Genomic DNA, 72,089 nt, shown 5'->3' on the forward strand with positions numbered 1-72,089 from the left:
GTTTGAAAAATAAGGGACTAAAGGTCTATGGGGAGCAGCCAGGCAAGTACAGTTGAGATCAAGATCAGATCAGCCATGGTCTTATTGAATGGCTGAACAGGCTCGAGAGGCCAGGTGGCCTACTCCTGCTCCTATTTCTTATATCCTTATGTGAGTTTTTTTCTGCAGGTGAGTCAGTGTACAGGTGATTCAGTCTACATATGGCTCAGTCTCCAGGTGTGTCAGTGTACACGTGAGTCAGTCTATAGGTCAGTCTACAGGGAAATCAGTCTAAAGGTGACTCACTCTGCAGGTGTGTCTACAGGTGGGTCAGTTTACAGGTGAGTCAGTGCACAGGTGTCTCGATAGGTGAGTCAGTTTACAGGTGCGAGAGTCTGCAGGTCTGTCTACAGGTGTGTCAGTCAACGGGTGTGTCAGTCTACAGCTGAATCAGGCTACAACTGAGTCATTCTACAGCTGAGTCAGTCTACAGGTGAGTCAGTATCCAGGTGAGTCAGTATTAAGATGAGTCAGTGTACAGGTGTGTCATTCTACAGGTGAGTTAGTCTACAGGAGAACCAGTTTAAAGTTTTGTCAGACTACACATGTGTCTGCATGTAAGTCAGTCTGCAGGTGAGTCTACAGGTGAGTCAGTATACAGGTGAGTCAGTGCACAGGTGTCTCGATAGGTGAGTCAGTTTACAGGTGCGAGAGTCTGCAGGTGTGTCTACAGGTGTGTCAGTCAACGGGTGTGTCAGTCTACAGCTGAATCAGTCTACAGGTGAGTCAGTATCCAGGTGAGTCAGTATTAAGGTGAGTCAGTGTACAGCTGAGTCATTCTACAGCTGAGTCAGTCTACAGGAGAACCAGTTTAAAGTTGTGTCAGTCTACACATGTGTCTACATGTCAGTCAGTCTGCAGATGAGTCTACAGGTGAGTCAGTCTACAGGTGAGTCAGTCTTCATTTTACCATCAATTTATCAACAAATTACCTACATACCCTGGATTATGGGAATGTCCCAGCAGATTGGAAAGCCGCAAATGTAACAGCTCGATTTAAAAAAGGAGGCAGATAAAAGGAGAAACGATAGACTAGTTAGCCCAACATCTGGTGTTGGGTAAATGTTGGAATCAATTACGAAAGAAGCTGCAGCAGGACATTTGAAAAAACATAATTCAGTCAGGCAGATTCAGCATGGATTTATGAAAAGGAAGTCATGTTTGACAAATTTGTTGGAATTCTTCGAGGATTTAACGAACAGCGTGGACAAGGAGGAACCAGTGGATGTGGTTTACTTTAGCTACCATATGGCATTTAACAAGGTGCCACATAAAAGGTCACTACAAAAGATAAAGTTCACGGGGTTGGTGGTAATATATTAGCATGGATAGAGGATTTGCTAACTAACAGGAAACAGAGTGTTGGAATAAATGGTTAATTCTCGGGTTGGCAATTAGTAACTGACGGGGTGTCGCAGAGATCATTGCTGGAACCCCAACTATTTACAATCTATACTAATCTCTTGAAAGAAGGAGCCAAGTGTAACGTAGCCAAGTTTGCGGATGACAGAACGATGGGAGGAAAAGCAATATCTGAGGAGGAGGACAAAGAAATCTGCAAAATCACATCGACAGGCTAGGTGAATTGGCAAAAATTTGTCAGAAAGTGTAAGATGTTATGCACTTTTGCAGAAAATGTCAAAGAGCAAGTTATTATTAAAATGGAGAACATTTGCTAAGTGCTGCAATATAGTGGGACCTCGGGGTACTTCTGCATGAAACACAAAAGGTTAGTATGCAGGTACAGCAAGTGATCAGGAAGGGCAATGGAACCTTGGCATTATTGCAAAGGGGATGGAGTATAAAAGCAGGGAAGTCTTGCTACATTTATACGGGGTATTGTTGAGGCCAAATCTGGAGTACTGTGCACAGTTTTGCCTTCCATATTTGAGAAAGGATATACCTGTTTTTGAGGCAGTGCAGAGAAAGTTCACTCGGTTGATTCCAGTGATGAGGTGGTTGACTTGTGAAGAAAGTGTGAGTAGGTTGGGCATCTACTCATGGGAATTTAGAAGAATGAGAGGTGATCTTATGAGATTTTGAGCGGGCTTGACAAGGTGGATGCAGAGAGGATGTTTCCACTGATGGGGAAGACGAGAACTAGAGGGCATAATATTAGAATAATGAGACGCCAATTTAAAAATGAGATGAAATGGAATTTCTTCTCACATAGGGTTGTGGATCTGTGGAATTCGCTGCCTCAGAGAGCTGTGGAAGCTGGGACATTGCATACATTTAAGACAAAGATAGACAATTTCTTACCCGAGAAGGTAATAGTAGTATATTGTTAGGCAGTCCCTCCTATTGAGGATGACCCGCTCCAACACCAAAAAGGGATGAGTTCACTGATGTTTCAATGAGGGACAATGAGGGTGGAAGGTGCCTGTGTGTGGATTCTTTAAACGTATGCTGGCCGTTGCACACCAGCCACCGCACGGGCTGTGGGCTCAGGGAATAAGAGGTTATGGGGATCATGCAAGGAAGTGGACCTGAGTCCATAATCGGATCAGCCATGATCGTATTAAATGGCGGAGCAGGCTCGAGGGGCCGTATGGCCTACTACTGATCTTATTTCTCATTAGTGGGCCATAAATAAAAGATAGTCACCAATAAATCCAATATGGGAATTCAGAATAAACTTCTTTACCCAGAGAGCGGTGAGGATGTGGAACTCGCTGCCACAGGGTGTAGTTGAGATGAATAGTACCGATGCATTTAAGGGGAAGCTGAAGCAACACAACAGTGAGAAAAGGTTCGCAGATCATGGTGATGGGTACAACAGCACCCCCTCCTGGCCACATTCCGGTAGCAGAGGGTGAGGGATTTCAGGGGGAGTTGAAACTGGTTGCGACCAAAAGCAAAACATTAACAGGTACAAATAACAACTAAAGCTTGAACGAATGAGCGAATGACAGCAGGAAGGAAATTTAGAAGGAAACGAGAAAGAAAGAAAAGCATGTCAGGTTTTTATGCACTGACACTGTGCGGCCTTTATCCGCAGTGCCAGCAGAGCGCGCTCCAGCATAAAGAAACCCACCAAGTGCCTGCATCCTGGTTTGTTGGGAACAGGAGGAGGCCCATTCAACCTCTCGAGCCTGTTACACAGGAACAGGAGGAGGCCCATTCAACCTCTCGAGCCTGTTACACAGGAACAGGAGGAGGCCCATTCAACCTCTCGAGCCTGTTACACAGGAACAGGAGGAGGCCCATTCAGCCCCTCGAGCCTGTTACACAGGAACAGGAGGAGGCCATTCAGCCCCTCGAGCCTGTTACACAGGAAAAGGAGGCCCATTCAGCCCCTCGAGGCTGTTACACAGGGACAGGAGGATGCCCATTCAGCCCCTGGAGACAGTTACACAGGGACAAGAGGAGGACCATTCAGCCCCTGGAGACAGTTACACAGGGACAGGAGGAGGCCATTCAGCCCCTCGAGCCTGTTACACAGGAAAAGGAGGAGGCCCATTCAGCCCCTGGAGACAGTTACACAGGGACAGGAGGAGGCCCATTCAGCCCCTGGAGACAGTTACACAGGGACAGGAGGAGGCCCATTCAGCACCACGAGACTTTTACATCGGAACAGAGGGTCCATTGATCCGCTCAAGCCTGTTACACAGTAAAAGATGAGGCCCATTATGCCCCTCGAGCCTGTTGCACAGCAACAGATGGAGGCCAGTCAGCCCCTCGAGCCTCTTACACAGAAACAAGAGGAGACCATTCAGCCTCGCGAGCCTGTACAGTGCAACAAGAGGAGGCCCATTCAGCACCTCGATCCTGTTACACAGTAAAAGAAGGAGGCCTATTCAGTTCACAGCCAGCAGATGTTTACCCCAACATTTGGGGCGAGTTCACCTCAATGACCAAGTAACAGAATAATTAAACACTCACACACTCCCGGGGACTTCCTGTAAATATTGACACACTCCCAGGGACCCCCTGTAAATATTGACACACTCCAGGGACATCCTGTAAATACTGAAACACTCCACGGGGCCACCCTGCATAACAGGGTGAGGGGCTGAAAGGGCCTCCTCCTGTTCCTGTGTAACAGGCTCGAGGGGCTGAATGGGCCTCCTCCTGTTCCTGTGTAACAGGCTCGAGGGGCTGAAGGGCCTCCTCATGTTCCTGTGTAATAGGCTCGAGGGGCTGAATGGGCCTCCTGTTCCTGTGTAACAGGCTCGAGGGGCTGAATGGGCCTCCTCATGTTCCTGTGTAATAGGCTCGAGGGGCTGAATGGGCCCCCTCCTGTTCCTGTGTAACAGGCTCGAGGGGCTGAATGGGCCTCCTCCTGTTCCTGTGTAACAGGCTCGAGGGGCTGAATGGGCCTCCTCCTGTTCCTGTGTAACAGACTCGAGGGGCTGAATGGGCCTCCTGTTCCTGTGTAACAGGCTCGAGGGGCTGAATGGTCTCCTCCTGTTCCTGTGTAACAGGCTCGAGGGGCTGAATGGGCCTCCTGTTCCTGTGTAATAGGCTCGAGGGGCTGAATGGGCCTCCTCCTGTTCCTGTGTAATAGGCTCGAGGGGCTGAACACTCCGGGGGACCCGCTGTAAATACTGACACAATCCCGGGGACCCTCTGTAAATACTAACACTCTCCCCGGGGACCCCCTGTAAATACCGACACACTCCCATGGGACCCCCACTAAATCCTGAAAAACTCGCTGGGGATCCCCTGAGAATACTGACACACTCCCTGCAAACCCTCTGTATATACTGACACACTCCCCGGGGACCCCCTGTAAATATCAACACACTCCCCAGGGACCCACTTTAAATACTGACAAACTCCCCAGGGACCCGTGTCAATGCTTACACACTCCCGGGGAACCCCTGTAAATAATGACACACTCCAGGCTAGAAACTCCCTCTTTAAAAGGGCTCCCTGAGGTATTGATTCCTTCTTTAGTCAGGTGTAGACCCAGACTGGGGTAGTGAGGGACTGGAGTCAGGTGTAGGCCCAGACTGGGGTAGTGAGGGACTGGAGTCAGGTGTAGGCCCAGACTGGGGTAGTGAGGGACTGGAGTCAGGTGCAGTCCCAGACTGGGGTAGTGAGGGACTGCAGTCAGGTGTAGACCCAGACTGGGGTAGTGAGGGACTGGAGTCAGGTGTAGACCCAGACTGGGGTAGTGAGGTACTGGAGTCAGGTGTAGACCCAGACTGGGGTAGTGAGGGACTGGAGTCAGGTGTAGGCCCAGACTGGGGTAGTGAGGGACTGGAGTCAGGTGTAGGCCCAGACTGGGGTAGTGAGGGACTGGAGTCAGGTGTAGACCCAGACTGGGGTAGTGAGGGACTGGAGTCAGGTGTAGGCCCAGACTGGGGTAGTGAGGGACTGGAGTCAGGTGTAGGCCCAGACTGGGGTAGTGAGGTACTGGAGTCAGGTGTAGACCCAGACTGGGGTAGTGAGGGACTGGAGTCAGGTGTAGACCCAGACTGGGGTAGTGAGGTACTGGAGTCAGGTGTAGACCCAGACTGGGGTAGTGAGGGACTGGAGTCAGGTGTAGACCCAGACTGGGGTAGTGAGGTACTGGAGTCAGGTGTAGGCCCAGACTGGGGTAGTGAGGGACTGGAGTCAGGTGTAGGCCCAGACTGGGGGCAGTGTGGTACCGGAGTCAGGTGTAGATCCAGACTGGGGGTAGTGTGGTACCGGAGTCAGGTGTAGGCCCAGACTGGGGTAGAGAGGGACTGGAGTCAGGTGTAGGCCCAGACTGGGGTAGTGAGGGACTGGAGTCAGCTGTAGACCCAGACTGGGGTAGTGAGGGACTGGAGTCAGGTGTAGACCCAGACTGGGGTAGTGAGGGACTGGAGTCAGGTGTAGGCCCAGACTGGGGTAGTGAGGGACTGGAGTCAGGTGTAGACCCAGACTGGGGTAGTGAGGGACAGGAGTCAGGTGTAGGCCCAGACTGGGGTAGTGAGGGACTGGAGTCAGGTGTAGGCCCAGACTGGGTAAGTGAGGGACAGGAGTCAGGTGTAGGCCCAGACTGGGGTAGTGAGGGACGGGAGTCAGGTGTAGACCCAGACTGGGGTAGTGAGGGACTGGAATCAGGTGTAGACCCAGACTGGGGTATTGAGGGACAGGAGTCAGGTGTAGGCCCAGACTGGGGTAGTGAGGGACTGGAGTCAGGTGTAGGCCCAGACTGGGGTAGTGAGGGACTGGAGTCAGGTGTAGACCCAGACTGGGGTAGTGAGGGACTGGAGTCAGGTGTAGACCCAGACTGGGGTAGTGAGGGACATGAGTCAGGTGTAGGCCCAGACTGTGGTAGTGAGGGACTGGATTCAGGTGTAGACCCAGACTGGGGTAGTGAGGTACTGGAGTCAGGTGTAGGCCCAGACTGGGGTAGTGAGGGACTGGAGTCAGGTGTAGGCCCAGACTGGGGGCAGTGTGGTACCGGAGTCAGGTGTAGATCCAGACTGGGGGTAGTGTGGTACCGGAGTCAGGTGTAGGCCCAGACTGGGGTAGTGAGGGACTGGAGTCAGGTGTAGGCCCAGACTGGGGTAGTGAGGGACTGGAGTCAGCTGTAGACCCAGACTGGGGTAGTGAGGGACTGGAGTCAGGTATAGACCCAGACTGGGGTAGTGAGGGACAGGAGTCAGGTGTAGACCCAGACTGGGGTATGAGGGACTGGAGTCAGGTGTAGGCCCAGACTGGGGTAGTGAGGGACTGGAGTCAGGTGTAGACCCAGACTGGGGTAGTGAGGGACAGGAGTCAGGTGTAGGCCCAGACTGGGGTAGTGAGGGACTGGAGTCAGGTGTAGGCCCAGACTGGGGTAGTGAGGGACTGGAGTCAGGTGTAGACCCAGACTGGGGTATTGAGGGACAGGAGTCAGGTGTAGGCCCAGACTGGGGTAGTGAGGGACTGGAGTCAGGTGTAGGCCCAGACTGGGGTAGTGAGGGACTGGAGTCAGGTGTAGACCCAGACTGGGGTAGTGAGGGACTGGAGTCAGGTGTAGACCCAGACTGGGGTAGTGAGGGACATGAGTCAGGTGTAGGCCCAGACTGGGGTAGTGAGGGACTGGATTCAGGTGCAGGCCCAGACTGGGGTAGTGAGGGACTGGAGTCAGGTGTAGACCCAGACTCGGGTAGTGAGGGACTGGAGTCAGGTGTAGGCCCAGACTGGGGTAGTGAGGGACTGGAGTCAGGTGTAGGCCCAGAATGGGGTAGTGAGGGACTCAAGTCAGGTGTAGACCCAGACTGGGGTAGTGAGGGACTGGAGTCAGCTGTAGGCCCAGACTGTGGCTTGTGAGGGACTGGAGTCAGGTGTAGGCCCAGACTGGGGTAGTGAGGGACTGGAGTCAGGTGTAGGCCCAGATTGGGGTAGTGAGGGACAGGAGTCAGGTGTAGGCCCAGACTGGGGTAGTGAGGGACTGGAGTCAGGTGTAGACCCAGACTGGGGGTAGTGATGTACCAGAGTCAGGTGTAGGCCCAGACTGGGGTAGTGAGGGACTGGAGTCAGGTGTAGGCCCAGATTGGGGTAGTGAGGGACTGGAGTCAGGTGTAGACCCATTTGGGGGTAGTGAGGGACTGGAGTCAGGTGTAGGCCCAGACTGGGGTAGTGAGGGACTGGAGTCAGGTGTAGGACAGACTGGGGTAGTGAGGGACTGGAGTCAGGTGTAGGCCCAGATTGGGGTAGTGAGGGACTGGAGTCAGGTGTAGACCCAGACTGGGGTAGTGAGGGACTGGAGTCAGGTGTAGATCCAGATTGGGGGTAGTGAGGGATTGGAGTCAGGTGTAGGCCCAGACTGGGGTAGTGAGGGACTGGAGTCAGGTGTAGACCCAGACTGGGGTAGTGAGGGACTGGAGTCAGGTGTAGACCCAGACTGGGGTAGTGAGGGACTGGAGTCAGGTGTAGATCCAGATTGGGGTAGTGAGGGACTGGAGTCAGGTGTAGGCCCAGACTGGGGTAGTGAGGGACTGGAGTCAGGTGTAGGCCCAGACTGGGGTAGTGAGGGACTGGAGTCAGGTGTAGGCCCAGACTGTGGCTTGTGAGGGACTGGAGTCAGGTGTAGGCCCAGACTGGGGTAGTGAGGGACTGGAGTCAGATGTAGACCCAGACTGGGGTAGTGAGGGACTGGAGTCAGGAGTAGACCCAGATTGGGGTAGTGAGGGACTGGAGTCAGGTGTAGATCCAGACTGGGGTAGTGAGGGACTGGAGTCAGGTGTAGACCCAGACTGGGGGTAGTGAGACACTGGAGTCAGGTGTAGGCCCAGATTGGGGTAGTGAGGGACTGGAGTCAGGTTTAGGCCCAGATTGGGGTAGTGAGGGACTGGAGTCAGGTGTAGACCCAGACTGGGGTAGTGAGGGACTGGAGTCAGGTGTAGGCCCAGACTGGGGTAGTGAGGGACTGGAGTCAGGTGTAGGCCCAGTCTGGGGTTAGTGAGGGACTGGAGTCAGGTGTAGACCCAGACTGGGGTAGTGAGGGACTGGAGTAAGGTGTAGGCCCAGACTGGGGGTAGTGAGGGACTGGAGTCAGGTGTAGACCCAGACTGGGGTAGTGAGGGACTGGAGTCACATGTAGGCTCAGACTGTGGCTTGTGAGGGACTGGAGTCAGGTGTAGGCCCAGACTGGGGTAGTGAGGGACTGGAGTCAGGTGTAGGCCCAGATTGGGGTAGTGAGGGACTGGAGTCAGGTGTAGACCCAGATTGCGGGTAGTGAGGGACTGGAGTCAGTTGTAGGCCCAGACTGGGGTAGTGAGGGACAGGAGTCAGGTGTAGGCACAGACTGGGGTAGTGAGGGACTGGAGTCAGGTGTAGGCCCAGACTGGGGTAGTGAGGGACTGGAGTCAGGTGTAGACCCAGACTGGGGTAGTGAGGGACTGGAGTCAGGTGTAGGCCCAGACTGTGGCTTGTGAGGGACTGGAGTCAGGTGTAGGCCCAGACTGGGGTAGTGAGGGACTGGAGTCAGGTGTAGGCCCAGATTGGGGTAGTGAGGGACTGGAGTTAGGTGTAGGCCCAGACTGCGGTATTGAGGGACTGGAGTCAGGTGTAGGCCCAGACTGGGGTAGTGAGGGACAGGAGTCAGGTGTAGGCCCAGACTGGGGTAGTGAGGGACTGGAGTCAGGTGTAGGCCCAGATTGGGGTAGTGAGGGACTGGAGTCAGGTGTAGACCCAGACTGGGGTAGTGCGGGACTGGAGTCAGGTGTAGATCCAGATTGGGGGTAGTGAGGGACTGGAGTCAGGTGTAGGCCCAGACTGGGGTAGTGAGGGACTGGAGTCAGGTGTAGTCCCAGACTGGGGTAGTGAGGGACTGGAGTCAGGTGTAGGCCCAGCCTGGGGTAGTGAGGGACTGGAGTCAGGTGTAGGCCCAGACTGGGGTAGTGAGGGACTGGAGTCAGGTGTAGGCCCAGATTGGGGTAGTGAGGGACTGGAGTCAGGTGTAGACCCAGACTGGGGTAGTGAGGGACTGGAGTCAGGTGTAGATCCAGATTGGGGGTAGTGAGGGACTGGAGTCAGGTGTAGGCCCAGACTGGGGTAGTGAGGGACTGGAGTCAGGTGTAGACCCAGACTGGGGTAGTGAGGGACTGGAGTGAGGTGTAGACCCAGACTGGGGTAGTGAGGGACTGGAGTCAGGTGTAGATCCAGATTGGGGTAGTGAGGGACTGGAGTCAGGTGTAGGCCCAGACTGGGGTAGTGAGGGACTGGAGTCAGGTGTAGACCCAGACTGGGGGTAGTGAGGGACTGGAGTCAGGTGTAGACCCAGACTGGGGTAGTGAGGTACTGGAGTCAGGTGTATTCCCAGACTGGAGTAGTGAGGGACTGGAGTCAGGTGCAGTCCCAGACTGGGGTACTGAGGGACTGGAGTCAGGTGTAGACCAGACTGGGGTAGTGAGGGACTGGAGTCAGGTGTAGACCCAGACTGGGGTAGTGAGGGACTGGAGTCAGGTGTAGGCCCAGACTGGGGTAGTGAGGGACTGGAGTCAGGTGTAGACCCAGACTGGGGTAGTGAGGGACTGGAGTCAGGTGTAGGCCCAGACTGTGGCTTGTGTGGGACTGAGTCAGGTGTAGGCCCAGACTGGGGTAGTGAGGGACTGGAGTCAGGTGTAGGCCCAGACTGTGGCTTGTGAGGGACTGGAGTCAGGTGTAGGCCCAGACTGGGGTAGTGAGGGACTGGAGTCAGGTGTAGGCCCAGACTGTGGCTTGTGAGGGACTGGAGTCAGGTGTAGGCCCAGACTGGGGTAGTGAGGTACCGGAGTCAGGTGTAGGCCCAGATTGGGGTAGTGAGGGACTGGAGTCTGGTGTAGACCCAGACTGGGGTAGTGAGGGACTGGAGTCAGGTGTAGACCCAGACTGGGGTAGTGAGGGACTGGAGTCAGGTGTAGGCCCAGACTGGGGGTAGTGGGGTACTGGAGTCAGTTGTAGACCCAGACTGGGGTAGTGAGGTACTGGAGTCAGGTGTAGACCCAGACTGGGGGTAGTGAGGGACTGGAGTCAGGTGTAGACCCAGATTGGGGTAGTGAGGGACTGGAGTCAGGTGTAGATCCAGACTGGGGTAGTGAGGGACTGGAGTCAGGTGTAGACCAGACTGGGGGTAGTGAGTCACTGGAGTCAGGTGTAGGCCCAGATTGGGGTAGTGAGGGACTGGAGTCAGGTTTAGGCCCAGATTGGGGTAGTGAGGGACTGGAGTCAGGTGTAGACCCAGACTGGGGGTAGTGAGGGACTGGAGTCAGATGTAGACCCAGACTGGGGTAGTGAGGGACTGGAGTCAGGTGTAGGCCCAGACTGGGGTAGTGAGGGACTGGAGTCAGGTGTAGGCCCAGACTGGGAGTAGTGAGGGACTGGAGTCAGGTGTAGACCCAGACTGGGGTAGTGAGGGACTGGAGTCAGATGTAGTCCCAGACTGTGGCTTGTGAGGGACTGGAGTCAGGTGTAGGCCCAGACTGGGGTAGTGAGGGACTGGAGTCAGGTGTAGACCCAGACTGGGGTAGTGAGGGACTGGAGTCAGGTGTAGACCCAGATTGCGGGTAGTGAGGGACTGGAGTCAGGTGTAGGCCCAGACTGGGGTAGTGAGGTACTGGAGTCAGGTGTAGACCCAGACTGGGGTAGTGAGGGACTGGAGTCAGGTGTAGACCCTGACTGGGGTAGTGAGGGACTGGAGTCAGGTGTAGGCTCAGACTGGGGTAGTGAGGGACTGGAGTCAGGTGTAGGCCCAGACTGGGGTAGTGAGGGACTCAAGTCAGGTGTAGACCCAGACTGGGGTAGTGAGGGACTGGAGTCATGTGTAGGCCCAGACTGGGGTAGTGAGGGACTGGAGTCAGGTGTAGGCACAGACTGGGGTAGTGAGGGACTGGAGTCAGGTGTAGGCCCAGACTGGGGTAGTGAGGGACTCAAGTCAGGTGTTGACCCAGACTGGGGTAGTGAGGGACTGGAGTCAGCTGTAGGCCCAGACTGTGGCTTGTGAGGGACTGGAGTCAGGTGTAGGCCCAGATTGGAGTAGTGAGGGACTGGAGTCAGGTGTAGACCCAGATTGGGGGTAGTGAGGGACTGGAGTCAGGTGTAGGCCCAGACTGGGGTAGTGAGGGACTGGAGTCAGGTGTAGGCCCAGACTGGGGTAGTGAGGGACTGGAGTCAGGTGTAGGCCCAGACTGTGGCTTGTGAGGGACTGGAGTCAGGTGTAGGCCCAGACTGGGGTAGTGAGGGACTGGAGTCAGGTGTAGGCCCGGACTGTGGCTTGTGAGGGACTGGAGTCAGGTGTAGGCCCAGACTGGGGTAGTGAGGGACTGGAGTGAGGTGTAGACCCAGACTGGGGGTAGTGAGGGACTGGAGTCAGGTGTATGCCCAGATTGGGGTAGTGAGGGACTGGAGTCAGGTGTAGGCCCAGACAGGGGTAGTGAGGGACTGGAGTCAGATGTAGACCCAGACTGGGGTAGTGAGGGACTGGAGTCAGGTGTAGACCCAGATTGGGGTAGTGAGGGACTGGAGTCAGGTGTAGATCCAGACTGGGGTAGTGAGGGACTGGAGTCAGGTGTAGACCCAGACTGGGGGTAGTGAGGGACTGGAGTCAGGTGTAGACCCAGACTGGGGTAGTGAGGGACTGGAGTCAGATGTAGGCCCAGACTGTGGCTTGTGAGGGACTGGAGTCAGGTGTAGGCCCAGACTGGGGTAGTGAGGGACTGGAGTCAGCTGTAGGCCCAGACTGTGGCTTGTGAGGGACTGGAGTCAGGTGTAGGCCCAGACTGCGGTAGTGAGGGACTGGAGTCAGGTGTAGACCCAGACTGGGGGTAGTGAGGGACTGGAGTCAGCTGTAGGCCCAGACTGGGGGTAGTGAGGGACTGGAGTCAGGTGTAGACCCAGACTGGGGTAGTGAGGGACTGGAGTCAGGTGTAGGCCCGGACTGTGGCTTGTGAGGGACTGGAGTCAGGTGTAGGCCCAGACTGGGGTAGTGAGGGATTGGAGTCAGGTGTAGACCCAGACTGGGGGTAGTGAGGGACTGGAGTCAGGTGTATGCCCAGATTGGGGTAGTGAGGGACTGGAGTCAGGTGTAGGCCCAGACAGGGGTAGTGAGGGACTGGAGTCAGATGTAGACCCAGACTGGGGTAGTGAGGGACTGGAGTCAGGTGTAGACCCAGATTGGGGTAGTGAGGGACTGGAGTCAGGTGTAGATCCAGACTGGGGTAGTGAGGGACTGGAGTCAGGTGTAGACCCAGACTGGGGGTAGTGAGGGACTGGAGTCAGGTGTAGACCCAGACTGGGGTAGTGAGGGACTGGAGTCAGATGTAGGCCCAGACTGTGGCTTGTGAGGGACTGGAGTCAGGTGTAGGCCCAGACTGGGGTAGTGAGGGACTGGAGTCAGCTGTAGGCCCAGACTGTGGCTTGTGAGGGACTGGAGTCAGGTGTAGGCCCAGACTGCGGTAGTGAGGGACTGGAGTCAGGTGTAGACCCAGACTGGGGGTAGTGAGGGACTGGAGTCAGCTGTAGGCCCAGACTGGGGGTAGTGAGGGACTGGAGTCAGGTGTAGACCCAGACTGGGGTAGTGAGGGACTGGAGTCAGATGTAGGCCCAGACAATGGCTTGTGAGGGACTGGAGTCAGGTGTAGGCCCAGACTGGGGTAGTGAGGGACTGGAGTCAGCTGTAGGCCCAGACTGTGGCTTGTGAGGGACTGGAGTCAGGTGTAGGCCCAGACTGGGGTAGAGAGGGACTGGAGTCAGGTGTAGGCCCAGATTGGGGTAGTGAGGGACTGGAGTCAGGTGTAGGCCCAGACTGCGGTAGTGAGGGACTGGAGTCAGGTGTAGACCCAGACTGGGGGTAGTGAGGTACCGGAGTCAGGTGTAGGCCCAGACTGGTGTAGTGAGGGACTGGAGTCAGGTGTAGGCCCAGACTGGGGTAGTGAGGGACTGGAGTCAGGTGTAGACCCAGACTGGGGTAGTGAGGGACTGGAGTCAGGTGTAGACCCAGACTGGGGGTAGTGAGGGACTGGAGTCAGGTGTAGACCCAGACTGGGAGTAGTGAGGGACTGGAGTCAGGTGTAGATCCAGATTGGGGTAGTGAGGGACTGGAGTCAGGTGTAGGCCCAGACTGGGGTAGTGAGGGACTGGAGTCAGGTGTAGACCCAGACTGGGGTAGTGAGGGACTGGAGTCAGATGTAGGCCCAGACTGTGGCTTGTGAGGGACTGGAGTCAGGTGTAGGCCCAGACTGGGGTAGTGAGGGACTGGAGTCAGCTGTAGGCCCAGACTGTGGCTTGTGAGGGACTGGAGTCAGGTGTAGGCCCAGACTGGGGTAGTGAGGGACTGGAGTCAGGTTTAGGCCCAGATTGGGGTAGTGAGGGACTGGAGTCAGGTGTAGGCCCAGACTGCGGTAGTGAGGGACTGGAGTCAGGTGTAGACCCAGACTGGGGGTAGTGAGGTACCGGAGTCAGGTGTAGGCCCAGACTGGGGTAGTGAGGGACTGGAGTCAGGTGTAGGCCCAGACTGGGGTAGTGAGGGACTGGAGTCAGGTGTAGACCCAGACTGGGGTAGTGAGGGACTGGAGTCAGGTGTAGATCCAGATTGGGGTAGTGAGGGACTGGAGTCAGGTGTAGGCCCAGACTGGGGTAGTGAGGGACTGGAGTCAGGTGTAGACCCAGACTGGGGGTAGTGAGGGACTGGAGTCAGGTGTAGACCCAGACTGGGGTAGTGAGGTACTGGAGTCAGGTGTAGTCCCAGACTGGAGTAGTGAGGGACTGGAGTCAGGTGCAGTCCCAGACTGTGGCTTGTGAGGGACTGGAGTCAGGTGTCGGCCCAGACTGGGGTAGTGAGGGACTGGAGTCAGGTGTAGGCCCAGACTGTGGCTTGTGAGGGACTGGAGTCAGGTGTAGGCCCAGACTGGGGTTGTGAGGGACTGGAGTCAGGTGTAGGCCCAGACTGTGGCTTGTGAGGGACTGGAGTCAGGTGTAGGCCCAGACTGGGGTAGTGAGGTACCGGAGTCAGGTGTAGGCCCAGATTGGGGTAGTGAGGGACTGGAGTCAGGTGTAGACCCAGACTGGGGTAGTGAGGGACTGGAGTCAGGTGTAGACCCAGACTGGGGTAGTGAGGGACTGGAGTCAGGTGTAGACCCAGACTGGTGTAGTGAGGGACTGGAGTCAGGTGTAGACCCAGACTGTGGGGTAGTGAGGTACTGGAGTCAGGTGTAGGCCCAGACTGGGGTAGTGAGGGACTGGAGTCAGGTGTAGACCCAGACTGGGGTAGTGAGGGACTGGAGTCAGGTGTAGACCCAGACTGGGGTAGTGAGGGACTGGAGTCAGGTGTAGACCCAGACTGGGGTAGTGAGGGACTGGAGTCAGGTGTAGACCGAGACTGGGGTAGTGAGGGACTGGAGTCAGGTGTAGACCCAGACTGGGGTAGTGAGGGACTGGAGTCAGGTGTAGACCCAGACTGGGGTAGTGAGGGACTGGAGTCAGGTGTAGACCCAGACTGTGGGGTAGTGAGGTACTGGAGTCAGGTGTAGGCCCAGACTGGGGTAGTGAGGGACTGGAGTCAGGTGTAGACCCAGACTGGGGTAGTGAGGTACTGGAGTCAGGTGTAGATCCAGATTGGGGGTAGTGAGGGACTGGAGTCAGGTGTAGGCCCAGACTGGGGTAGTGAGGGACTGGAGTCAGGTGTAGACCCAGACTGGGGTAGTGAGGGACTGGAGTCAGGTGTAGACCCAGACTGGGGTAGTGAGGGACTGGAGTCAGGTGTAGATCCAGATTGGGGTAGTGAGGGACTGGAGTCAGGTGTAGGCCCAGACTGGGGTAGTGAGGGACTGGAGTCAGGTGTAGACCCAGACTGGGGGTAGTGAGGGACTGGAGTCAGGTGTAGACCCAGACTGGGGTAGTGAGGTACTGGAGTCAGGTGTAGTCCCAGACTGGAGTAGTGAGGGACTGGAGTCAGGTGCAGTCCCAGACTGGGGTAGTGAGGGACTGGATTCAGGTGTAGACCCAGACTGGGGTAGTGAGGGACTGGGGTCAGGTGTAGACCCAGACTGGGGTAGTGAGGGACTGGAGTCAGGTGTAGGCCCAGACTGGGGTAGTGAGGGACTGGAGTCAGGTGTAGACCCAGACTGGGGTAGTGAGGGACTGGAGTCAGGTGTAGGCCCAGACTGTGGCTTGTGAGGGACTGGAGTCAGGTGTAGGCCGAGACTGGGGTAGTGAGGGACTGGAGTCAGGTTTAGGCCCAGACTGTGGCTTGTGAGGGACTGGAGTCAGGTGTAGGCCCAGACTGGGGTAGTGAGGGAGTGGAGTCAGGTGTAGGCCCAGACTGTGGCTTGTGAGGGACTGGAGTCAGGTGTCGGCCCAGACTGGTGTAGTGAGGGACTGGAGTCAGGTGTAGGCCCAGACTGTGGCTTGTGAGGGACTGGAGTCAGGTGTAGGCCCAGACTGGGGTAGTGAGGGACTGGAGTCAGGTGTAGGCCCAGACTGTGGCTTGTGAGGGACTGGAGTCAGGTGTAGGCCCAGACTGGGGTAGTGAGGTACCGGAGTCAGGTGTAGGCCCAGATTGGGGTAGTGAGGGACTGGAGTCAGGTGTAGACCCAGACTGGGGTAGTGAGGGACTGGAGTCAGGTGTAGACCCAGACTGGGGTAGTGAGGGACTGGAGTCAGGTGTAGACCCAGACTGGTGTAGTGAGGGACTGGAGTCAGGTGTAGACCCAGACTGTGGGGTAGTGAGGTACTGGCGTCAGGTGTAGGCCCAGACTTGGGTAGTGAGGGACTGGAGTCAGGTGTAGACCCAGACTGGGGTAGTGAGGGACTGGAGTCAGGTGTAGACCCAGACTGGGGTAGTGAGGGACTGGAGTCAGGTGTAGACCCAGACTGGGGTAGTGAGGGACTGGAGTCAGGTGTAGACCCAGACTGGGGTAGTGAGGGACTGGAGTCAGGTGTAGACCCAGACTGGGGTAGTGAGGGACTGGAGTCAGGTGTAGACCCAGACTGGTGTAGTGAGGGACTGGAGTCAGGTGTAGGCCTCCAGTTAGAGGTGTGCTAAATGCTTTGAGATAATTCACTCCTTTGAACAGTAAATGTTACAACACTGAACTTCAGAAGTCACAGATTTATTAAGCAATCACAAATTATACACACACTACAATCAATGTATCTGGCAAACCGTAGGGAGTTTGAGCATGAGAATTCAAATGTGTACCGGTCCCGAGTTCCATGATCGCCCAGTTTAGGCTCGGGTCTGTCTCAGGTCTGTCACAAACATATCGACATTGGCCCACGTTCCGGCAATACCTCGATTAATTACACATTGTCTCCTGGTCCATCAATGCCTCGATTAATTACACATTGTCTCCCAGTCCATCAATGCCTCGATTATTTACACATTGTCTCCCAGTCCATCAACGCCTCGATTAATTACACATTGTCTCCCGGTCCATCAATGCCTCGATTATTTACACATTGTCTCCCAGTCCATCAACTCCTCGATTAATTACACATTGTCTCCTGGTCCATCAATGCCTCGATTATTTACACATTGTCTCCCGGTCCATCAACCCCTCGATTAATTACACATTGTCTCCCAGTCCATCAATGCCTCGATTATTTACACATTGTCTCCCGGTCCATCAATGCCTCGATTAATTACACATTGTTTCCTGGTCCATCAATGCCTCGATTATTTACACATTGTCTCCCGGTCCATCAACCCCTCGATTAATTACACATTGTCTCCCAGTCCATCAACTCCTCGACTAATTACACATTGTCTCCTGGTCCATCAATGCCTCGATTATTTACACATTGTCGCCCGGTCCATCAACCCCTCGATTAATTACACATTGTCTCCCGGTCCATCAATGCCTCGATTATTTACACATTGTCTCCCAGTCCATCAACTCCTCGATTAATTACACATTGTCTCCTGGTCCATCAATGCCTCGATTATTTACACATTGTCTCCCGGTCCATCAACCCCTCGATTAATTACACATTGTCTCCCAGTCCATCAATGCCTCGATTATTTACACATTGTCTCCCGGTCCATCAATGCCTCGATTAATTACACATTGTTTCCTGGTCCATCAATGCCTCGATTATTTACACATTGTCTCCCGGTCCATCAACCCCTCGATTAATTACACATTGTCTCCCAGTCCATCAACTCCTCGACTAATTACACATTGTCTCCCAGTCCATCAATGCCTCGATTAATTACACATTGTCTCCCAGTCCATCAATGCCTCGATTAATTACACATTGTCTCCCAGTCCATCAACTCCTCGATTAATTACACATTGTCTCCTGGTCCATCAATGCCTCGATTATTTACACATTGTCTCCCGGTCCATCAACTCCTCGATTAATTACACATTGTCTCCCAGTCCACCAACCCCTCGATTAATTACACATTGTCTCCCGGTCCATCAACCCCTCGATTAATTACACATTGTCTCCCAGTCCATCAACGCTTCGATTAATTACACATTGTCTCCCAGTCCATCAATGCCTCGATTAATTACACATTGTCTCCCGGTCCATCAACGCCTCGATTAATTACACATTGTCTCCCAGTCCATCAATGCCTCGATTAATTACACATTGTCTCCCGGTCCATCAATGCCTCGAATAATTACACATTGTCTCCCAGTCCATCAATGCCTCGATTATTTACACATTGTCTCCCGGTCCGTCAAGGCCTCGATTAATTACACATTGTCTCCCAGTCCATCAATGCCTCGATTAATTACACATTGTCTCCCGGTCCGTCAAGGCCTCGATTAATTACACATTGTCTCCCAGTCCATCAATGCCTCGATTAATTACACATTGTCTCCCGGTCCATCAATGCCTCGATTATTTACACATTGTCTCCCGGTCCGTCAAGGCCTCGATTAATTACACATTGTCTCCCAGTCCATCAATGCCTCGATTAATTACACATTGTCTCCCGGTCCATCAATGCCTCGATTATTTACACATTGTCTCCCGGTCCATCAACGCCTCGATTAATTACACATTGTCTCCCGGTCCATCAACGCCTCGATTAATTACACATTGTCTCCCGGTCCATCAATGCCTCGATTAATTACACATTGTCTCCCAGTCCATCAACGCCTCGATTAATTACACATTGTCTCCCAGTCCATCAACACCTCGATTAATTACACATTGTCTCCCGGTCCATCAATGCCTCGATTATTTACACATTGTCTCCCGGTCCGTCAAGGCCTCGATTAATTACACATCGTCTCCCGGTCCATCAATGCCTCGATTAATTACACATTGTCTCCCGGTCCATCAACCCCTCGATTAATTACACATTGTCTCCCAGTCCATCAAACTCTCGATTAATTACACTTTGTCTCCCAGACCATCAACGCCTCGATTAATTACACATTGTCTCCCAGTCCATCAACGCCTCGATTAATTACACATTGTCTCCCGGTCATCAACGCCTTGATTAATTACACATTGTCTCCCGGTCCATCAATGCCTCGATTAATTACACATTGTCTCCCGGTCCATCAATGCCTCGATTAATTACACATTGTCTCCCAGTCCATCAACGCCTCGATTAATTACACATTGTCTCCCGGTCCATCAATGCCTCGATTAATTACACATTGTCTCCCGGTCCATCAATGCCTCGATTAATTACACATTGTCTCCCAGTGCATCAACGCCACGATTAAGAAACAAGAAAACATCCCATCCTTGTTTGTGATTCCCTCCTATGCCCCCGACCGCTCCCGGTCTCTGTAACTTCTTACAGCTCCTCCGAGAATGCTGTGCTCGTCCAATCCTGATCTCTTGCCCACCCCACTCCCTCCCACCGACTTTAAACACACCACCCACCTACTTTTCGCTGCCGTTTCCGCAGACCTCCACCACCCCGCCCGCCTAGACCCCGAACTGTGCAATCCCCTCCCTCAACCTTTCCCCTCTCCTCCTGCAAGGCGCCCTTTGAACCCTGCCTCTCTGACTAAGCTCCTGGTTGCCTTTCCCAATGTCTCCTTGTGTGGCTCGGTGTCGCGTGTGGTCCCATTTACTCTCCTGTGAGGCACCTTGCGAGTTTATACTGCATTAAAGGCGCTGTATGAATGCAAATTGTTGTTGTCAGGCTTCAAGCCCCTCCGTCCTTATCAATGGGACATTCCTCTCCCCTTGTATCTGCTCAGTTATACGTCGCTGTTTGCGGGAGCTTGCTATGTGCAAATATGACTGCCGTGTGTGCTACTTTTAACTGTGACCACACTCCTGAAAGTACTTCGTGGGCTGTAAAGCGCTTTGGGGCGTCCTGAGGCGCTACATAAATGCAAGCCTTTCCCTCTTTCTTTCTATCGATCAACATCACCGATTAACATCTCCCATCAAACAGGGAGTTCGCGCCCCAGGACTGCTACTTATGTCTCAGTGTGTGTGAGATAGATCTCCCCATTGAACAATCTGACCTCCCCACTCAACCAACACAGGCTACAAGCTAAACATTGCAGCAATATAACGTAACCCCATCACCAGTGTTGTATTAACACATGTCAGGGCAATCTGATTCACCCTTTCATTAGAAATCCCAAATTAAACCCCGGTTACACACGACTGAAACCCTTTTCAATCCCTTACAAACTCCAGTAAACAAATTGTAAATCCCGTAAAAAAAATGTAAAAGCTATTAAACCCCATATTAATCTTATTTCAAAAACCATTTAATGCCCTTATTAAATTGCTTTTCAATCCTTTTTAATCAAAACCGTCCCACCGATCTTGGACTTTGTCCATTTGAAACAACCCAGTGAGATATACATCCCATCACACACCAACCCACAGAAAATCAACCCCCCCATCAACGGACATCACTCCACCCCTGACATCCCCTCTCAACCCGTCCCACCCCATCATCCCAACCCCACCTCACCCCATCCAACACCCTCACACGCACCTCCATCCCAACTCACCTCACCTCCATCCTAACCAACCTCACCTCCACCCCAAACCCTTAACCCACATCACAAACCACCTCAGCCATCCCCCTCCACGCACACCACCTCTCCCACCGCCACCCCAACCCTTGGACCCTGTCCATGGGCCCAGAGACGGGTTGAAATTAACCCGCTCACAAATCTGGACCTTGTGCATCATTCCGTTTCTTCCTGCTACGTTTCGCCTCCTTTGCACCGTTAATCTTCAGCGGGAGTTTCTTGCAGGACAGGTGGTCTCTCAGCATGTCTTGTACCTGGGAACGGACAGGAATCACCCGGTGAGGGGTCGGATACCATACAGAGGGTTCTCAGTTACACCGCACCTCACCGGGGGGCTCTCAGGGAACATCACCGAACTCCACACACCAGGGGAATCCTCCTCTCCTAAACACCAAGGAAATCAGACGACTGTCAAGATATGACCACCGTCTTGTCAATGCCAACTGGAGATTGTCAGTCAATGCCAACTGGGGAAGGTCAGTCAATGCCAACTGGGGAAGGTCAGTCAATGCCAACTGGGGATGGTCAGTCAATGCCAACTGGGGAAGGTCAGTCAATGCCAACTGAGGAAGGTCAGTCAATGCCAACTGGGGAAGGTCAGTCAATGCCAACTGGGGAAGGTCAGTCAATGCCAACTGGGGAAGGTCAGTCAATGCCAACTGGGGAAGGTCAGTCAATGCCAACTGGGGAAGGTCAGTCACTGTCAACTGGGGAAGGTCAGTCAATGCCAACTGGGGAAGGTCAGTCAATGCCAACTGGGGATGGTCAGTCAATGCCAACTGGGGATGGTCAGTCAATGCCAACTGGGGAAGGTCAGTCAATGCCAACTGGGGAAGGTCAGTCAATGTCAACTGGGGAAGGTCAGTCAATGCCAACTGGGGATGGTCAGTCAATGCCAACTGGGGAAGGTCAGTCAATGCCAACTAATGATGGTTTACTGGGGATGGTCAATCAATGCCACCCTTGCCCAGTGACGCCCAACACCCGGAGAATGAATGGAGAATAAACCCCTCACCTGGCGGTGGAAAGCTGGATAAACACATGAGGGAGAAAGGAATAGAAGGATGTGCTGATGGGGTGAGATGAAGAGGGGTGGGAGGGGGCTGGTGTGGAACATATACTCCGGCACGCAGCAGTGGGGCCGAATGGCTACTTTCTGTGCCCGACATTCTGTCTGGTTTATATTGGGAGACACTTGCCTGGATAACTGGGACTGAGCAGGCAGATTATAAAGCAGGATATTTGGAGGGTCCAATCACTGAATGTTCGAGTGTGGAGTCAGTGACTGAAGGTTTCTTGCCGTGGACCCTGAGAGGGTCTGATTGTATGGGTCCCAACGAGAAGCCTGAAGCTGTTTCCAGTGGGATTCCGCAGGGTTCAGTGCTGGGTCCCTTGCCTTTTGCGGGATATATCAATTACTATGGATTTGGAAGTTGGGGGCATGATCAAGAAGTTTGAAGATGACACTAACATCGGCTGTGTCATTGATGATTCAGAAGAAAGCTGCGGACTGCAGGAACATATCAATGTACTGCCTAGGTGGGCAGACCAGTGGCAACTGGAATTTACATAGCTACATAGAAATATAGAAAATAGGTGCAGGAGTAGGCCATTCGACCTTTCGAGCCTGCACCACCATTCAATAAGATCATGGCTGATCACTCACCTCAATACTCCTTTCCCGCTTTCTCTCCATACCCCTTGATCCATTTCGCCATTGGGGCCATATCCAACTCCTTCTTGAATATATCCAATGAACTTGCATCAACAACTCTCTGCCGTAGGGAATTCCACAGGTTCACCACTCTCTGAGTGAAGAAGTTTCTCCTCATCTCGGTCCTAAATGGCTTACCCCTTATCCTTAGATTATGTCCACTGGTTCTGGACTTCCCCAACATCGGGAACATTCTTCCTGCATCTAATCTGTCCAGTCCCGTCTGAATTTTATTTGTGTTTGATCCCCTCTCATCCTTCTAAACTCCAGTGAATACAGGCCCAATCGATCCAGTCTCTCCTCATATGTCAGTCCTACCATCCCGGGAATCAGTCTGGTGAACCTTCGCTGCACTCCCTCAATAGCAAGAACGTCCTTCCTCAGATTAGGGGAGTAAAACTGAACACAATATTCCAGGTGAGGCCTCACTAAGGCCTTGTACAACTGCAGTAAGACATTCCTGCTCCTATGTTCAAATCCCCTAGCTATGAAGGCCAGCATGCCATTTGCCTTCTTCACCGCCTGCTGTACCTGCATGCCAAATTTCAATGACTGATGTACCATGACACCCAGATCTCATTGCAACTCCCCTTTTCCTAATCGACCGCCATTCAGATATTATTCTACCTTCGTGTTTTGCCACCAAAGTGGATAACTTCATAATTATCCACATTATACTCTATCTGCAACGCGTTTGCCCACTCACCTAACCTATCCAAGGCAACCTGCAGCCTTTTAACCTCCTCCTCACAGCTCACACCGCCACCCAGCTTAATGTCATCTGCAGATTTGGAGATATTACGCTCAATTCCCTCATCCAAATCATTAATGATTATTGTAAGTAGCTGGGGTCCCAGAACTGATCCCTGCGGCACCACACTAGTCACTGCCTGCCATTCTGAAAAGGACCCGTTTATTCCGAATCTCTGCTTCCTGTCTACTTTAATCTGGATAAGTGTGAAGTAATGCATTTGGCGAGGTCTAACAAGGCAATGTAATACATATTAAATGATAGCACACTGAAAAGTATAGAGGAACAAAGGGACCTTGGAGTGCAGCTCCACAGATCCATGAATGTAGCAGGCCAGGTAGATAAGGTGTTTAAGAAGGCATACGGAGTATTTGCCTTTATTAGTCGAGGCGTGGAACACAACAGCAAGGACGTTATGCTTGATCTGTATAAAACACTGGTTAGGCCACAGCTGGATTACTATGTGCAGTTCTGGTCACATTACAGGAAATATGTGATTGCACTGGAAAGGGTGCAGAGGAGATTTACAAGAGTGTTTGCCTGGACTGAATTTTAGCGATGAGGAAGGTTTGGAGACGCTGGGTCTGTTTTCTTTGGAACAGATGAGACTGAGGGGAGACCTGATTGAGGTGCATAAAATTATGAGGGGCCTGCACAGAGTGGATAGGAAGGACCTGTTTCCCTTGGCAGGGGGGTCAACAACCAGGGGGCATAGATTTAAAGTAATTGAGGGGAGGGTTAGAGGGGATTTGAGGGGAAATGTCTTCACCCAGAGGGTAGTGCGGGTCACTGCCTGAAAGGGTGGTAGAGGCAGAAAACCTCATCATATTTAAAAAGTACCTGGATGTGGACCTGAAGTGCCGTAACCTAAAGGGCTACGGACCAAGAGCCGGAAAGTGGGAATAGGTTGGGTAGCTCTTGGTCGGCCGGTGCGGACACGGTGGGTCGAAATAGCCTCCTTCCGTGCTGTAAATCTCTATGAATATATAAGCCGACTGGTACCTGGTTTCAAATGTCCCTTCTCCGAGGCTTTGCACTCAGCTCCTGCTGCCGTCCCTCCCTTGTTTCCATGGCTTGTCCACTTCCCCGGATCTGCAATGAAAGATCAGGCACATGGGAACTGGAGGATGGAGAGACAGCCCTGGGCCAGGAGTGGGTCTCCCTGCTCAGTCCCTGTCTCTCACAGCCCTGGGCCAGGCATTGACTCGATGACCACAGAGATGAGAGACAATTCAGCACTGAAGGATTAATGGAGAGACAGGGAAAGGTATATATATCTCGAGAGAGAGCAAGGGGGAGACCGACGGAGCGAGAGTGAGATAGATGCAGAGAGAGTTAAAAAGACTGAGACATACAAAGAGAAAGACACCGGGAGACAGAGAAAGAGAGAGGTGGACACAGAGTGAAAGAGGACAAGATGGTGACACTGAGAAATTGTGAGAGAGATAGACAGTGAGAGAAAGAGAGAAATAGAGAGAAAATAAATGGTTGAGAGAGGAGACAGAAGGAGACAAACTGAGACAGAAAGATAAAAAGAGACAGAGTGAGAGACAGTTTACACTTGGTGCATTGTGCTCAGTCCTGGTCTCCATAGACCTTGGTTAGACCACACTTAGAAACATCAAAATATAGAAAATAGTTGTAGGAGTAGGACAGTCGGCCCTTCGAGCCTGCACCACCATTCAATACGATCATGGCTGATCATGCAACTTCCGCACCCACTCCTGCTTTCTCTCCATACCCCTTGATCTCTTTAACCGGAAGGGCCATATCGAACTCCCTCTTGAATATATCCAACAAATTGGCCTCAACAACTCTCTGTGGTAGAGAATTCCACAGGTTCACAATTCTCTGAGTGAAGAAGTTTCTCCTCATCTCGGTCCTAAATGGCTGATCCATTATCCTTAGAATGTGACCCCCTGGTTCTGGACTTCCCCAACATCGGGAACATTATTCGTGCATCTAACCTGTCCAATTCCGTCAGAATCTTATATGCTTCTATGAGATCCCCTCATTCTTCTAAATTTCAGAGAATATCAGCCTAGTCGATCCAGTCTTTCCTCATGTGCCAGTCCTGCCATCCCGGGAATCAGTCGGGTGAACCTTCGCTGCTCTCCCTCCATAGCGAGAATGTCCTTCCTCAGATTAGGAGATCAAAACTGCACAAAATGCACAAAGTGTGGCCTCACCAAGGCCCTGTACAACTGCACTAAGACCTCCCTGCTCCTATACTCAAATCCTCTCGCTATGAAGGCCAACTTGCCTTTTGACTTCTTCCCCGCCTGCTGTACCTTCATGCCTACTTACAATGACTGATGTACCATGACCCCCAGATCTCGTTACACCTCCCTTTTTATTAATCTGTCATAATTCACATAATAATCTGCCTTCCTGTTTTTTCCACCGAAGTGGATAACCTCACATTTATCCACGTTATACTGCATCTGTCATGCATTTGCCCACTCAACTAACCTGTCCAAGTCAGCCTGCAGTCTCATAGCATCCTCCTCACAGCTCACACTGCCACCCAGCTTACTGTCATCTGCAAACTTGGAGATATTACATTCAATTCCGTCGTCTAAATCATTAATATATATTGTAAATAGCTGGGGTGCCAGCATTGAACCTTGTGGTACCACACTGGCAATGCCTGCCATTCTGAAAAGGACCCATTTATTCCCACTCTTTGCTTCCTGTCTGCCAAACAGTACTCTATCCACGTCAATATATTACCCCCAATCCCATGTGCCTTAATTTTGCACACTAATCTCTCGTGTGGGACCTGGTCAAAATCCTTTTCAAATTCAAAATACACCACATCCACTGATCCTCCCTTATCCACTCTACTAGTTACATCCTCAAAAATTTCTGGAAGATTTGTTAAGCATGATTTCCCTTTCATAAATCCATGCTGACTTGGACCGATCCTGTCACTGTGTTCAAAATGCGCTCCTCCTACATCTTTAGTAATTGATTCCAGCATTTTCCCCACTACCGATGTCAGGCTCACTGGTCTTTCATTCCCTGTTTTGTCTCTCACTCCTTTTTTAAAAAGTGGGGTTACATTAGCTACTCTCCAGTCCATAGGAACTGATCCAGATTCCATGGAACTTTGTAAAATGGCCACCAATGTATCTACTATTTCTAGGGTCACTTCCTTAAGTAGATGCAGACTATCAGGCCCTGGGGATTTATCAGCCTTCAATCCTATAAATTTCCCTCACACCATTTCCAGACTGATAAGGATTTCCCTCAGTTCCCTCAGTTCCTCCTTCTCGCTAGACACTCGGTCCCCTGGTATTCTCGGGAGGTTATTGTTGTCTTCCTTAGTGAAGACAGAACCAAAGTACTTATTCAATTGGATTATGAATTCACCTCATATTGACTGCAAGGGACCTACGTTAGTCTTCACTAATCTTTTTCTCTTCACATATCTATATAAGCCTTTGCAGTCAGTTTTTATGTTCCCTGAAAGCTTACTTTCATTCTTTATTTTCCCCCTTCTAATTAAACACTTAGTCCTCCACTGCTAAATTCTATATTTCTCCCAGTCCAAATGTTTGCTGCTTTTTCTGGCCAATGTATATGCCTCTTCCTTGAATTTCACACTATCCCTTACTTCCCTTGTTGCCACACTTGAGCCACCTTCCCCGTTTTATTTTTGATCCAGTCAGGGATGTACAATTGTTGTAGTTCATCCATGAGATCTTGAAATGCCAGCCATTGTCTATCTACCGTCAACCCTTTAAGTATCATTCGCCAGTCTATCCTCGCCAATTCATGTCTCATACCATCGAAGTTACCTTTCTTTAAGTTCAGGACCCTTGCAGCATTGTGCACAGTTCTGGTCTCCATTGATCTTGGTTAGACCACACTTGGAGTAATGCACATAATTCTAGTCTCCATATACCTTGGTTAGACCACAGTTGGAGCACTGTGCACAGTCCTGGCCTCCATATACCTTGGGTAGACCGCACTTGGAGCTCTGTGCATAGTTCTGGTCTCCATATGTATTGATTAGTCCGCACGTGGAGCAACGTGCATGGTTGTGCTCTCCATATACCTTGGTTAGACCATGCTTGGAGCATTGTGCACAGTTCTGGTCTCCATATACTTGGTTAGACCATGCTTGGAGCATTGTGCACAGTTCTGGTCTCCATATACTTGGTTAGACCACGCTTGGAGCACTGTGCACATTTCTGGTCTTATATACTTTGGTTAGACCACGCTTTCAGCTGTGTATAGAGTTATGGCTCCCATAACATCAAGAGGATATAGAGGCACTGGAGAAGCTGCAAACATAAAGGTTTACAAGTATGATATCAGAACTGGCAGGGTGCGATTATCAGGAAATGTTGATAAGGCTGGGGATTATTTTTGCTAAGAAAGATCTCGAGCTGGACCGGGTGATTCTCAGGGACTGAGCAGGTCAGGGGTCACATTGGTTGGGGTGTCTGTTTGAAGGAAGCACTCCAGACTGTTACCTGATGCTGTAGACCCCGCTGGGACAGAGGTCGGCTTCTCAGTGGTTTCTTGAGATGTTTGTCCCTCGTGTTCCTGAGTTGGTGTTCTCTCCGAATCTGTAATAAAGGACCAGAGACATGGGAGGGTAAAAGAGTGGGGAATACCCAAACAGGTCATCAGGTTGATACTGGAGTCCAGAGAATGTCAGACAGCAGACTTTAAATAAGTCAACCAATCCCAGTCAACTCAGCCACTACAATCTACTGCGTTCAGTGACTGCAGGCCACTCCCCTCAGTCACTGCATCACATTCCCCTCAGTCACTACATCGCACTCCCCGCAGTCACTGCATCCCACTCCCCTCAGTCACTGCATCCCACTCCCCTCAGTCACTGCAGCCCACTCCCCTCAGTCACTGCAGGCCACTCTCCTCAGTCACTGCATCCCACTCCCCTCAGTCACTGCATCCCACTCCCCTCAGTCACTGCATCCCACTCCCCTCAGTCACTGCATCCCACTCCCCTCAGTCACTGCATCCCACTCCCCTCAGTCACTGCATCGCACTCCCCTCAGTCACTGCAGCCCACTCCCCTCAGTCACTGCATCCCACTTCCCTCAGTCACTGCATCCCACTCCCCTCAGTCACTGCAGCCCACTCCCCTCAGTCACTGCATCCCACTCCCCTCAGTCACTGCATCCCACTCCCCTCAGTCACTGCATCCCACTCCCCTCAGTCACTGCATCCCACTCCCCTCAGTCACTGCATCCCACTCCCCTCAGTCACTGCATCCCACTCCCCTCAGTCACTGCATCCCACTCCCCTTAGTCACTGCATCCCACTCCCCTCAGTCACTGCATCCCACTCCCCTCAGTCACTGCATCCCACTCCCCTCAGTCACTGCATCCCACTCCCCTCAGTCACTGCATCCCTCTCCTCTCAGTCACTGCATCCCACTCCCCTCAGTCACTGCATCCCACTCCCCTTAGTCACTGCATCCCACTCCCCTCAGTCACTGCATCCCACTCCCCTCAGTCACTGCATCCCACTCCCCTCAGTCACTGTATCCCACTCCCCTCAGTCACTGCAGCCCACTCCCCTCAGTCACTGCAGCCCACTCCCCTCAGTCACTGCAGCCCACTCCCCTCAGTCACTGCAGCCCACTCCCCTCAGTCACTACATCCCACTCCCCTCAGTCACTACATCCCACTCCCCTCAGTCACTGCATCCCACTCCCCTCAGTCACTGCATCCCACTCCCCTCAGTCACTGCATCCCACTCCCCTCAGTCACTGTATTCCACTCTCCTCAGTCACTGCATCCCACTCCCCTCAATCACTACATCCCACTCCCCTCAGTCACTACATCCCACTCCCCTCAGTCACTGCATCCCACTCCCCTCAGTCACTGCATCCCACTCCCCTCAGTCACTGCATCCCACTCCCCTCAGTCACTGCATCCCACTCCCCTCAGTCACTGCAGCCCACTCCCCTCAGTCACTGCATCCCACTCCCCTCAGTCACTGCATCCCACTCCCCTCAGTCACTGCATCCCACTCCCCTCAGTCACTGCATCCCACTCCCCTCAGTCACTACATCCCACTCCCCTCAGTCACTGCATCCCACTCCCCTCAGTCACTGCATCCCACTCCCCTCAGTCACTGCAGCCCACTCCCCTCAGTCACTGCATCCCACTCCCCTCAGTCACTGCATCCCACTCCCCTCAGTCACTGCATCCCACTCCCCTCAGTCACTACATCCCACTCCCCTCAGTCACTGCATCCCACTCCCCTCAGTCACTGCATCCCACTCCCCTCAGTCACTGCAGCCCACTCCCCTCAGTCACTGCATCCCACTCCCCTCGGTCACTACATCCCACTCCCCTCAGTCACTGCATCCCACTCCCCTCAGTCACTGCATCCCACTCCCCTCAGTCACTGCATCCCACTCCCCTCAGTCACTGCATCCCACTCCCCTCAGTCACTGCATCCCACTCCCCTCAGTCACTGCATCCCACTCTCCTCAGTCACTGCATCCCACTCCCCTCAATCACTTCATCCCACTCCCCTCAGTCACTACATCCCACTCCCCTCAGTCACTGCATCCCACTCCCATCAGTCACTGCATCCCACTCCCCTCAGTCACTGCATCCCACTCCCCTCAGTCACTGCATTCCACTCCCCTCAGTCACTGCATCCCACTCCCCTCAGTCACTGCATCCCACTCCCCTCAGTCACTGCATCCCACTCCCTTCAGTCACTGCATCCCACTCCCCTCAGTCACTGCATCCCACTCCCCTCAGTCACTACATCCCACTCCCCTCAGTCACTGCATCCCACTCCCCTCAGTCACTGCATCCCACTCCCCTCAGTCACTGCATCCCACTCCCCTCAGTCACTGCATCCCACTCCCCTCAGTCACTGCATCCCACTCTCCTCAGTCACTGCATCCCACTCCCCTCAGTCACTGCATCCCACTCCCCTCGGTCACTACATCCCACTCCCCTCAGTCACTGCATCCCACTCCCCTCAGTCACTGCATCCCACTCCCCTCGGTCACTACATCCCACTCCCCTCAGTCACTGCATCCCTCTCCTCTCAGTCACTGCATCCCACTCCCCTCAGTCACTGCATTCCACTCTCCTCAGTCACTGCTTCCCACTCCCCTCAGTCACTGCATCCCACTCCCCTCAGTCACTGCATCCCACTCCCCTCAGTCACTGCATCCCACTCCCCTCAGTCACTGCATCCCACTCTCCTCAGTCACTGCATCCCACTCCCCTCAGTCACTGCATCCCACTCCCCTCAGTCACTGCATCCCACTCCCCTCAGTCACTGCATCCCACTCCCCTCAGTCACTGCATCCCACTCCCCTCAGTCACTGCATCCCTCTCCTCTCAGTCACTGCATCCCACTCCCCTCAGTCACTGCATCCCACTCCCCTCAGTCACTGCAGCCACTCCCCTCAGTCACTGCATCCCACTCCCCTCAGTCACTGCATCCCACTCCCCTCAGTCACTGCATCCCACTCCCCTCAGTCACTGCATCCCACTCCCCTCAGTCACTGCATCCCTCTCCTCTCAGTCACTGCATCCCACTCCTCTCAGTCACTGCATTCCACTCTCCTCAGTCACTGCTTCCCACTCCCCTCAGTCACTGCATCCCACTCCCCTCAGTCACTGTTCCCACTCCCCTCAGTCACTGCATCCCACTCCCCTCAGTCACTGCATCCCACTCCCCTCAGTCACTGCATCCCACTCCCCTCAGTCACTGCATCCCACTCCCCTCAGTCACTGCATCCCACTCCCCTCAGTCACTGCATCCCACTCCCCTCAGTCACTGCATCCCACTTCCCTCAGTCACTGCATCCCACTCCCCTCAGTCACTGCATCCCACTCCCCTCAGTCACTGCATCCCACTCCCTCAGTCACTACAGCCCACTCCCCTCAGTTACTACAGCCCACTCGCCTCAGTCACTACATCCCACTCCCCTCAGTCACTGCATCCCACTCCCCTCAGTCACTGCATCCCACTCCCCTCAGTCACTGCATCCCACTCCCCTCAGTCACTGCATTCCACTCCCCTCAGTCACTGCATCCCACTCCCCTCAGTCACTGCATCCCACTCCCCTCAGTCACTGCATCCCACTCCCTTCAGTCACTGCATCCCACTCCCCTCAGTCACTGCATCCCACTCCCCTCAGTCACTACATCCCACTCCCCTCAGTCACTGCATCCCACTCCCCTCAGTCACTGCATCCCACTCCCCTCAGTCACTGCATCCCACTCCCCTCAGTCACTGCATCCCACTCTCCTCAGTCACTGCATCCCACTCCCCTCAGTCACTGCATCCCACTCCCCTCGGTCACTACATCCCACTCCCCTCAGTCACTGCATCCCACTCCCCTCAGTCACTGCATCCCACTCCCCTCGGTCACTACATCCCACTCCCCTCAGTCACTGCATCCCTCTCCTCTCAGTCACTGCATCCCACTCCCCTCAGTCACTGCATTCCACTCTCCTCAGTCACTGCTTCCCACTCCCCTCAGTCACTGCATCCCACTCCCCTCAGTCACTGCATCCCACTCCCCTCAGTCACTGCATCCCACTCCCCTCAGTCACTGCATCCCACTCTCCTCAGTCACTGCATCCCACTCCCCTCAGTCACTGCATCCCACTCCCCTCAGTCACTGCATCCCACTCCCCTCAGTCACTGCATCCCACTCCCCTCAGTCACTGCATCCCACTCCCCTCAGTCACTGCATCCCACTCCCCTCAGTCACTGCATCCCACTCCCCTCAGTCACTGCATCCCACTTCCCTCAGTCACTGCATCCCACTCCCCTCAGTCACTGCATCCCACTCCCCTCAGTCACTGCATCCCACTCCCTCAGTCACTACAGCCCACTCCCCTCAGTTACTACAGCCCACTCGCCTCAGTCACTACATCCCACTCCCCTCAGTCACTGCATCCCACTCCCCTCAGTCACTGCATCCCACTCCCCTCAGTCACTGCATCCCACTCCCCTCAGTCACTGCATTCCACTCCCCTCAGTCACTGCATCCCACTCCCCTCAGTCACTGCATCCCACTCCCCTCAGTCACTGCATCCCACTCCCTTCAGTCACTGCATCCCACTCCCCTCAGTCACTGCATCCCACTCCCCTCAGTCACTACATCCCACTCCCCTCAGTCACTGCATCCCACTCCCCTCAGTCACTGCATCCCACTCCCCTCAGTCACTGCATCCCACTCCCCTCAGTCACTGCATCCCACTCCCCTCAGTCACTGCATCCCACTCTCCTCAGTCACTGCATCCCACTCCCCTCAGTCACTGCATCCCACTCCCCTCGGTCACTACATCCCACTCCCCTCAGTCACTGCATCCCTCTCCCCTCAGTCACTGCATCCCACTCCCCTCGGTCACTACATCCCACTCCCCTCAGTCACTGCATCCCTCTCCTCTCAGTCACTGCATCCCACTCCCCTCAGTCACTGCATTCCACTCTCCTCAGTCACTGCTTCCCACTCCCCTCAGTCACTGCATCCCACTCCCCTCAGTCACTGCATCCCACTCCCCTCAGTCACTGCATCCCACTCCCCTCAGTCACTGCATCCCACTCTCCTCAGTCACTGCATCCCACTCCCCTCAGTCACTGCATCCCACTCCCCTCAGTCACTGCATCCCACTCCCCTCAGTCACTGCATCCCACTCCCCTCAGTCACTGCATCCCACTCCCCTCAGTCACTGCATCCCTCTCCTCTCAGTCACTGCATCCCACTCCCCTCAGTCACTGCATCCCACTCCCCTCAGTCACTGCAGCCACTCCCCTCAGTCACTGCATCCCACTCCCCTCAGTCACTGCATCCCACTCCCCTCAGTCACTGCATCCAACTCCCCTCAGTCACTGCATCCCACTCCCCTCAGTCACTGCATCCCTCTCCTCTCAGTCACTGCATCCCACTCCCCTCAGTCACTGCATTCCACTCTCCTCAGTCACTGCTTCCCACTCCCCTCAGTCACTGCATCCCACTCCCCTCAGTCACTGTTCCCACTCCCCTCAGTCACTGCATCCCACTCCCCTCAGTCACTGCATCCCACTCCCCTCAGTCACTGCATCCCACTCCCCTCAGTCACTGCATCCCACTCCCCTCAGTCACTGCATCCCACTCCCCTCAGTCACTGCATCCCACTCCCCTCAGTCACTGCATCCCACTTCCCTCAGTCACTGCATCCCACTCCCCTCAGTCACTGCATCCCACTCCCCTCAGTCACTGCATCCCACTCCCTCAGTCACTACAGCCCACTCCCCTCAGTTACTACAGCCCACTCGCCTCAGTCACTGCATCCCACTCCCCTCAGTTACTGCATCCCACTCCCCTCAGTCACTGCATCCCACTCCCCTCGGTCACTGCATCCCACTCCCCTCAGTCACTGCATCCCACTCCCCTCAGTCACTGCATCCCATTCCCCTCAGTCACTGCAGCCCACTCGCCTCAGTCACTGCATCCCACTCCCCTCAGTCACTGTAGCCCTCTCCCCTCAGTCAGTACATTCCACTCCACTGAGTTACTATATCCCACTGCCTTCAGTCACTAAACCCCACTCCTCTCAGTAACAACATTCTGCTCATCACTATCCACTCAGTCTCCTCATCCGACTCCCCTCAGGCTCCTCATCGCACTGTCCTCTGGCTCCGGGTCCCACACCCCTCAGTGACGATATTCCACTCCCCTCAGTCACTACATCCCACACCCCTCGGTAAGGGACTGGATGAATCTGATGATCTAAGGATTTCTGCAGTTACATTGGATGAACAGTCTGTGTAGAACGGACTCCACGAGGCAGATACCCGAGGCTGCAGACCCCGCTGGGATAGTAGATGGACTGTCAGTCGATTCAAAAGTCGATTGTTCCTCAGGCCCCTGAGTTGGGGATGTCTCTGGATCTGTAATAAATTAATGGATACGTGGGAGAGTGTAGATGGTTAGCAACAGAACAGTCTACAGACTTGCACTAGAGCCCGGAAGTTTTCAGATACAAGTCTTTACATCACCCACAATCAACAAATCTGTCCCCCTCAGTCACTACATCCCATTCCCCTTATCTACTGCATTATTTTATTTGGTCCTGGGATATGGGCGTCACTGGCTAGGCTAGCATTTATTGCCCATTCCTACTTGCCCTTGAGAAGGTGGTGGTGAGTCACTTACTTGAATAAAACTGGGTGGCTTGCTGGGGCATTTTAGAAGGTAGTTAAGACTCCACCACATTGCTGTGAGTCTGCAGCCATATATATCCCAGATCTTGTAAGGACGGCAGATTTCCTTCCCTGAAAGACATTAGCCTTTATACAACCCATAATGTTATCACTACACTCCTCTCAGTAAATGCAAGCAACGGCCATCAGTAAGAGACTGGATGTATCTCTAGGACTGAGGATTTCTGCTGTTACATGGGGTGAACAGTCTGTTTAGAATGGTCCACACAAGGCAGGTACCTGAGGCTGTAGAACCCGCTGGGGTAATGGATGGATGGTCAGTGGATGCGAGACTTGATTGCTCCTCCGGCCCCTGAGCTGGGGAAGTCTCTGGATCTGTAATAAAATAAGAGTGGTATTAGGCATTGCAGATTGGATGATGGTATAGTTCAGAGAAGGTCAGATACCAGTGCAGATGAAAGGGATACTCGAAGGTCAGTGGGAGATATCATGCAGTATCTCAGACTGCGATGCCCAGCGCTACACTGGGGGTCTATCTCCGTCAGTGGGCACCGCAGGGAACAGAGTGTCCGACAGACACAGACTGATGTCCGACTGATTCAGCTCCATGTAGCTTTGCTGGAAAAAGAGCACTTTGTGTTTCAGATCCTTTATCCGTTGTGCCCCTTACAACCAGGAGGGGCGCGTGCAACTTTCTTATTGTTATTGATGACACGGGACATCCCAGAGTCACCCTTCTGGGTCATTCATAATCGCCAATGTACCTGTGCAATAAGCAGCAGAACAGCCACCAGTCGGCTTCAACTCATAAACGGAGTAACTGGTGCAGTTTTTGATCTTTATCTCCCAATTCCAGCGACAGGGATTTCCAGCGCTGGTAAAACAAATTGTTCTCGTCACTTCTCCCTCTCCCACGGTGGGATGAGTTCCTGAAATGAGGATTATAAATGTAAAAGATGAAGAATGTAATCGAGGTGAATAGTGCTGGACAGTGAATGAAAATCTGAGATTATAAAGGCTGAAAGTACCCTTTAACCAGCCTGTGACGTTTGTGGAGCAGTGATAGTCTGGGACCGCAGTCTCCGGAATCTTCCATCCCTCCTGTTTTTACCAACAAAGTGGATAAACTCACATTTATCCACATTATACTGTATCTGCCATGTATTTGCCCACAAACCTAACCTGTCCAAGTCATCCTGCAGCCTCTTAGCATCCTCCTCACAGCTCGCACCGCCACCCAGCTTAGTGTCATCTGCAAACTTGGAGATATTACACTCAATTCCTTCGCCTGAACCGTTAATGTATATTGTTAATGGCTGGGGTCCCAGTACTGAACCTTGTGGCACACCACTGCCTGCCATTCTGAAAAGGACCCGCTTGTTCCTACTCTCTGCTTCCTGTCTGACAACTAGTTCTCTATCCATATCAGTGCATTATCCCAATACCATGTGCTTTGATTTTGCACAATAATCTCTTATGTGGGACCTTGTCAAAGGCCTTTTCAAAGTCTAAATGTACCACATCCACTTGATCCCCCTTGTCCACTCCAACTGCTGCATCCTCGAACAATTCTAGATTTGTCAAGCATGATTTCCCTTTCATAAATCCATACAGACTTGGACTGATCCTGTCACTGCTTTCCAAATGCGTTGCTATTTCAACTTTAATAATTGATTCCAACATACTCCCCTTTGTAAATCTGAGATTATAAAGTCTGAAAGTACTGTTTATCCAGCCTGGTTTGACTGTGGAGCAGTGACGGTCTGAGACCTCAGTCTCCGGAATCTTCCATCCGCCAGAACTGAAACAACAATCGCAGAGTCAGCCACTGAACGGATTTAACGATCAATTGATAGAAGCTGTTCCCACTTTCCCTGTATCCACTCACACTCTGCCCCATTGATGATCCCGGTCTCTCTGCAGAACCGGGTCCTAATCTCACACTTTGCTCCTGACCGCACATTTACTCCTGGTAATTGATTAGTTTATCTGCAATGTCCCCCTCGTGTTACTTTTTGAATCTGTACCATTCTTGCGCAAGTTTCCCATCGCACTGATATTTTCCGGTACACTCAGTCCCACCACAATCGGTGCTCCTCCAGGCCTGGTCCAGGACTGTTTGATTTACACACGGGTCAGTGAGTGTGGAGTCAGCGACTGAGTGACAGAAAGGTGTTTAATGTTAATATAAAGCACAGTTAAAGTTACACAGGGGCTTGTTCACGCTGAGGCAGCAATAACCTCAGTCTCATTCTATGCCCTGGTAAAAGGTCCCCCAAATTAAAGCTGGATTCATTCCCCCTTCTCTAAACCAGGTTCGAATCACCCAGCTCAGCCTCCCCTCCAACTCACTGCTCACAGACAGACCTCATGAGATATCTCAGTCCACAGGTGAACACTCAGTGTACATAACATAAGAATTTGGAACAGGAGTAGGCCATCTAGCCCCTCGAGCCTGCTCCGCCATTCAACAAGATCATGACTGATCTGGCCGTGGACTCAGCTCCACTGACCCGCCCACTCCCCGTAACCCTTAATTCCCTTATTGGTTAAAAAATCTGTCTATCTGTGATTTGAATACATTCAATGAGCTAGGCTCAACTGCTTCCTTGGGCAGAGAATTCCACAGATTCACAACCCTCTGGGAGAAGAAATTCCTTCCCAACTCGGTTTTAAATTGTCTCCCCCGTATTTTGAGGCTGTGCCCCCTAGTTCTAGTCTCCCCGACCAGTGGAAACAACCTCTCTGCCTCTATCTTGTCTATCCCTTTCATTATTTTAAATGTTTCTATAAGATCACCTCTCATCCTTCTGAACTCCAACGAGTAAAGACCCAGTCTACTCAATCTATCATCATAAGGTAACCCCCTCATCTCCGGAATCAGCCGAGTGAATCGTCTCTGTACCCCCTCCAAAGCTAGTATATCCTTCCTTAAGTAAGGTGACCAAAACTGCACGCAGTACTCCAGGTGCGGCCTCACCAATACCCTGTAAAGTTGCAGCAGGACCTCCCTGCTTTTATACTCCATCCCTCTCGCAATGAAGGCCAACATCCCATTCGCCTTCCTGATTACCTGCTGCACATGCAAACTAACTTTTTGGGATTCATGCACAAGGACCCCCATGTCCCTCTGCACCGCAGCATGTTGTAATTTCTCCCCATTCAAATAACATTCCCTTTTACTGTTTTTTCCCCAAGGTGGATGACCTCACACTTTCCGACATTGTATTCCATCTGCCAAACCTTAGCCCATTCGCTTAACCTATCCAAATCTCTTTGCAGCCTCTCTGTGTCCTCTACACAACCCGCTTTCCCACTAATCTCTGTGTCATCTGCAAATTTTGTTACACTACACTCTGTCCCCTCTTCCAGGTCATCTGTGTATATTGTAAACAGTTGTGGTCCCAGCACTGATCCCTGTGGCACACCACTAACCACCGATTTCCAACACGAAAAGGACCCATTTATCCCGACTCTCTCCTTTCTGTTCACCAGCCGATTCTCTATTTGGACCGTAGGTGGCCTTGACTGCAGCGAAGAATCCTCGCATATCATGGCTGTCAACCAGTTGTTGTATCTCCTGTGCTTTATCCATCCACCACCTGTTCTTCAGGTCCCGGTTTTATTGTTGGACCTCAGATTTGAGATGACTGTAATGTTGCTTTGCGGTTCCCAAGTAGGGCTGTTGCTTGAGGCTCAGAAATGCTTTGCGCTTGCGATCTATTAGTTCTTCAATCTCCTGATCATTTTCATCAAACCGGTCCTGATGTTTTCTGGTTGAGTGACCAAGTGTCTCTACACAGACACTGGTTATAGAGGCCTGGAGGGCAGACCAAGTGCTCTGGGGATTCAGCATCTCAGGGTCATCAAGGCACGCCAGATTGGCTGTGAGGCGCTGGCTGTATAGGGCTCCCTTAGCTGGGTCTCTAAGTGCCCCGGCACTTTTTTGCGGAACTGCTTCTGCTGTCCCCTCTGCTTTGGGGCAATGTTAATGTTGATGATGCATCGGATTAGGCGGTGGTCCGTCCAGCAGTCGTCAGCTCCTGTCATGGCGCGGGTGATGCGCACATCCTTGCGATCCCTGGCTCGGACGATGACATAGTCGAGTAGGTGCCAGTGTTTGGAGCGAGGGCGTTGCCACGATGCCTTGAATTTGTCCCTCTGGCGGAACAGCGTGTTGGTATTGAGGAGTTCATGTTCTAGATTTTGTCAGGAGAAGGGTACCTTTGGATTTGGCTTTCCCTACCCCCCTCTGCCAATCACACCTCCCCAGAGGACTATGTCTTTGCCAACCCTGGCATTAAAATCACCCAGGAGGATCAATTTGTCGCCCGTGGGGACACAGGACAAAGATGTCTCGAGGTTGGAATAAAAACCCTCTTTAGCCTCATCCGTTGTATCGAGTGTGGGGGCGTATGCACTGATGACTGTGGCACATTGGTTCCGAGATAGGGTAATACGAAGAGTCATGAGGCGTTCGTTGACCCCACAGGGGGGGTCTTTGAGGCTCATTCTTGACAGTAAAGCTGACTCCATGAAGGCAGTGTTCTGCCTCTGCTTTCTCTTTCCATAAGAAGGTGTGACCTCCAATATGTTCCTTCAACTGGCCTTCCCCTGCCTGTCGGGTCTCGCTTAGGGCAGCGATGTCGATGTCAAAATGTCTGAGTTCCCGGGCAACTATGGCGGTGCGGCGTTCTGGCCTGTTGCTGTTGGGATTGTCCATGAGGGTCCTGACGTTCCAGGTCCCGAACTGCCGATGATGATGATGACACAGGGAGACACCAGGAGGGGGAGTGAGATATTTGTTGAATGGTGAGAGATTGGGAAATATTGGTGTTCGGAGCGACCTGGATGTCCTTGTACACCAATCACAGAAAGTTAACATGCAGGTACAGCAAGCCATCATCACAGGCAGTCCCTCAATATCGAGGAAGACTTGCTTCCACTCTTAAAATGGGTCCTTAGAAGGCTGAATAGTGTGGGATAAATATAAAAGGCAGAAAGACTTGCATTTATATAGCGCCTTTCGCGATCTTTGGACGTTTCAATGCGCTTTACAGCCAAGGAGTTACTTATTGAAGTGCAGTCACTGTTGTAATGTGGGAGTCACGGCAGCCAATTTGTGCACAGCAAGCTCCCACAAACAGCAATGTGATAATGACCCAGATCATCTGGTTTTCTTATATTGATAAATATTGGTCCCAGGGCACCGGGGATAACTACCCTGCTCTTCTTCAAAATAGTGGCCGTGGGATCTTTTACTTCCACCTGAGGGGGCAGACGGGGCCTTGGTTTAACATCTCCTCTGAAAGATGGCACCTCCGACAGTGCAGTTCTCCCTCAATACTGCCCCTCCGACAGTGTGTCACTCCCTCAGTACTGCCCCTCCGACAGTGCGGCACTCCCTCAGTACTGGCCCTCTGACAATGCGGCGCTCCCTCAGTACTGCCCCTCCGACAGTGTGGCATTCCCTCAGTACTGTCCCTCTGACAGTGCGGGACTCCCTCAGTACTGCCCCTCCGACAGTGCGCCGCTCCCTCAGTACTGCCCCTCTGACAGTGCGGCACTCCCTCAGTACTGCCGCTCCGACAGTGCGGCACTCCCTCAGTACTGCCCCTTCGACAGTGCGGCGCTCCCTCAGTACTGCCCCTCCGACAGTGTGGCACTCCCTCAGTACTGCCCCTCCGACAGTGTGGCACTCCCTCAGTACTGCCCCTCCGACAGTGCGGCGCTCCCTCAGTATTGAGGAGATATGATTGAGGTGTATAAAATTATGAGGGGCCTGGATAGAGTGAATAGGACGGACCTGTTTCCCTTGGCAGAGGGGACAACAACCAGCGGGCAGAGATTGAAAGTAATTGGAGGGTGGTTTAGAGGGGATTTAGGGGAAAAGTATTCACCCAGAGGGTGGTCGGGGTCTGGGTCGGAACTCACGGCCTGAAAGGGTGGTAGAGGCAGAAACCCTCACCACATTTGGACGTGCGCTTGGAGTCCCGTAACCTGCAGGGCTATGGACCGAGAGCTGGAAAGTGGGATGAGGTCGGGATAGCTCTTGGTCGGCCGGCGCGAGGCGAACACGATGGGACAAAATGGCCCTCCTTCCGTGCTGTAAATCTCGACGATTCTCTGATTCTCTGTTGGGCCCCGGGGAAACGCAGGGTGGGATTCAGCCAGTCTTCCCTGTCCTGGTCGGGGGCAGGGCAGGGGTGGACTATTAACCACAGTATGAAGGTGGGCAGGACTGTTAGGCTCAGTATAAAGGGGGCAGGGGGGCGAGGTGCAGATTGGATAATTATCAGACTTACCTCAGTGAGCTCGACAGTCGTGAAATTTCCCTCCGCCACGAGGTGGGGTTGCTGAGTGAGATGGGAAACAGGCCGGCAGCTGGTGTCGGACTGGAATAGACAGAGATAATTTGCAAGGGAAACGTTATTGTCCTCAGATATAAATACCCATTGGTGGCAGGGTAATGGGCGATGGGGGTGGGAGAGGGGAGGGGTCCAGGGGCGATGGCTCTCACTGATCGGCGGGGCGGTACTGAGGGAGTACGGCACTGTCGGAGGGGCGGTACTGAGGGAGTACCGCACTGTCGGAGGGGTGGTACTGAGGGAGTGCTTCAGCCTCGGAAACGCAGTACTGAGGGAGTGCCGTACTGTTGGAGGGGCATTACTGAGGGAGTACCGCACTGTCTGAGGGGCAGTACTGAGGGAGCGCCGTACTGTTGGAGGGGCAGTACTGAGGGAGTACCGCACTGTCTGAGGGGCAGTACTGAGGGAGTACCGCACTGTCGGAGGGGCAGTACTGAGGGAGTACCGCACTGTTGGAGGGGCAGTACTGAGGGAGTACCGCACTGTCTGTGGGGCAGTACTGAGGGAGTACCGCACTGTCGGAGCGGCAGTACTGAGGGAGTACCGCACTGTCGGAGGGGCAGTACTGGGGGAGTACCGCACAGACAGAGGGGCAGTACTGAGGGAGTACTTACTGTCGGAGGGGCAGTACTGAGGGAGCGCCGCACTGTTGGAGGGGCAGTGCTGAGGAAGTGCTGCACTGTCGGAGGGGCAGATATTTTTAGTATATGGGGTGTTGCAGAGGTGTGGGGCAGACTGGTTGGGCTGGGTGCTCTTTGCCTTTCCGTTATTGTTCATGGCTTTATATGTAACCTTTTGGGCTGCTGACCGAGGGCCGTGAGGCTCTTTGTCGGCCGGTGCAGACACGGTGGACTGAAATTGCCTCCTTCTGCTCTGTAAATTTCTATGTTTCTATCTCTGTAACCTCCTCCGGCTCCTCCACCCCTCCCTATCTCTGTAACCTCCTCCAGCCCCTACACCCCTCCCTATCTCTGTAACCTCCTCCAGCCCCTACACCCCTCCCTATCTCTGGAACCCCCTCCAGCCCCTACAGCCCTCCCTATCTCTGTAACCTCCTCCAGCCCCTACACCCCTCCCTATCTCTGTAACCTCCTCCGGCTCCTCCACCCCTCCCTATCTCTGTAACCTCCTCCAGCCCCTACACCCCTCCCTATCTCTGTAACCTCCTCCAGCCCCTACACCCCTCCCTATCTCTGGAACCCCCTCCAGCCCCTACAGCCCTCCCTATCTCTGGAACCTCCTCCAGCCCCTACACACCTCCCTATCTCTGTAACCTCCAGCCCCTACACCCCTCCCCATCTCTGTAACCTCCTCCGGCTCCTCCACCCCTCCCTATCTCTGTAACCTCCTCCAGCCCCTACATCCCTCCCTATCTCTGTAACCTCCTCCAGACTCAATCCCCTCCCTGTCTCTGTAACCTCCTCCAGCCCCTACACCCCTCCCTATCTCTGTAACCTCCTCCAGCCCCTACACCCCTCCCTATCTCTGTAACCTCCTCCAGCCCCTACACCATCCCTGTCTCTGTAACCTCCTCCAGCCCCTACACCCTCCCTATATCTGTAACCTCCTCCAGCCTCAAACCCCTCCCTATCTCTGTAACCTCCAGCCCCTACACCCTTCCCTATCTCTGAAACCCCCTCCAGCCCCACAACCCCCCCGAGATCTCTGCATTCCTCTAATTCTACCCTCCTGACCATCCCTGATTATAATCACTCCACCATCCATGGCCGTGCCTCCTGTTGCCTGGGCCCCCAGCTCTGGAACTCCCTCCCTAAACCTCTCGATCTCTCTCTCCTCCTTCAAGACGCTCCTTAAAACCAATCTCTTTGACCAAGCTTGTGGTCACCTGCGCTAATTTCGCCTTATGCAGCTCGGTGTCAAATTTCTTGTCTTATAACATTCCTGTGAAGCGCCTTGGGACGTTTCATTTCGTTAAGGGCGCTATATAAATACAGGTTGTTGTTGTTGAGTATATTCATCATCATACGCAGTCCCTTGAAATCGAGGAAGACTTACTTCCACTCTAAAAGTGAGTTCTCAGGTGGCTGAACAGCCCAATACGGGAACCACAATCCCTGTCACAGGTGGGACAGACAGACGTTGAGGGAAGGGGAGGGTGGGACTGGTTTGCCGCACGCTCCTTCCGCTGCCTGCGCTTGTTTTCAGCACGCTCTCGGCGACGAGACTCGAGGTGCTCAGTGCCCTCCCGGATGCACTTCCTCCACTTAGGGTGGTCTGGTCTTTGGCCAGGGACTCACAGGTGTCGGTGGGGATGTTGCACTTTATCAGGGAGGGGTGTCCCTTGTAACGTTTCCTCTGCCCACCTTTGGCTCACTTGCCGTAAAGAAGTTCCGAGTAGAGCGCTTGCTTTGGGAGTCTCGTGTCTAGGGGGACATGGTGACAATGTGGCCCTGCCCAGCGGAGCTGGTCGAGTGTGGCCAGTGCTTCGATGCTGGGGATGTTGGCCTGCTCGAGGACGCTAACGTTGGTGCGTCTGTCCTCCCGGGGGATTTGCAGGATCTTGTGGAGACATCGTTGGTGGTATTTCTCCAGCGACTTGAGGTGTCTACTGTACACGGTCCATGTCTCTGAGCCACACAGGAGGGCGGGTATCACTACAGCCCTGTAGACCATGAGCTGGGGGTGAGGTACCTACTGTACATGGTCCGTGTCTCTGGGCCATACAGGAGGGTGGGTATCACTACAGCCCTGTAGACCATGAGCTGGGGGTGAGATATCTACTGTACATGGTCTGTGTCTCTGAGCCACACAGGAGGGCGGGTATCACTACAGCCCTGTCGACCATGAGCTTGGTGCCAGATTTGAGGGCCTCATCTTCGAACACAAGCGTTTGTTACAGCAAGCAATGAGAAAGGCAAATGGTATGTTAGCTTGTGTTACAAAGGAATTAGAGTATAAGAGTAAAGAAATGTTCGACATGTCACCGCCTCGTTACTGGGGCCAAGTCTTTGGTTCTCAGACTTTGCAAATGACTTGCAGACTGTTCCTTCTCCACATCCCCCTGGAGCAGAATGAAGGAGGTACTTAGCCAAATGGTCGTGATCCTCACACCATGTGATGCCCGACATCATGGAGTTCAACTCCTCTCGTTGGGACTCAAACATCTAACAATTGTGTCACTATCTTGATTAATGAGGCAGGAGCTTAATTTTGTCCATTCTGCAGAGAGAACTTTACCCTGTATCTAAGCCCCTGTACCTGCCCTGGGAGTGTTTGATAGGACAGTGTAGAGGGAGCTTTACTCTGTATCTAAGCCGCTGTACCTGCCCTGGGAGTGTTTGATAGGACAGTGCAGAGGGAGCTTTACCCTGTATCTAATCCCCTGTACGTGCCCTGAGAGTGTTTGATGGGACAGTGTAGAGGGAGCTTTACTCTGTACCTAACCCCGTGCTGTACCTGCACTGGGAGTGTTTGATGGGACAGTGTAGAGAGAGCTTTACTCTGTATGTAACCCGTGCTGTACCTGCCCTGGGAGTGTTTGATGGGACAGTGTAGAGGGAGCTTTACTCTGTCTCTAGCCCCCTGTATCTGCCCTGGGAGTGTTTGATGGACAGTGCAGAGCGAGCTTTACTCTGTATCTAACCCCCTGTATCTGCCCTGGGAGTGTTTGATGGACAGTGTAGAGCGAGCTTTACTCTGTATCTAACTCCCTGTACCTGCCCCGGGCGTGTTTGATTGAACAGTGTAGAGTGAGCTTTACTCTGTATCTAACCCCCTGTACCTGCCCTGGGAGTGTTTGATGGGACAGTGTAGAGGGAGTTTTACTCTGTATCTAACCCCCTGTACCTGCCCTGGGAATGTTTGATGGGACAGTATAGAGGGAGCCTCACTCTGTATCTAGTCCCCTGTACCTGCCCTGGGAGTGTTGGATGGGACAGTGTAGAGGGAGCTTTACTCTGTATCTCGCCCCCTGTACCTGCCCTGGGAGTGTTTGATGGGACAGTGTAGAAGGAGCTTTATTTTGTATTTAACCCTCTGTACCTGCCCTGGGAGTGTGGAGCAGAATGTTGCCATGGTAATTAAGGTGTTCCTGATGACAATATTTAGACATGTTTTCCCTTGTGATGTGGGCTGGGTCAGAGTGTATCTCTGGCCCCCTCGGCTCCTGCAGTGGCTTGGTTCAGGAAACCCAACTTGCAGCCTTTTGTATAAATCTCAAAGCACATGTTGACTTGCTGCAGTGACGAGGTTGCTCTCTCTCCTTCAAAAAGTCACTCTGCATTTGTCAGTCGCTCGCAGGCCTTTCTGGCATTAATAGCAAAGCCCTTCCTGAAGGCCTACCTAGAACTCCAGGGTTGTCTCCATTAACTGCAAAAATATTAATCCTTTCTGACGGACGATTACGACCCAACGTAGGAAGGGGAAAGATATGTGTTGTCTTTTCAGCCGCATCACAGAATTCAACTCCATTCTCTGGCTCTCGAACACTCTCACTTAAACACAACTCACTGCTCCCACTTTCTAACTCCTTTCTAACTGGTAGCTCACTGAATCTGCACCAACCCTCACCACAATCGGTTTGTTTATTCTTTAAAAACACGGGAATGATGGACAACTTGCCCTCTGTCCCAGAGCCGGGATCTGCTTTCAATTCCATGAAGACATTCTGCAGCGAGATATTGAAATTGTCCTGGAATGTATATTTTCTGCCATGTTAGCCCTCCCCAAATGTATTACCTCCCACTTCTCTGGCTCCATCCATGGTTCCAGCATGTCTACTATCAGATATTACATTTTAAACCCCATCCAGATTCCCAGACGATGTCCAATCTCTGTCTGCAATCTCTTCCTGTTTGCCTCAGTACGTCACCAATAAACAAAAATAAAGACTTGCCTTTACATAGTGCCTTTCACGACCACCGGATGTCTCAAAGAGCTTTACAGTCAATAAATATATTTTGGAGTGTAATCACTGTAGTAATGTGGGAATACAGCAGCCAATTTGCGCACAGCAAGCTCCCACAAAGAGCAATGTGATAATGACCCAGATAATTTTTTTTTTAATGTTCATTGAGGGATTAATATTGACCCCAGGACATTGGGGAGAACTCCGCTGCTCTACTTCGAAATAGTGCCGTGGGATTTTTACATCTATGTGAGAGGGCAGACGGGGCCTCGGTTTAACGGCTCATCTGAAAGACAGCACCTCCGACAGTGCGGCACTCTCTCAGTACTGCCCCTCCGACAGTGCCGCGCTCCCTCAGTACTGCCCCTCCGACAGTGCGGTGCTCCCTCAGTACTGCCCCTCCGACAGTGCGGCCCTCCCTCAGTAACATCCCTCCGACAGTGCGGCCCTCCCTCAGTAACATCCCTCCGACAGTGTGGCCCTTCCTCAGTACCGTCCCTCCGATAGTGCGGCCCTCCCTCAGTACCGCCCCTCCAACAGTGCGGCATCCCTCAGTACTGACCCTCCGACAGTGCGGCACTCCCTCAGTTCTGCCCCTCCGACAGTGCGGCGCTCCCTCAGCACTGCCCCTCCGACAGTGCGGCATTCGCTCAGTACTTCCCCTCCGACTGTGCGGTACTCCCTCAGTACCGCCACTCCGACAGTGCGGCACTCTCTCAGTACCGCCCCTCCGACAGTGCGGCGCTCCCTCAGTACTGACCCTCCGACAGTGCGGCTGTCCATCAGTTCTGCCCCACCGACAGTGCGGCACTCCCTCAGTACTGCCCCACCAACAGTGCGGCACTCCCTCAGTACTGCCCCTCCGATTGTGCGGCGCTCCCTCAGTACCGCCCCTCGGACAGTGCGGCTCTCCCTCAGTTCTGCACCACCGAAAGTGCAGCACTCCCTCAGTACTGCCCCTCCGACAGTGCGGCACTCCCTCAGTACTGCCCCTCCGACAGTGCGGCACTCCCTCAGTACTGCCCCTCCGACAGTGCGGCACTCCCTCAGTACTGCCCCTCCGACAGTACATCTCTCAATACATTGAATAGATCCTGGAGTTCAGTCTGAATGTGCACAGACGCAGGAATCGCCCGCAAACTGCAGCTCAACAACAGAGGTTGGGGTAATCTTGGACCTGGCATGGAGGCGGCGAAGGTTAAACAGCTTCCCGCTGGTTCTGTAGTTTAATTCCACTCCAGCGGGGAGCTTGTGTATTGTGAGGTGGAGCATGGTGGTGAGGAAGATTGAGCAGAGGGTTGGAGCGATAACGCAGCCCTGTTTGACCCCGGTCCGGTCGTGAATTGGGTCTGCAATGGATCCGTTGGTAAGGATCACGGCCTGCTTGTCATCGTGAAGCAGGTGAAGGATGTTGACAAAGCTTTGGAGGCATCCGAAACGGAGGAGGATGCTCCATAGACCCTCACAGTTGACAGTGACAAAGGCCTTTGTAAGATCGAAAAAGGCCATGTATAAGGGCTGGCGCTGCTCCCTGCATTTTTCCTGCAACTGGCGCGCTGCAAAGATCATGTCTGTTGTGCCCCCTAGAGGATGAAATCCGCACTGTGATTCCGGGAGGAGCTCCTCGGCCACAGGGAGAAGACGGTTGAGGAGGACTCGAGCGACAACTTTCCCAGTGGCTGAAAGCAGGGAGAATCCCCTGTAGTTGCCGCAGTCGGACTTGTCCCCCTTTTTAAAAATGGTCACAATCACTGCATCTCTCAGATCTCCCGGCATGCTCTCCTCCCTCCAGATGAGAGAGATGAGGTCATGTATCCGCGCCAACATCGCCTCTCCGCCTTATTTTAACGCCTCAGCAAGGATTCCATCCGCACCGGTAGCCTGGTTATTCTTAAGCTGCTTTATGGCTTTGCCAATCTCGTGCAACGTTGGAGTTTCACTGAGTTGGTGGCGGGTCGCATGCTGCGGGAGGGAATCGAGAACACTCGAGTCAAAGGCAGAATCTCGATTGAGGAGATCTTCCAAATGCTCCTTCCGTTGGGCCCTGACAGCCTCGGTGTCCTTGATGAGTGTTTGCCCGTTCTTGGCCAGGAGTGGGGTGGGGCCTTGGGAGTTTGGACCGTAGGTGGCCTTGACTGCAGCGAAGAATCCTCGCATATCGTGGCTGTCGACCAGTTGTTGTCTCTCCTGTGCTTTCTCCATCCACCACCTGTTCTTCAGGTCCCGGGCTTTTTGTTGGACCTGAGCCTTGAGACGTCTGTAATGTTGCTTTGCGGTTCCCGAGTTGGGCTGTTGCTTGAGGCTCAGAAATGCTTTGCGCTTGCGATCTATTCGTTCTTCAATCTCCTGACCATTTCATCAAACCGGTCCTGATGTTTTCTGGTTCAGTGACCAAGTGTCTCTTCACAGACACTGGTTATAGAGGCCTGGAGGGCAGACCAAGTGCTCTGGGGATTCAGCATCTCAGGGTCATCAAGGCACGCCAGATTGGCTGTGAGCCGCTGGCTGTATAGGGCTCCCTTAGCTGGGTCTCTAAGTGCCCCGGCACTTTTTTGCGGAACTGCTTCTGCTGTCTCCTCTGCTTTGGGGCAATGTTAATGTTGATGATGGATCGGATTAGGCGATGGTCCGTCCAGCAGTCGTCAGCTCCTGTCATGGCACGGGTGATGCGCACATCCTTGCGATCCCTGGCTCGGACGATGACATAGTCGAGTAGGTGCCAGTGTTTGGAGCGAGGGCGTTGCCACGATGCCTTGTATTTGTCCCTCTGGCGGAACAGCGTGTTGGTAATGAGGAGTTCATGTTCTAGATTTTGTCAGGAGAAGGGTACCGCTGGAATTGGCTTTCCCTACCCCCCTCTGCCAATCACATCTCCACAGAGGGCTGTGTTTTTGCCAACCCTGGCATTGAAATCACCCAGGAGGATCAATTTGTCGCCCGTGGGGACACAGGACAAGGATGTCTCGAGGTTGGAATAAAAACCCTCTTTCGCCTCATCCATGACATCGAGTGTGGGGGCGTACGCACTGATGACTGTGGCACATTGGTTCCGAGATAGGGTAATACGAAGAGTCATGAGGCGTTCGTTGACCACACAGGTGCCCCTCCGACAGTGCGGCACTCCCTCAGTACTGCCCCTCCGACAGTGCGGCGCTCCCTCAGTACTGCCCCTCCGACAGTGCGGCTCTCCCTCAGTACTGTCCTTCCGACAGTGCGGCGCTCCCTCAGTACTGCCCCTCCGACAGTGCGGCGCTCCCTCAGTACTGCCCCTCCGACAGTGCAGCGCTCCCTCAGTACTGCCCCTCCAACAGTGCAGCGCTCCCTCAGTACTGCCCCTCCGACAGTGCAGCGCTCCCTCAGTACTGCCCCTCCGACAGTACGGCACTCCCTCAGTACTGCCCCTCCGACAGTGCTGCGCTCCCTCAGTACTGCCCCTCCGACAGTGCTGCGCTCCCTCAGTACTGCCCCTCCGACAGTGCAGGGCTCCCTTAGTACTGCCCCTCCGACAGTGAAACGCTCCCTCAGTACTGCCCCTCCGACAGTGCGGCGCTCCCTCAGTACTGCCCCTCCGACAGTGAAACGCTCCCTCAGTACTGCCCCTCCGACAGTGAAACACTCCCTCAGTACTGCCCCTCCGACAGTGCGGCGCTCCCTCAGTACTGCCCCTCTGACAGTGAAACGCTCCCTCAGTACTGCCCCTCCGACAGTGCGGGGCTCCCTTAGTACTGTCCCTCCGACAGTGAAACGCTCCCTCAGTACTGCCCCTCCGACAGTGCTGCGCTCCCTCAGTACTGCCCCTCCGACAGTGCTGCGCTCCCTCAGTACTGCCCCTCCGACAGTGCGGGGCTCCCTTAGTACTGTCCCTCCGACAGTGAAACGCTCCCTCAGTACTGCCCCTCCGACAGTGAAACGCTCCCTCAGTACTGCCCCTCCGACAGTGCAGCGCTCCCTCAGTATTGAAGAGACCTGATTAAGTTGTATAAAATGATGAGGGGCCTGGATAGAGTGGATAGGAAGGACTTGTTTCCCTCGGCAGAGGGGTCAACAACCAGGGGACACAGATTGAAAGTAATTGGTGGGAGGTTTAGAGGGGATTTGAGGGGAAATGTCTTCACCCAGAGGGTGGTGGGGATCTGGAGCGGAACTCACGGCCTGAAAGGGGGGTAGAGGCAGAAACCCTCACCACATTTGGACGTGCGCTTGAAGTCCCGTAACCTGCAGGGCTACGGACCCAGAGCTGTAAAGTGGGATTAGGCCGGGTTAGCTCTTGGCCGGCCGGCACAAGGCGGACACGATGGGACAAAATGGCTCTCCTTCCGTGCTGTAAATGTCTCTATGATTCTATGACTGCATTGGATAACATATTTAGAAACGATAAAAAGGGGGGAAAGGGCAGGTGAAGTCGCTGTACTGATTAGCGACAACGTAATGGCAGTCGGAAAAAGTGACGCAGCTATCAGCAAAACAGAAATGTTGTTGTTGTAATTCTATGTAGTTCCAGCAGAGGAGGCTGGTTGTCCACCAGTTCCAGTCGAGGACGTTGAACACAAGATACAAGAATTAGGAGCAGGAGTCGGTCATACGGCCCGTCGAGCCTGCTCCGCCATTAAATAAGACCATGGCTGATCTTCTACCTCAACTCCACTTCCTTGCCCGATCCCCATATCCCTCAATTCCCTCAGTGCCCAAATATCTATCGATCTCTGCCTTGAATTTACTCAAGTCGCTGGAGAAATACCACCAACGATGTCTCCGCAAGATCCTGCAAATCCCCCGGGAGGACAGACGCATCAACGTTAGCGTCCTCGAGCAGGCCAACATCCCCAGCATCGAAGCACTGACCACACTCGACCAGCTCCGCTGGGCAGGGCCACATTGTCACCATGTCCCCCTAGACACGAGACTCCCAAAGCAAGCGCTCTACTCGGAACTCCTAAACACAAGCGAACCAAAGGTTGGCAGAGGAAACGTTACAGGGACACCCTCAAAGCCTCCCTGATAAAGTGCAACATCCCCACCGACACCTGGGAGTCTCTGTCCAAAGACCAGTCCGCCCTAAGTGGAGGAAGTGCATCCGGGAGGGCGCTGAGCACCTCGAGTATCGTCGCCTAGAGCGTGCAGAGACCAAGCGTTGGCAGCGGAAGGAGCATGCGGCAAACCGGTCCCACCCTCCCCTTCCCTCAACCACTGTCTGTCCCATCTGTGACAGGGTCTGTGATTCCCTTATTGGACTGTTCAGTCACCTGAGAACTCACTTTTAGAGTGGAAGCAAGTCTTCCTCGATACTGAGGGACTGCCTATGATGATGGCTTGCTGTACCTGCATGTTAACTTTCTGTGATTGGTGTACAAGGACATCCAGGTCCCTCTGAACACCAATATTTCCCAATCTCTCACCATTCAACAAATATCTCACTCCCCCTCCTGGTGTCTCCCTGTATTACAGCTCATTCCGAAATCCATCGAGACAGAGAGAGAGGGAGGGAGGGAGAGGGAGAGAGGGAGGGACAGAGAGAGAGAGAGAGAGACAGAGGGAGAGAGATGGAGGGAGAGAGAGAGAGGGAGAGACAGAGAGAGAGGGGGAGAGAGAGAGGGGGACGGACAGAGACAGAGAGAGAGAAAGAGACAGAGAGAGAGAGAGAGAGAGAGGGACGGACAGAGAGAGAGAGAGAAAGAAAGAGAGAGGGACAGAGAGAGCGAGAAAGAGAGACAGAGAGAGAGAGACAGAGAGAGAGAGAGAGTGAGCGACAGACAGATAGACAGAGACAGAGAAGAATGAGAGATGAGAGAGAGACAGAGAGGCAGACTGTGTCCCTGAGAGGACGAAGACTTGGATAAGAGGTTTTGATCGAGACAGTGAGTTTTATTTCTGAGCAATGCCAATTATTCGGACAGAGGTTTTACAGGGTCGGGGGTCGCTGGGCCGACACAATCAAATAGAACCTGAATCCTGAATTACAGAGTGATTACAAACTGTTCCATAGAAGTAACACAGGAACAGGAGGAGGCCATTCAGCCCCTCGAGTCTGTTACATTAGGAACAGGAGGAGGCCATTCAGCCCCTCGAGTCTGTTACATTAGGAACAGGAGGAGGCCGTTCAGCCCCTCGAGCCTGTTACATTAGGAACAGGAGGAGGCCATTCAGCCCCTCGAGTCTGTTACACAGGAACAGGAGGAGGCCGTTCAGCCCCTCGAGCCTGTTACATTAGGAACAGGAGGAGGCCATTCAGCCTCTTGAATCTGTTACATTAGGAACAGGAGGAGGCCCATTCAGCCCCCCGAGCCTGTTACATTAGGAACAGGAGGAGGCCATTCAGCCTCTTGAATCTGTTACATTAGGAACAGGAGGAGACCATTCAGCCCCTCGAGCCTGTTACATTAGGAACAGGAGGAGGCCCATTCAGCCCCTCGAGCCTGTTACACAGGAACAGGAGGAGGCCATTCAGCACCTCGAGCCTGTTACATTAGGAACAGGAGGAGGCCCATTCAGCCCCTCGAGCCTGTTACACAGGAACAGGAGGAGGCCCATTCAGCCCCTCGAGCCTGTTACACAGGAACAGGAGGCCATTCAGCCCCTCGAGTCTGTTACATTAGGAACAGGAGGAGGCCATTCAGCCCCTCGAGTCTGTTACATTAGGAACAGAAGGAGGCCGTTCAGCCCCTCGAGCCTGTTACACAGGAACAGGAGGAGGCCATTCAGCCTCTTGAATCTGTTACATTAGGAACAGGAGGAGGCCATTCAGCCCCTTGAGTCTGTTACATTAGGAACAGGAGGAGGCCATTCAGCCCCTTGAGTCTGTTACATTAGGAACAGGAGGAGGCCATTCAGCCCCTCGAGCCTGTTACACAGGAACAGGAGGAGGCCATTCAGCCCCTCGAGCCTGTTACACAGGAACAGGAGGAGGCCATTTAACCCTCGAGCCTGTTACATTAGGAACAAGAGGAGGCCATTCAGCCCCTTGAGTCTGTTACATTAGGAACAGGAGGAGGCCATTCAGCCCCTTGAGTCTGTTACATTAGGAACAGGAGGAGGCCATTCAGCCCCTCGAGCCTGTTACATTAGGAATAGGAGGAGGCCATTCAGCCCCTCGAGCCTGTTACATTAGGAACAGGAGGAGGCCATTCAGCCCCTCGAGCTTGTTACATTAGGAACAGGAGGACGCCCATTCAGCCTCTCGAGCCTGTTACATTAGGAACAGGAGGAGGCCCATTCAGCCCCTCGAGCCTGTTACACAGGAACAGGAGGAGGCCGTTCAGCCCCTCGAGTCTGTTACATTAGGAACAGGAGGAGGCCATTCAGCCCCTCGAGTCTGTTACATTAGGAACAGAAGGAGGCCGTTCAGCCCCTCGAGCCTGTTACATTAGGAACAGGAGGAGGCCATTCAGCCCCTCGAGCCTGTTACATTAGGAACAGGAGGAGGCCATTCAGCCCCTTGAGTCTGTTACATTAGGAACAGGAGGAGGCCATTCATCCCCTCGAGTCTGTTACATTAAGAACAGAAGGAGACCGTTCAGCCCCTCGAGCCTGTTACATTAGGAACAGGAGGAGGCCATTCAGCCCCTCGAGCCTGTTACATTAGGAACAGGAGGCCATTCAGCCCCTCGAGCCTGTTACACAGGAACAGGAGGCCCATTCAGCCCCTCGAGTCTGTTACATTAGGAACAGGAGGCCGTTCAGCCCCTCGAGCCTGTTACATTAGGAACAGGAGGAGGCCATTCAGCCCCTCGAGCCTGTTACATTAGGAATAGGAGGAGACCATTCAGCCCCTCGAGCCTGTTACATTAGGGACAGGAGGAGGCCGTTCAGCCCCTTGAGTCTGTTATAATAGGAACAGGAGGAGGCCATTCAGCCCTTTGAGTCTGTTACATTAGGAACAGGAGGAGGCCATTCAGCCCTTTGAGTCTGTTACATTAGGAACAGGAGGAGGCCATTCAGCCCCTTGAGTCTGTTACATTAGGAACAGGAGGAGGCCATTCAGCCCCTCGAGCCTGTTACATTAGTCACAGGAGGAGGCCATTCAGCCCCTCAAGCCTGTTACATTAGGAACAGGAGGCCATTCAGCCCCTCGAGCCTGTTACATTAGGAACAGGAGGAGTCCATTCAGCCCCTCGAGCCTGTTACATTAGGAACAGGAGGCCATTCAGCCCCTCGAGTCTGTTACATTAGGAACAGGAGGCCATTCAGCCCCTCGAGTCTGTTACACAGGAACAGGAGGAGGCCATTCAGCCCCTCGAGTCTGTTACACAGGAACAGGAGGAGGCCCATTCAGCCCCTCGAGTCTGTTACACAGGAACAGGAGGAGGCCCATTCAGCCCCTCGAGCCTGTTACATTAGGAACAGGAGGAGGCCCATTCAGCCCCTCGAGCCTGTTACACAGGAACAGGAGGAGGCCATTCAGCCCCTCGAGCCTGTTACACAGGAACAGGAGGAGGCCCATTCAGCCCCTCGAGCCTGTTACACAGGAACAGGAGGCCATTCAGCCCCTCGAGCCTGTTATACAGGAACAGGAGGAGGCCATTCAGCCCCTCGAGTCTGTTATACAGGAACAGGAGGAGGCCATTCAGCCCCTCGAGCCTGTTACACAGGAACAGGAGGAGGCCATTCAGCCCCTCGAGTCTGTTATACAGGAACAGGAGGAGGCCCATTCAGCCCCTCGAGCCTGTTACACAGGAACAGGAGGAGGCCATTCAGCCCCTCGAGCCTATTACACAGGAACAGGAGGAGGCCCTTTCAGCCCCTTGAGCCTGTTACATTAGGAACAGGAGGCCATTCAGCCCCTCGAGCCTGTTACACAGGAACAGGAGGAGGCCATTCAGCCCCTCGAGCCTGTTACACAGGAACAGGAGGAGGCCCATTCAGCCCCTTGAGCCTGTTACATTAGGAACAGGAGGCCATTCAGCCCCTCGAGCCCGTTCCGCCATTCAATCCCATCATGGCTGATCTGTGACCTCAGATTCCCAACAGTCGAGGGATATTTTTGAGGCTGCACTTCAATCGGAGTTTGTTAAAGGGGAAGTGACGAGGATATTTCTCCCCCTGACAGCCCAAATTCACTTCCCCCCCCCCCAATCCCCAACCCCCAACCCCCAACCCCCAACCCCCAACCCCCCCCCCAACCCCCAACCCCCAACCCCCCCCCAACCCCCAACCCCCAACCCCCAACCCCCCCCCCCAACCCCCAACCCCCAACCCCCACTGATCGTCCACCTTCCATCATGAAGTTGTCCAACAAATGTAGCTGAATTTTGCAGCTTTCTCCGAGGGACAGGGAAGCTAATGTTGCCCCTCCCTGGGGTAAAGATTGGAGGGGAGGGACGGGGAAGGGTGGGTTGGAGAAGGGAGTAATCAGTCAAGGTATTCCACTCCACCCGCCTACTCGTGCCTCAATGTGCACATTATGGTGGGCAGGTATCCGAGGGAGTGTCTCCGGTGATCAGCGAAGCCTCGCACAGACAAATAGTGCAAAGTTTTCCCCCATATGTCTTGAGTTTGTGTGCGAAGCGCCGTCACTCAGGGAGGGACCGGGGGGGGTGTCTGTCGAGGGGCGGAGGAGGAGAATGTCTGGTAAAAGGTTAGTCCCCGCACCGTGGTGTCCCGGGCCGTTCCCTGGGGTCCTGTGCCAAGCGGTTTATCCGTGTTTGGGGGCTGTGTGAGTGTGTCAGCTGTGGCTCAGTGGGCAGCACTTCACAGGGCGCACCTCACTGTCGGAGGGGCAGTGCTGAGGGAACACCTCACTGTCGGAGGGGCAGTACTGAGGGAGTGCCGCACTGTCGGAGGGGCAGTACTGAGGGAGTGCCGCACTGTCGGAGGGGCAGTACTGAGGGCGCATCTCACTGTAGGAGGGGCAGTACTGAGGGAGCACCTCAGTGTCGGAGGGGCGGTACTGAGGGAGCACCTCAGTGTCGGAGGGGCAGTACTGAGGGAGCACCTCAGTGTCGGAGGGGCGGTACTGAGGGAGTGCCGCACTGTTGGAGGGGCAGTGTTGAGGGAGTGCCGCACTGTCGGAGGGGCAGTACTGAGGGAGCGCCGCACTGTCAGAAGGGCAGTACTGAGGGAGTGCCGCACTGTCGGAGGGGCAGTACTGAGGGAGTGCCACACTGTCGGAGGGGCAGTGCTGAGGGAGCTCCGCACTGTCGGAGGGGCAGTACTGAGGGAGCGCCGCACTGTCGGAGGGACGGTACTGAGGGAGCCCCGCACTGTCGGAGGGGCAGTACTGAGGGAGTACTGCACTGTCGGAGGGACAGTACTGAGGGAGTGCCACACTGTCGGAGGGGCAGTACTGAGGGAGTGCCGCACTGTCGGAGGGGCAGTATTGAGGAAGCGCCGCATTGTCGGAGGGGCAGTACTGATGGAGTCCCGCACTGTCGGAGGGGCAGTACTGAGGGAGCGCCGCACTGTCGGAGGGACGGTACTGAGGGAGCCCCGCACTGTCGGAGGGGCAGTACTGAGGGAGCCCCGCACTGTCGGAGGGGCAGTACTGAGGGAGCCCCGCACTGTCGGAGGGGCGGTACTGAGGGAGTGCCGCACTGTCGGAGGGGCAGTACTGAGGGAGCCCTGCACTGTCGGAGGGACGGTACTGAGGGAGCGCCGCACTGTCGGAGGGGCGGTACTGAGGGAGTGCCGCACTGTCGGAGGGACGGTACTGAGGGAGCCCCGCACTGTCGGAGGGACGGTACCGCTTGAGCGCTGCACTGTATGCTGCCCCTCGGCGACATTCTCCGAAAACACGGAGTCAGTTCCCACATGTACACTGCCGACACCCAGCTCTACCTCACCCCCCACTTCTCTCCACCCCTCCACACTCTCTAAATTGTCAGACTGTTTGTCCAACATCCAGTTCTGGATGAGCAGAAATGTTCTCCCGTTGAATATTGGGAAGACCGAAGCCATTGTTTTCAGTCCCCGTCACAAACTGCGTTCCCCAGCCCCCGACTCCCTCCCTCTCCACAACTCCTGTCCGAGGCTGAACCAGACTGTTCACAACCTGGGTCTCGTATTTGACCCTGAAATGAGCTTCCGGCCACATCTCCGCAGTATAACTAAACCCACCTGTTTCCACCCTCTGTAACATCGCCCGCCTCCACCCCACCTCAGCTCTTCTACTGCTGAAACCCTCATCCTTGCCCCCGTTACCTCCAGATTTGACGATTCCAATGCACTCCTGGCTGGCCTCCCATATTCTACCCAATATAAACTAGAGGTGATCCAAAACTCGGCTGTCCCCGTGTCCTAACTCGCACCGAGTCCCACTCATGCATCACCCCCTATGCTCGCTGCTCCGTCTGCTAACTCTCACCCAGTCCCGCTCACCCATCACCCACTGTGCTCACTACCCCGTATCCTAACTCACACCCAGTCCCACTCACCCATCACCCACTGTGCTCGCTGACCTACATTGAAACCTGGCTAAACAACGCTTCGATTTCAAAATTCTCATCCTTGTTTACAAATCCCTCCATGGCCTTCACACCTCTCTATCTCTGTAACCCCCTCCAGCCCCTACACGCCTCCCTATCTCTGTAACCTCCACCAGCACCTACACCCCTCCCTATCTCTGTAACCTCCACCAGCCCCGACACCCCTCCCTATATCTGTAACCTCCTCCAGCCCTCTAAACACCTCCCTTTATCTGTAACCTCCTCCAGCACAATCACCCCTCGCTAACTCTGTAACCTCCTCCAGCACCTACACTCGTCCCTATCTCTGTAATCTCCTCCAGCCCCTACACCCCTCCCTATCTCTGAAACCTCCTCCAGCCCCTACACCCCTCCCTCTCTCTGTAACCTCCTCCAGCCCCTACACCCCTCCCTATCTCTGTAACCTCCTCGAGCCCCTACACCCCTCCCTATCTCCGTTATCACCTCCAGCCCCACAACACCCCTCCCTATTTCTGTAACCCCCTCCAGCCCCACAACACCCCCCGAGATCTCTGCGCTCCTCTAATTCTGCCCTTGAGCATCCCTGATTATAATCGCTCCACCATTGATGGCTGTGCCTTAAGCTGTTAAGGCCCCAAGCTCTGGAATTCCCTGCCTAAACCTCTCCACCTCTCCAACTCTCTTTCCTCCCTTAAGACATTCCTTAAAACTACCTCTTTAACCAAGCCTTTGGTCATCTACTGTCATTTCTTCTTCTGTGACTTGGTGTCAAAATGATTGTGTTTTCTCGTCTATCGCTCCAGTGAAGTGCCGTGGGATGTGTTGCTCCGTTAAAGGCGCTATATAAATACAAGTTATTGTTATTTGTGTTTCATTGCCTGGCGGTTGGAGTGTAAGAGTAAGGTAGGTCCAGCTACAATTGTATAGGGCTTTGGAGGGACAACACCTGGAATACTGGGCGCAGTTTTGGTCTCCTTTCCTAAGGAAGGATATACTTGCCTTGGAAGGAATGCAGTGAAGGTTTGCTAGATTGATTCCTGGGTTGAAAATTTGAGTAGACTAGGCCTCTATTCTCTGGAATTTAGAAGAATGAGGGGTGATCTTTTCAGAATGGCAGGCAGTGACCAGTGTTGTACTGCAAGGTTCAGTGCTGGGACCCCAGCTATTTACAACATACATTAATGATTTAGATGAAGGAACTGAGTGTAATATCTCCAGGTTTGCAGATGACACTAAGCTGGGTGGCAGTGTGAGCTGTGAGGAGACTGTCAAGAGGCTACAGGGTGACTTGTACAGGTTAGGTGAGTGGGCAAATACATGGCAGATGCAGTATAATGTGGATAAGTGTGAGGTTATCCACTTTCGTGGCAAAAACATCAAGGCAGGTTATTATCTAAATAGTGAGAGATTAGGAAAAGGGGAGGTGCAACGAGACCTGGGGGTCATGGTACATCAGTCATTGAAAGTTGGCATGCAGGTACAGCAGGCGGTGAATAAGACAAATGGTATGTTGGCCTTCATAGCGAGAGGACTTGAGTATAGGAGCAGGGGGGTCTTACTGCAGTTGTGCAGGGTCTTGGTGAGGCCACACCTGGAATATTGTGTTCAGTTTTGGTCTCCTAATCTAAGGAAGGACGTTCTGGCTATTGAGGGAGTGCAGCGAAGGTTCACCAGACTGATTCCAGGGATGGCAGGACTGACATATGAAGAAAGATTGGATCGACTAGGCTTATATTCACTGGAATTTAGACGAATGAGAGGGGACCTCATAGAAACATATAAAATTCTGACGGGACTGGACAGGTTAGATGCAGGAAGAACGTTCCCAATGTTGGGGAAGTCCAGAACCAGGGGCCACAGTCTAAGGGTAAGGGATAAGCCATTTAGGATCGAGATGAGGAGAAACTTTTTTCCCCCAGAGAGTGGTGAACCTGTGGAATTCTCTACCACAGAAAGTTATTCAGTCTAGATCATTGGATATATTCAAAAGGGAATTAGATGTGACCCTTATGGCTAAAGGGATCAGGGGGTATGGAGAGAAAGCAGGAAAGGGGTACTGAGGGAATGATCAGCCATCATCATTGAATGGTGGTGCAGGCTCGAAGGGCCGAATGGCCTACTCCTGCACCTATTTTCTTTATTTCTATGTTTCTATCTCATTTGAAATAGATAACATTCTTAGAGGGCTTGACAGGGTTAGTGCTGAGAGGTTGTTTCCCCTGGTCAGTCTGACCATCAGGGCTGGACCAATTAGGACCAAGTCGGGGAGGAATTTCTTCACTCAAAGGGTGGTGAATGTTTGGAATTCTCAACCAGAGGGCTGTCAATGCTCAGTCCGTGAGTATATTCAAGACAGAGAGAGATAGATGTTTGGGCACAAAGGGTGATATGGGGATCGGACAGGGAAGTGGAGTTGAGGTCGAAGATCATATTGCATGATGGAGCAGGCTCGAGGGGCCGTATTTTTAACATTAGTTCCTGGGATGTGGGCGATGCTGGCAAGGCCGGCATTTATTGCCCATCCCTAATTGCCCCGTGAGGAGGTGGTGGTGATCCACCTTCTTGAACCGCTGCAGTCCGTGTGGTGAAGGTGCTCCCACAGTGCTGTTCGGGAGGGAGTTCCACGATTTGACCCAGCGACGGTGAAGGAACGGCCGATATATTTCCAAGTCGGGATGGTGTGTGACTGGGAGGGGAACGTGGAGGTGGTGGTGTTCCCATGCGCCTGCTGCCCTTGTCCTTCGAGGTGGTACAGGTCGCGGGTTTGAGAGGAGCTGTCTTCGAAATAGTGGCCATGGGATCCACTTGAGAGAGCAGATGGGGCCTCAATTTCACGTCTCATCCAAAAGATGACACCTCCAACAGTGCAATGCTCCCTCAGTACCGCCCCTCCGACACTCCTTCAGTACTGCCCCTCCGACAGTGCGGCGCTCCCTCAGTACTGACCCTCCCTCAGTACTGACCCTCCGACAGTGCGGTGCTCCCTCAGTACTGCCCCTCAAACAGTGCGGCACTCCCACAGTACTGCCCCTCCGACAGTGTGGCGCTCTTTCAGTACTGACCCTCCGACACTCCCTCAGTACTGACCCTCCGACAGTGCGGTGCTCCCTCAGTACTGCCCCTCCGACAGTGCGGCGCTCCCTCAGTACTGCCCCTCTGACAGTGCGGCTCTCCCTCAGTACTGCCCTTCCGACAGTGCGGCGCTCTCTCAGTACTGCCCCTCCGACAGTGCGGCGCTCTCTCAGTACTGCCCCTGTGACAGTGCGGCGCTCTCTCAGTACTGCCCCTCCGACAGTGCGGCGCTCTCTCAGTACTGCCCCTGTGACAGTGCGGGGCTCCCTCAGTACTGCCCCTCCGACAGTGCGGCGCTCTCTCAGCACTGCCCCTCCGACAGTGCGGTGCTCCCTCAGTACTGCCCCTCCAACAGTGTGGCACTCCATCAGTACTGCCCCTCCGACAGTGCGGCGCTCTCTCAGTACTGCCCCTCTGACAGTGCGGCTCTCTCTCAGTACTGCCCCTCCGACAGTGCGGCGCTCCCTCAGTACTGCCCCTCCGACAGTGCGGGACTCCCTCAATACTGCCCCTCCGACAGTGCGGCGCTCCCTCAGTACTGCCCCTCTGACAGTGCGGCTCTCCCTCAGTACTGCACAGGGAGTGTCAGCCTAGATTTTTGTGCTCGAGTCCCTGGAGTGGGATTTGAACCCACAACCTTCTGACTCAGAGGCGAGTGCTGCCCACTGAGCCACGGCTGACAGTTGTAGCTGGTAATCAGCAGGAGGTGTCCTTGTCCATGCTTGACCTGAAGCCATGAGACTTCGTGGGGTCTGGAGTCAATGTTGCGGACTCCCAGGGTCACTCCCTCCCGACTGTACCGACTGTATACCACTGTGCCCCACCCCTGGTGGGTCTGTCCTGCCGGTGGGACAGGATGTACCCAGGGATGGTGATGGAGGAGTCTGGGACATTGGTGGAAAGATCTGATTCTGTGAGTATGACTGTGTCAGGCTGTGGTTTGACTAGTCTGTGGGGCAGGTCTCCCAATTTTGACACAAGACCCCAGATCTCCCATTCTCTGGACCAATAGTGCAGTGACATGAGCACTGTGCTACCCTCCCTCAATGGTCTCAGTCCCTCTGTAACACCTGCTTGCTCAGTGTTACAATGTGTGTGTGTGAAAAGGCCCAGCCCCCAATAAACTCCACAACCTCCTTTCTCCCCAGATTGCCGAAGCTGGAAATCCCCGTGCGTGAGCACCAGTGTACAAGGAAGTTACTCGAAGCGACAATGGACCCATTCTCTATTCGGTGTCGGGCTGATCTTTACATCCCCTGTGGTTAACGGATTTGAATGTTGCGTGCTGTGTTGCCGGTCGGACAATGTCTGGCTTCAAAAAGGTGGGAGCTTGTTGTTTGTCAGAGGATGCTGAGAGACTGAGAACAATGCACTGTTCAAGTCAGAATCACAGATATGTTCTGCTAATGGTCACAGGAGCACATTTCACAACTAATGCAAAGTAGAGTGTAGAGAGAGAATTCTGAGAGTCATAGCAACACGGAAACAAGGGAACAGCAAGGGGCAACTTAACCCTTCCAGCTTTCTCCAGCATTCAATTCAATCATGGCCCATCTGTACCTTAACCCCACCAACCTGCCTTGGTCCATAACCTTTGATTCCCTTACCCAACAAAAAGCTATCAATCCCACATTTGACTATTTTCACTTGAACCCCAGCCTCAGCAGCGTGGCGAGGGATCGAGACGTCCAGATTCCCACTCGCCTTTGTGTGAAGAAGTGTTTCCTGACATCACCCCTGAATGGCCAGGCTCTAATTCTGAGCTCCTGCTCCCTTGTCCTGGTCTCCCTCACGAGAGGAAACAGTTTCTCTCTGCCTACCCCAAACTCATTCAATCATCTTAAACACCTCAATTAGTTAATCGTTTAATCTTCTAGAGACTACAAGGTCAGTCGATGGAACCTACCAAAAGCAAAATATCTTTTGTAAATGTTGGTATTCAGAGGAACCTGGGGGTCCTTGCACACGAATCATAGAAACTTAACATGCAGGTACAGCAATTAATTGGGAAGGCACAGGGTATATTGGGTTTTATTGCAAAGGGGTTGGAGTATAAGAGTAAGGAAATCCTGCTCCAATTATACAGGGCTTTAGTGAGACCACACTGGAGCACTGGGCACAGTTTCTATCTCCTTACCTAAGGAAGGATATACTTCCCTCGGAAGGTGTTCAATGAAGGTTTGCTAGATTGATCCCTGGGTTGAGAAATTGAGTAGACTGGGCCAATATTCTTTGGTGTTTAGAAGAATGAGATTTGATCTCATCGAAACATATAAACTTCTTCGAGGGCTTGACAGGGTTAATGCTGAGAGGTTGTTTCCTCTGGCTGAGGAGTCCAGAACTAGGGGCCACAGCCTCACCATCAGGTGTTGGACAATGAGGACTGAGATGAGGAGAAATTTCTTCACAGGGGGTGGTGAATCTTTGGAATTTTCTACCCCAGAGAGCTGTGGATCTTCAGTCGTTGAGTATATTCAAGGTTGATATTGATCGATCTTTGGGCACGAAGGGGCCCAACATATTAGGGGATGGTGCGGGAAGGTGGAGTTGAGGGCGAAGATCAGCCAAGATCTTACTGAAGGGCGGAGAAGGCTCAGGGACCCTGTTTTTTAAAATTCGTTCCAGAATATGGGTATCTCTGGCAAGGCCGGCATTTATTGCCCATCCCTAATTGCCCCTTGAGAATGTGGTGGTGAGCTGCCTTCTTGAACCGCTGCAGTCCGTGTGGTGAAGGTACTCCCACAGTGCTGTTCGGGATGGAGTTCCAGGATTGTGAGCTAGCGACAATGAAGGAACGGCCGATATATTTCCAAGTTGGGATGGTGTGTGACTGGGAGGGGAGCGTGGAGAGGGTGGTGTTCCCATGCGCTTGCTGCCCTTGTCCTTCTAGGTGATGGATGTCGCGGGTTTGGGAGGTGCTGCCGAAGAAGCCTTGGCGAGTTGCCGCAGTGCATCTTGTAGATGGTGCACACTGCAGCCACGGTGCGCCGGTGGTGGAGGGAGTGAATGTTGAAGGTGGTGGGTGGGGTGCCCATCAAGCGGCTGCTTTGTCCTGGAAGGTGTCGAGCTTTTTCAGTGTTTGTTGGAGCTACACTCATCGAGGCAAGTGGGGTGTGTTCCATCACACTCCTGACTTGTGCCTTGGAGATGGTGGAAAGGCTTTGGGGAGTCAGGAGGTGAGACACTGGCCGTAGAATACCCAGCCTCTGACCTGATCTTGTTACTACGGTATTTATACGGCTGGTTCAGTTAAGATTCATTTCATTGGTGACCCCCAGCATGTTGAGACTGGGATATTCAGCAAAGGTAATGCCATTGAATATCAAAGGGAGGTGTTTAGACGCTCGCTTGTTGGCGACGGTCATTGCCTGCCACTTGTGTGGCGTGAATGTTAGTTGTCACTTATCAGCCCAAGCCTGAATGTTGTCCAGGTCTTGCTGTATCTGGGCACGGACTGCGTCACTGACCCACTCTGCTCCTATTGTTTATAATCTTATGTATATTAAAGTCCGAATACACACCATTCTCCAATACTGACCGTAACATGCTCAGACCCTCCCCAGTCCCAACACACACTCAGACCGTTGCCCAATACTGACCATAACATGCTCAGACCCTCCCCAATCCCAATACACACCTTTCCCCCATACTGACCATATCATGCTCATACCCTCCCCAGTCCCAACACACACCATTCCCCAATACTGACCATAACATGCTCAGACCCTCCCCAGTCCCAACACACACCATTCCCCAATACTGACCATAACATGCTCAGACCCTCCCCAGTCCCAACACACACTCAGACCATTCCCCAATACTGACCATAACATGCTCAGACCCTCCCCAGTCCCAACACACACTCAGACCATTGCCTAATACTGACCATAACATGCTCAGACCCTCCCCAGTCCCAATGCATACCATTCCCCAATACTGACCATAACATGCTCAGACCCTCCCCAGTCCCAACACACACCATTCCCCAATACTGACCATAACATGCTCAGACCCTCCCCAGTCCCAACACACACTCAGACCATTACCCAATACTGACCATAACATGCTCAGACCCTCCCCAGTTCCAACACACACTCAGACCATTACCCAATACTGACCATAACTTGCTCAGATGCTCCCCAGTCCCAACACACACCATTCCCCAATACTGACCGTAACTTGCTCAGACCCTCCCCAATCCCAGTACACACCTTTCCCCAATACTGACCATAACATGCTTAGACCCTCCCCAGTCCCAACACACACACAGACCATTCCAGAATACTGACCATAACATGCTCAGACCCTTCCCAGTCCCAACACACACACAGACCATTCCACAATACTAACCATAACTTGCTCAGACCCTCCCCAGTCCCAAAACACACCTTTCCCCAATACTGACCATAACATGCTCAGACCCTCCCCAATCCCAATACACACACAGACCATTCCCCAATACTGACCATAACATGCTCAGACCCTCCCCAGTCCCAACACACACTCAGACCATTACCCAATACTGACCATAACATGCTCAGACCCTCCCCAGTTCCAACACACACTCAGACCATTACCCAATACTGACCATAACTTGCTCAGATGCTCCCCAGTCCCAACACACACCATTCCCCAATACTGACCGTAACTTGCTCAGACCCTCCCCAATCCCAGTACACACCTTTCCCCAATACTGACCATAACATGCTTAGACCCTCCCCAGTCCCAACACACACACAGACCATTCCAGAATACTGACCATAACATGCTCAGACCCTTCCCAGTCCCAACACACACACAGACCATTCCACAATACTAACCATAACTTGCTCAGACCCGCCCCAGTCCCAATACACACACAGACCTTTCCCCAATACTGACCATAACATGCTCAGACCCTCCCCAATCCCAATCCACACCTTTCCCCAATACTGACCATAACATGCTCAGACCCTCCCCAATCCCAATATACACCATTCCCCAATACTGACCATAACATGCTCAGACCCTCCCCAGTCCCAATACACACCATTCCCCAATACTGACCATAACATGCTCAGACCCTCCCCAGTCCCAACACACACACACACCATTCCCCAATACTGACCATAACATGCTCAGACCCTCCCCAGTCCCAATACACACCATTCCCCAATACTGACCATAACATGCTCAGACCCTCCCCAGTCCCAATACACACACACACCATTCCCCAATACTGACCATAACATGCTCAGACGCTCCCCAGTCCCAATACACACAGACCATTCCCCAATATTGATCATAACTTGCTCAGACCCTCCCCAGTCCCCATACACACACAGACCATTCCCCAATACTGACCATAACTTGCCCAGACCCTCCCCAGTCCCAATACACATCTTTCCCCAATATTGACCATAACATGCTCAGACCCTCCCCAATCCCAATACACATCTTTCCCCAATACTGACCATAACATGCTCAGACCCTCCCCAATCCCAATACACATCTTTCCCCAATACTGACCATAACATGCTCAGACCTTCCCCAGTCCCAATACACATAGACCATTCCCCAATACTGGTCATAACCTGCCCAGACTCTCCCCAGTCCCACTGTCCAATCACCCTTCATGCTGGGCAGCTGAAGACAAGTTCTGTTACAGCAGTAAAGCCTAACTGGTTACCATGGGCCGAGAGAAATATTTCCTTGTTTGTTTATCACAGGTCCTTTGACTGAAAGTCTTTCATTTACATGGATTCTGCCATATTATAGATCATGAGTCAATGATAATGTGTCAACTAATCAGCACTGCTGTCAGGCACATGCACCTCCGATGTTGAGGGTTTGGTTATATCAGCTATCACTGAGCCCGACACCACTCACAGCGGGCTGTACCTAGGACTGACGAGGTTGCAGGTGATCAGAACACCCTGCATCTCACGGAGCGACACTGCCTTTGGAGAATCTGGTAAGCGTTCGGGCATGAATGGGCTTTTAGAACCAGCTGTCGGGTTTGCTACTTGCTAAGTAGGGATTCAGATGTGTGTACCTCTTGTCGTGTCTCAATACAGGGCTCAGTAATGGAGGGGGTCTACATAGGCAGACTGGAACTAGAGACAAGGTATTGGTGTTTACCAAGGACATGTAAGGAGGTGGACCTCAGCTCTGTCTGTTAGGTCCCAGTGAGGTAGCAAGGGAGAGCTCACCTCTGTCTGTAGGGTCCGAGTAAGGGAGACAGGGAGAGCTCACCTCTGTCTGTAGGGTCCCAGTGAGGGTGAGAGGAAGAGCTCACCTCTGTCTGTAGGGTCCCAGTGAGGGAGAGATAGAGCTCACCTCTGTCTGTAGGGACCCAGTGAGGGAGAGAGATGGAGCTCACCTCTGTCTGTAGGACCCAGTGAGGGAGAGAGGGAGAGCTCACCTCTGTCTGTAGGCACCCAGTGAGGGAGAGAGATAGAGCTCACCTCTGTCTGTAGGGACCCAGTGAGGGAGAGAGATAAAGCTCACCTCTGTCTGTAAGGTCCCAGTGAGGGAGAGAAGGAGAGCACACCTCTATCTGTAGGGTCCGAGTAAGGGAGAGAGGGAGAGCTCACCTCTGTCTGTAGGATCCCAGTGAGGGTGAGAGGGAGAGCTCACCTCTGTCTGTAGGGTCCGAGTAAGGAAGAGAGGGAGAACTCACCTCTGTCAGTAAGGTCCCAGTGAGGGAGAGATAGAGCTCACCTCTGTCTGTAGGGTCCCAGTGAGGGAGAGAGGGAGAGATCACCTCTGTCTGTTGGGACCCAGTGAGGGAGGGCTCACCTCTGTCTGTCGGGACCCAATGAGTGAGAGAGTGAGAGCTCACCTCTGCACTGGGAGTGTGAGCCTGGATTTATTTCTCGAATGGGGTTTGATACCACCACCTACTGACTGAGAGGCGAGTAGTAGCCAGCAAGCCATGGCAGGCAATGCATTCTGGAAGTTTGAGGGCTGTGGTGGGGCAGAATATGGAGTGTATATCGAAAGAGTGTCGGTGTCCCAGTGAGGGAGAGAGGTGGAGTCCCCGATTATAAATTGATATACCCACACCTGTCCAACTCCCTATTTAAAGTTCCCTCTGATCTCCCAACTCTCTCTAATAATAATTCCTTGTGTTCACTTCCAGAATATCCCCTAGTACGATGAGGACTCTGCTGCTGATTCTGGGTTACCTGAGTCAGTCATTTTCATTATAAACAAACTGCACTGTGTTTATTTAATGTATTTTTGTAGAAAAACTTCCCAAGGCACTTCTGGTTTGTGACTTGCATCAGGGCAGTTTGAGGGCTGTGGCAGGGGCGGAAATCTGAGTGGGAAGGTTCAAAGATGGAGTTTAAAGTGAAATTCTTACATTCTTATTATTTATACTTTTAATTACTGATCAGATTGAAAACCGTTGGATTTTTGATAGGTATTCCATCATTTCTGTGCACAGTTTTGGTCTCCATATTACACAAAAAGGATGTCGAGGCACTAGAGAGGGTCGATAAAGGATTGCCAAGATGATATCTGAACTGAGATGTTATAACTCTCAGCAAAAACTGAACTGGTGGGGGCTCTTTTCTCTGGTAAGGTGAAGGTTGAAGGGGAGAACCTGATACAGGTCTTTAAAATGATGGCGGTAAACGTCTAGGAGATGTTTCCACTTAGGGGCGAGACGAGATCTCGGGAGCCACCAATATAAGATCATCACTAATAAATCCAGAGGGTAATTTGGGAGAAACTTCTTTACCCAGAGAGGGGTGAGAATGTGGAGCTCGTCACCAAGCAGAGAGGCTGAGGCGAGAGGCAGAGATTATTTACGGCTGAGCTCCATGAACACACAGAAGGAAAGGAATAGAAGGAGATGTTGGTAGGCCTCTATGTAGACTGGTGGGAGGAGGCTCGTGGGGAACGTAAACAGCGTTAGGACCAGTTTGGTAAAATGTTCTCTTTCTGTGCTGTAAATTCATCGTAATCCCATGCTGTACATAATTACACAATATTATACATGTATTCTTAATTACTGAACAGATGTAAACATTCAGCATTTGTAATATATCATTAATATTTGCATTACTGATTGATATTATTTATTATGCCTTTGTTATAGATATTTAATACTTGCATTATTGATTGTCAGACTGCTTGTACTGGATGAGCAGAAATGTTCTCCAATTATATATTGGGAAGACCAAAGCCATTATCTTCTGTCCCCGCCACAAACTCCCTTGCCACTGACTTCACCCTTCTCCCGAGCATCTGTCTGAGGCTGATCCAGACTCTTCGCAACATTGCTGATATTTTTGACCCTGAAATGAGCTTTCGACCACATACCCGCGGAATAACTAAAAGCCCCATTTCTATCTCCATAACATCGCCCACCTCCGCCCCTGCCTCAGCCCATCTGCTGCTGAAACCCTCATCCATGCCTTTGTTAAATCTAGACCTGACTGCTCCAAAGCACTCCTGGCTGGCCTCCCACATTCTACCCCACGTAAACTTGAGATCATCCAAAACTCGGCTGCCCCGCCGTGCAGCAAGCAAACCTGAGGACTGGGAGACATTCAGAATTCAGCATAGAAGGACCAAGGGTTTAATTAGGAAGGGGAAAATAGAGTATGAGAGTAAGCTTGCAGGCAACATAAAAACTGACTGCAAAAGCTTCTATAGATATGTGAAGAGAAAAAGCTCAGTGAAGACAAACGTAGGTCCCTTGCGGTCAGAATCAGGTGAATTTATAATGGAGAACAAAGAAATGGCAGACCAATTGAACAAATACTTTAGTTCTGCCTTCACTAAAGGAAGACACAAATAACCTTTCGATTGTACTAGGGGACCGAAGGTCTCGTGAGAAGGAGGAACTGAAGGATATCCATATTAGTCAGGAAATTGTGTTAGGGAAATTGATGGGACTGAAGGCCGATAAATCCCCGGGGCCTGATGGTCTGCATCCCAGAGTACTTAAGGAAGTGGCCCTAGAAATAGTGGATGCATTGGTGATAATTTTCCAACAGTCTATGGACTCTGGATCAGTTCCTATGGACTGGAGGATAGCTAATGTAAGACCACTTTTTAAAAAAGGAGGGAGAGAGAAAACGGGTATTTATAGACCGGTTAGCCTGACATCAGTAGTGGGGAAAATTGTGGAAGCAATTATTAAAGATGAAATAGCAGCACATTTGGAAAGCAGTGACAGGCTCGGACTGAGTCAGCATGGATTTATGAAAGGGAAACCATGCTTGACAAATCTTCTGGAATTATTTAACTAGTAGACTGGACAAGGGAGAACCAGTGGATGTGGTGTATTTTGACTTTTAAAAGGCTTTTGACAAGGTCCCACACAAGAGATTGTTGTGCAAAATTAAAGCACATGGTATTTGGGGTAATGTACTGACGTGGATATAGAACTGGTTGGCAGACAGAAAGCAAAGAGTGGGAATAAATGGGTCCTTTTCAGAATGGCAGGCAGTGCCGCAGGGTTCAGTGCTGGGACCCCAGCTATTTACAATATACATTAATGATTTAGACGAAGGAATTGAATGTAATATCTCCAAGGTTGCAGATGACACTAAGTTGGGTGGCAGTGCTAGCTGCGAGGAGGATGCTAAGAGGCTGCAGGGTGACTTGGACAGGTTCGGTGAATGGGCAAATGCATGGCAGATGTGAGGTTATCCACTTTGGTGGCAAACACACGAAGGCAGATTATTATCTGAATGGTGACAGATTAGTAAAAGGGGAGGTGTAACGAGACCTGGGTGTCATGGTACATCAGTCATTGAAAGTAGGCATCCAGGGACAGCAGGTAGTAAAGAAAGCAAATTGCATGCTGGCCTTCATAGCGAGAGGATTTGAGTAGAGGAGCAGGGAGGTCTTGCTGCAGTTATACAGGGACGTGGTGAGGCCACACCTGGAATATTGTGTCCATATTTGGTCTCCTAATCTGAGGAAGGACATTCTTGCTATTGAGGGAGTGCAGCGAAGGTTCGCCAGAATGATTCCCGGGATGGCAGGACTGACATATGAAGAAAGACTGGATCGACGAGGCTTATATTCACTGGAGTTTAGAAGGATGAGAAGGGATCTCATAGAAACATATAAAATTGTGAAGGGACTGGACAGGTTAGATGCAGGCACAATGTTCCCGAAGTTGGGGAAGTCCAGAACCAGGTGATGCAGTCTAAGGATAAGGGGTAAGCCATATAGGACTAAGATGAGAAACTTTTTAACTCAGAGAATTGTGAACCTGTGGAATTCTCTGCCACAGAAAGTTGTTGGGGCCAATTCGTTCGATATATTCAACAGGGAGTGAGATGTGGCCCTTACAGCTAAACGGATCAGGGCGTATGGAGAGAAGGTTGGGGTGAGGTACTGAGGTTGATTGATCAGCCATGATCAAAGTGAATGGCGATGCAGGCTCTAAGGGCCGAATGGCCTACTCCTGCACCTATTTTCTATGTTTCTAAGTTTCTAGCTGGCACCAAGGAGCGAGAACGGAGGGCGGAGCGATAGAGGATGGGAGAGTGAGGTAGGAGGGGGGAGCGAGAGAGGAGGGGGGAGTGAGAGAGGAGGGGGGAGTGAGAGAGAGAGAGGAGGGGGATGGGAAGCAAGAGATGGAGGAGCGATGGAGAGATGAGAGGGGAGCGAGAGAGAGAGGAGGGGCCGAGCGAGAGAGACAGAGAGAGAGCGGGAGGGGGAGAGAGTGAGAGAGACATGCGGGGAGAGAGAGAGAGAGCGATAGAGAGAGAGAGCGATGGGAGAGAGAGAGAGAGTGCAGGAGTGTGAGAGAGAGAGAGAGAGAGAGAGAGAGTACGGGAGAGAGAGAGAGAAAGAAGAGCAGGGGAGAGAGAGAGGAGGGGGGAGCGAGAGAGGAGGGGGGAGTGAGAGAGGAGGGGAGAGGGAGAGAGGAGGGGGGAGCGAGAGAGAAAGGGGAGAGTGAGAGAGAGAGGAGGTGAACAAGAGAGAGAGAGAAGGGGAGCGAGAGAGAGAGAGAGGAGGGGACCGAGAGAGAGAGGAGGGGCATGGGGAGCGAGAGATGGAGGGGAGCGAGAGAGAGGATTGGGGAGCGAGAGAGAGAGAGGAGGGGGGAGCGACAGAGCAAGACAGGAAGGGGAGAGCGAGAGAGTGAGAGAGGGAGGAGCAGAGTGAGCCAGAGAGACGGAGTGGGGGAGAGAGAGAGAGAGAGTGGAGCAAGGAGTGAGTGATAGAGAGAGACAAGCGGGGAGAGAAAGAGAGAGAGAGAGGAATGCGTAGGGACAGAGAGCAAGAAAGAGGGAGGGAGAGAGAGAGAGAGCAGGAGGGAGAGAGAGAGAGAGAGAGAGAGCGGAAGGGCGAGAGAGAGATGGTGGGAGGGAGAGAGAGAGGGGGAGAGTGCGGGAGGGAGAGAGAGAGAGGAGCGGGCAGAGAGAGAGAGAGAGAGTGGGAGGGAGACAGAGTGAGAGAGAGAGAGAACGGGAGGGATTGTCTTTTGAATTTGTTCGCAGAAAGGGAAAGTTTCTTTTCGTGGTGTCCCTTGAAAATTAAAGTTATTGAGTTGAATTAACCAATGAAAGTCTGACTTTCTGGGAGGTTGAGGCATTTTGACGGCTGGGCTATCTAAAGGGTTCCAGAGCTAGGTTTCAGTCTTAGTCCTGCTGCAGACAGTTTGTGGGGACAGTGTCTCCTGTCTTTTAGCACAAGTCTCTCCAAGTAATGTAACTGTATCTCGGTTTCTGTCTTTAAAGTTTGGCGGTCTCTGTCCAGGAAATGCAGCTGTATTGTCGAATGATTAGACAGTGCTGTGCCGAATGTGTGTATGTGAACTCTGTTTGTGAGAGAGACTCAGTGTGTGAAACTCTGAGCTTTTACTCCAGTCCCCCCTCTGCCTGTTCCAGGTTCTGTGCCCCGGTTTGGGAGAAAGTTTCCCAAGCTGCGGGTCAAAGGTCTGCGAGATGGTAGTGGAGGAGGGAGCGCTGACCATGTGTGGCGATGAGTATCGCCTCTAATTTCTCTCCTCATTCTCTTTCTTGCATTTCTCACCCTCACCTTGCTGCGCTGCTTCTCTCCTTTCTTAGTTTATCACTTTTCATTCTTTCTTGTGCTGTTCCTTCCGTCTCCCTTTTCTAATTCACTCCTGTATTTCTCTATTCTTCTTCTCTTTCACTCTCTCTGGCTCCTATTCTTCCTTTATCTCTTTTCTTTCTTCCTTCGCTCTCTTTTTCTCATTCTTCCTGTTTCATTCCTTTCTTCAATCTTCTCTTTTACTCTTCCCCCACGCCTCGACCTTTTTTTCTCTTCTCTCTCCTCTCTGCATTTTATTCTCTTTATCTCTCTCTCTCTGCCCTCCTATTTCGCATTTCCCTCTTCCCCTTGCTTTTTCTCACTTTTCTTTGTCCTTCTTCTCATCA

This window comes from Pristiophorus japonicus, unplaced genomic scaffold (assembly GCF_044704955.1).
Source record: "Pristiophorus japonicus isolate sPriJap1 unplaced genomic scaffold, sPriJap1.hap1 HAP1_SCAFFOLD_582, whole genome shotgun sequence".
NCBI lineage: Eukaryota > Metazoa > Chordata > Chondrichthyes > Pristiophoridae > Pristiophorus > Pristiophorus japonicus.